This window comes from Cryptomeria japonica, chromosome 2 (assembly GCF_030272615.1).
Source record: "Cryptomeria japonica chromosome 2, Sugi_1.0, whole genome shotgun sequence".
NCBI lineage: Eukaryota > Viridiplantae > Streptophyta > Pinopsida > Cupressales > Cupressaceae > Cryptomeria > Cryptomeria japonica.
Genome location: NC_081406.1, coordinates 310,801 through 382,889, shown reverse-complemented (window position 1 = coordinate 382,889; position 72,089 = coordinate 310,801). Strand labels below are relative to the sequence as shown.

General features: G+C 37.1%; 1 protein-coding gene across 2 annotated transcripts; it reads right to left on the bottom strand.

The window, feature by feature from the left end:
* Positions 1-17,038: 17,038 nt before the first annotated feature.
* Positions 17,039-65,449, bottom strand: LOC131073813 (ATPase family AAA domain-containing protein At1g05910). Of its 2 annotated transcripts, none has more exons than XM_058010327.2 (11): positions 65,027-65,449; positions 23,128-23,178; positions 22,899-23,003; positions 20,955-22,751; positions 20,634-20,822; positions 20,345-20,487; positions 18,691-18,936; positions 18,402-18,588; positions 18,235-18,300; positions 17,878-18,121; positions 17,039-17,794 (listed from the first exon to the last, which is right to left on the bottom strand). In XM_058010327.2, the coding sequence occupies exons 1-11, from the start codon at positions 65,354-65,356 to the stop codon at positions 17,319-17,321; spliced, it is 3,834 nt and encodes a 1,277-aa protein (XP_057866310.2). In that variant the 5' UTR covers positions 65,357-65,449; the 3' UTR covers positions 17,039-17,318. The 2 variants fall into 2 exon arrangements, with proteins under 2 accessions (XP_057866310.2, XP_057866312.2); XM_058010329.2 differs by having other exon boundaries at positions 17,039-17,779; positions 65,027-65,448.
* Positions 65,450-72,089: the final 6,640 nt, after the last annotated feature.

Below are 72,089 nucleotides of genomic sequence, written 5' to 3'. Positions count from 1 at the left end.
ACTGAAAATAAGATCTGTGAAAAAAGGAAAGAAACTACCGGTACCAACCGGTAAGAACATAGAAAACTGCACAAAGAACTAAACAAGAACAATATTGAAAGGAAATATTTTTGGATGATGTAAGATTGCTCATCGACCGGGGATGCTCCTGCATCAGCTATAGTGACCTAGCTTCCAATGTTCACTTGAAACTGTGTGCAAAAGGCATCTATGAATTGATCAAATGATTTGATAGAGTAATCAGTTAATGAGTTATACCATTCTAGCACGGTTCCCTTAAGGGACCGAGAGAATAAATTCAACAGTACAAAGTCCAAATTATGATAATCACTGCAAATAGCCATGAAATAATTAATATAAACAATAGGATCTCCTTCTCCATTATATCGATCAAATTCAAATGATTCCACCCCTTGAGGGGTGATTGTGTTTAAGATACTCAGATCAAGTGGACTACAATGATAGTGAGCAGGGAGCAAATATTAACTTCATAGGAGAAATTGTAAAAAAGTCTAGTTAAGGTCATAGTTCAATTTCGGTTGCTACAAACTACTTTACAAAATGGATTGAAGCAATTTCAATTGTTTAAGATTTTGTCTTGGAACATATTATTATCAAATTTGGAGTGTCATACAAATTGATCATAGATAATGCAATATGCTTCAAATCATAAGATTTTGTTGCTTTGAAATGATTATGATACAAACTTGTTTTATGCATCACTATATCACCCTCAAGGCAATAGAAAAGTTGAATCTATAAACAAGAGTCTAATGAATATCATAAATAGGGGAAAGAACAAGAATTCATGGAATTCCATGTTAGCATTTGATGTTCCGGTGATGCTCCAATGAAGATTGGTGGTTCCCAATGCTTGTAGATTCTTAGGAGTTGTCATTGATGGCAACTCAGCCTACTGATCTGATTCGGTATGCATTTTTGGCTAACCAGATGTCTCGAATAAAGCATTTCTAGATTAAGGATTGTCAGTGCAGTTCAGTATACAATTTTGTGATCATTCTCATTTTCGGTGAAGCGGGTTTTGGTTTTAGTGATTAGTTGGTTGGGTATATGAAGCAGATTATCATGACAATTCACCTTTTCGTGTTAATTCCTATGCATGTTTGACTTTTCAGTATCTGGTTGAGCAGTAAAGCAGAGTATTCTTCATGTTTGGTGGTGTATCGTGTGTCTAGATTATTTCAGTTGATTTCAGTGATTGTAAATGTGTTTGGGGCGATATGTGAGACCTATAGGAAGCGTGTGATCTTGTATTTTTGGGTCCAGAATATGGTTCAGTAATAGATCTAAGTCGACTTGCAGCTACACGTTTCACATTTTGATAATTGGTGAATCCGACTTGTGAAAGATTAATTTTTGTATTGCGGTATATTAGACCTATTTGGATGATGCATTTGGTGTGACGGATGATGTGCTAAACTTTTTTGAAGCGATTGATCACAGTTTCACGTGCGCATCTTGATCTTTGTTGATCCGGTAAGAAGTTGCAGAGCAGAATAGAGCAGATAAGCAGATCAGTTATAGCGGATCATTTTGCACTTAACCAGAACTGATTTTTGGCATAATCAAATGCTATTTTTCAATTCACTACTTATTGTAATCAGTTTGTAATCTCTTGTAAGGCAGTGAGCCTTCCTCTGAGGTTGTTGCCCTATTTTTGTAATTTGAGCAGTGAGCTCTAGGCAGTGTGCTTGAATGCAAGTGCATTGCCCTTATGTAATATTTTTTTGCTACTAGCCATAGTGGAATAATATTGTGGGTTCAAATCCCACCATGGTTTTTCCCATTTGAGTTTCCATGTAAAAATATTGGTGTTATGGTTGCATGGTTACTTGTTTTATGTTTCTGAACTTTTCTTTCTTTGCAGTTCATCTGATGGTTGAAGAATAAGCATAACAAGTTTGAAATTTGCAGAATACGGATTCCCCCCCCCCCCCCCCCCCTCTCCTCTCAGTGTTCATTGATTCCAACATTCCAAACTCAAACTTGCATTATGGGTTGATAGAGTTATATTCAAGAAAGCTACAAGTTAGTACTCTTATGAACTTGTGTACAAGATGGATGTAAGGATGTTTATGAATAATCTCTTGCAAGTTTACAAATTTGTGCAATAATATCATAATGATATTGATAGAGCTATGCAAGATATAATCAATCAACTAGTTTCACTTGATGAAGCCAGAAGAGAAGCACAAAAGAGAAGTCTTAAGAAGTAATAGAAGGTGAAATATTTGTTTGACAAGAAGGCTTCAGATAGGAAGTTTGAAATTGATGATTAAGTGTTGATGTGTAATGCAAGGCATCAAGATAAGGGTAAACACGGTAAATTTGAGCCTCTTTGGATTGGACCATATCTTATCAATAACACCCATGGAGAGAATTTAGAATTTTTGCAAATCCTATATGGTGAATTTCAAGAATTGTCAATGCATGGACATTTCTTGAAACCCCACTTCTCTTGAAATGGGTTATGTTCCATGTACACTATAAATACTTTTATATCTTGTATAGTCTTTCCTTTCTGTCTAGTTTTGTCTAGTCTAGTCTTCTTCCCAGAGTTATGTGATCCTTGTCATGCTTGTTTTAGTCATATGTGCCCAACTAGAGCCATTAGTGGAATTGTTGTAAATTTCTTAAGCTCTTTGGTTTCCCATGCCCTTGAAATCCACTAAGTTCTTGTAAGCCTTTTTTAAGCCCTAAATCCTACATTATATTTTATTGTTGACTTGCTATGTCTGATCACCCACCTTTAAGTTATAACCCTAAACCCTAAACCCAATAATTAGTAATATTATTTAAAGAAAGGATTAAAGCATCTTGCAAAAAACTACTTGCTACATTTGCTTCTTTGTTATTTTCTTGTTGACCATCTCCGTGTTTTACTTTTTGAGACCAACAATCTTTCTTCAAATGTTGTTTATTCTTGCAATTCTAACACTCTAGCCTTACTCTAGATTTGCATCTACCCCTCTTAGATTTCTTGCGATTTGTGGGCTTCTTGCTCTCTACCTTTGTCTTCCCTTGTTCTCCACAGTCAAAGCATTACATGATGTCTCACCTATGTTTTTCCATCACATTTTATCGCTAAATATAACACCGCCAACATCATCAAACTTTAATTTTTTTGAGCTAGAGATGGAATTACATACAACGATGACCAGGTTATTACAACTTTCTAGAAATCAACACAAAATGCCCTCACCTCATCATCAAAGGTTGCTTTTATAAAACTTAACTAACTACTAGCTATGTTAAACTCGTCTAAATTATTAGTAATAGACCCACCTTCTAACATCTTCATATTAAATAAATGATTCTTAAGAAATACCTTATTGGAAGTTGAGGTTTTTTCGTTAGTTTGTTTAATGTCAATATTAAGTCTACCATTGTTTCTTTTGATATATTGAAAGCCATTGATGATGTCAGGCATAGTTGTATTGTTCCTAGTGCCTTTCTATCAAGAACCTCCCGTTTTGGATCTGCCACATTCATTTGTTTTTCTTTTCCACCCAATGTCTTTCATTTGCATCTTCAATAGCTGATAATTTTGATTGTTGAACTTTTCAACTTTAAATTTGCCTTCTTTCACAAATGCTCTTACTAAATTTGAAAACTCCTATCAATAACCAAAATACACAAATTTTGACACCAATTATTAGGGTTTAAGCATGGTATAACCCTATAAATTTCTTAGGCTCTCTAATTTCGCATGCCCTTTGAAATTTTCCCAAGCGTTGAAATCCTCAAGATCCTAGCAATCTTTCTTTAAGCCTTAAACCATGCATTATATTTCATCATTGAATTTCTATGTTTGATCATCCACCTTTAAGTTATAACCTTGATTGTCGAGAGTCATGTATTTACCAAACCCTTGCCTATTAACTCATTGGTCTTGTCAAGTTTTAATTTTTCCTGTCCCCTAGTTTTTGCAGTGGCCTACCAAATGATGACACGCGGTGGCAAGGCACACACTTGCGGGGTCTAGAGATCTATACTCTATAAGAGCCATGTTGCTACACAATTGCAACACCTATCCAACTAGCCCTAACAAATCACAAGGAGGAGTCTTATCTTCATCCATCCCGAGGAGTTTCGATTAGTTGTGTGGCCCTATGATGTTAGAGATGCCAGTACTTACTCGACTATGTGCTACCGCAAAATGATGACTTTTGTCCAAACCCACTTCATTGGTTGTGCGAAGGAAAGGCTTACCACCATCTTGTGGTGTCAGAATGGTGGGTCCCAAATCCTACTACGAGATCACAAAAATAACATGTAGCACTCACTATCTGATAGTGTTGAAAGTGCTTTCACCATGGCGTGATCTAATTGGTCCCAAGTATTTGCAGGGCATGTGAAGGTTTTTTAAATCTGTCTTGACCAATCTTGAACATTGAGCTTGCCATGATCTAATGAAATCAGCAGCTCACATTCAAAATTGAGAACAACTAGTTCCACACTTAATATTCTAGCACACAAGCAGTAATGGAGCAATGACTGGTTATGGTCAGAATTTTGGTTGTTAAAGAGAAATAAATACACTCCTAGGACCACTTTGACAAATACTTTCTATTGCAAGAAAAAAAAATTAAAAATGGAAGCTCCTTGTGAAGTTTGTGTTCAAATTAGGGTTTTCTACAATTTGATTTGTAAGTGGAAATTTTGAGCTCAAATTTGCTTAATTTGTTAAATAAGATGTTCGTGAGCTTTTAATTGTTAGTATAATCTAAATTTATTGAAGAATTGTGTAGAATTGTGTCGTAGACGTGTTTGTCATTTGAGATGCCTTGAAATCTAAAGCAATAGCAATAAAATATGCATACCTTGTCAATATATCAACCACAACATAAATATAAACTCTACCTTATACCTTGGGTAAACCTGTGATAAAGTCCATGGACAAGCCCTCTCATTTTTGTTCAGGAATTTATAGTAGTTGAAGCAGGCCAATTGCAAAAAAATGTTCTTCTTTATTTTGTTGTCATGCATTCTAAAATATGTTTATGGACATCCTCCTTCAACCCCTTCCATGATAACCTTTCACAAATTTAACTGTCTGTCTTATAATACCCTTGATGTCCTATTGTCAGAGTATCATGAAAGGCTTTTAAAATATTTATTTGATCATAGACATAAGAACCAAAATGATTCTATTTTTGTAGAGGATTAACTCTTCCATCACAACATATTTGTCATATTTCACAACCTTGTCAAGGATTTCAATAACAAATTTATTCTTAGCATACTCAATGATAATGAAAGCTTTCCAATCAATAGAAAGGTCATTTAATAAGTATAAGACAAGCCTTATAGAAAGTGCCTTAAAAATCATAAGCTTGCAGTTTATTTGTCCATTTTTGTTGGTGATTATTCAAATGTTTTCTTCCAACGATAACTTCAAACTATTATGATCAACCTTCATAATAAATTTTTCATAGACCAAATATTGTGGAATATCCAATGTCTAAATTTCTCAATTTCTTTCTATCAAACATAATTTCAGAATGTCCTCTTTAATTTAGGACAACTTCAATGCCTTCTTGGTGCAGGAGCACCTAATAGGTCTTTATGCCTTAGTGAAGCCATGATACATTATTTTAAGGTTTATGAGTTCATGTGATGTAATAAGGTCAATCATGACCATTCTTTATGTAATAAGTGTCTTTGAACTCATTCGAAGGTGTTTTGAGTCATGTTGAAGTCATATAGTCAATATTGTCAAAAATTGTCAAAAGTTATCATTATGTTGAAAATGAGTATCAATGGGTCAAATATGTTGTTTTATGATATTTAAGGGTCTTTTTGGCCTATTTGGACCTATTTGAGTCATTTTTGGGGCATGGGAGTCATATATTAAGTCTAGATGCAGTTTGGAGCAAAATTGTCAAAATTGACAAAAGAGTTGTCAAGCAACTGTTGAGTCTATAAGGGTAATTATGTGTTTGTTGTTAAAATGAGTTGTAAAGGTGGTTATAACTGTGTGGAAACTTGAAAGGCATTATAAAATCCTTGTAGACGTTTGGATATGGTTGGTTGGTGGATGTAATAAGCAAAATATCAATAAAGTTGTGAATTTTTTGCACTTTCTTGCATTTCTCAGACGTGACAGTCTGAAAACAAGTGTTGTTCTTATTTAAAAATCATCTATCTACATTTTAAATCATTTTGAAATGATAGAGGGGTGAATACTGAGTATTCTTGTTTTTGTTTCATTTCTTTTCATCAAGTTTTGAGGGAGTTCTCTTAATTTTTGTAAAAACAGTCAAAACCCCACCCTAGGGTTTGTTGTGACATTATAAAATGTAAATAGCCTCCATTCCACGTGGTCAAGGGCCAAGACTTGGTGGAATGGATGGAAAATATATATTATTTAGTTTCTCTTTGGTTGCAGGGATTCATACATTATTTAGCACATGCAAAACTTGAAGGAAGTTGACTGAAAATGGTGTCTCAATCTCGGGACAGTAGTGTAAAAGTGGAATTTTTGATTGGCTTGAGTGTCTTGGAGAATCTCGAGGGGTCAAGTGATGGGTGTGAAGAGTTTTATAGGGTTCCATTTACAGGTAACAAGGGTTAGTAAGTTGAAGAAACAATCCAAAAGCATAAACTTATTGACTATCCTAAAATGGCTAGTGGTTGTCCTAGTTTGACAATTTAACAAGAACTTGTGTTTGTGAGTTTGTATGCTGGTTGGTTTTGTAGTTGGAGTTGGTGAGAGATTGGGAAGACCCTAGTGAGTCTCTAAAAGTATTTGGAGGCATTTATAAGTGGAAAAGAAGCCTTAATATATGACTGTCCTAAACATGTTGTTGGTTGTCCTAAAAACAGTGAGTCTTCAATGAACATTGTTTTGTCATTTTGGGAGGTTGGGTTGGTAGAGAGATTCCAAAGGGAACATTTTTGGAAGCCTTTTAATATTGACAAGGGAGTTTGAATGTTTGTGAGGAACCTTGTGACAAGATGTGAGTTGGATACTAGTGAAAAGTGGAAGTCCTAGTTGGGGTAGCCTAAGTTGAGTGACCATAAAGAGGTTTGAAAGTGTTTGAGTGTTAAGAAGAATGGATATGGGTTCAAGAAGATTGAAGATGCATGGAAGAATGTGTGTGAGAAGTTCGTTAAGGGTTTGAGAAGATTGGATGCGTTTCGGGCTATTGTAGCCTTGTGAGTGGATTTGTGAAGTTATTGAAGAGTTATACCTATTGGATAGGTGAGTTGAGAGAAATAAATCTCCCTAAGATGGTTTTTGTAAGGATGCTCTACATCACTTCTCCAAAAGCATCACCTTCAACAACAAAGGGTAATGAAAAATTAGGAATGGCAAGTACAAGGCATGAACTCATTGTCTCCTTCAATTTGTCAAAATTCTTTTAAGTATCTTCAAACCATACAAAAGATCCCTTCTTTGTCAAATCAATCAAGAGTGTAGTCATTTAAAACAATTCCTTCACAAATCTCCTATAATAACAACATAATCTAAGAAATTCTTTCATGTGAGTTAGATTAGTAAGTGGAGGCCAATCAAGGATTGTCTAAATTTTATATCAATCTACCTAAACACCCTTGGAACTTATGACATGACCCAAATACAAAATTTCAAATAATCCAAACTCACATTTGGATAACTTGGCATAGAAGGATTACTACTCCAAAATTCCCAAAACTATGTATAAGTGTTCCAAGAGTTCTTTTCAATTCTTTTTGTAGATCAATATATCATCAAAGAAAAGTAGAAAAAACTAAGTTTCTCATGAAATACATAATTTGTGCATAATTGGAATGCAACTAGGGCATTAGTAAGTCAGATATGCATGACAAAAATTTCAAAATCCCCATAAGAGCATTGAAAGGTCCCTCATGTGGATTTCATAGTATCCTAATCCCCTATCAATCTTGGACAATCCATGCACTTATCAAAGAGATCATCCATCCTCATGTTACAATATCTATTCTTGATGGTCTTCTTGTTCAAGGCTATATAGTCAATACAAATCCTCATTGTGTCATCCTTCTTTACAAAAACTATTGACAATGCAAAAGAACTGAAGCTAAGTCTTATGAATCCCATGTCAAGAAGTTCTATGGTAGCCTTCTCTATCCCCTCATTATATACTTTGGGTGGTGGTATGTAGTGATAATAGGTTTAGCCCCTTCTTCTAATTATATAGCATGTTAAACCATTTATCTAGTGGTAGTCTTGGAGACATTCTACCAAAAACTACGCAATGTCAATCTAGAATTTTTTGAGTACCAACATGATGCATACCTTTCTTGACTAATGGGGACCTTGTGGGAAGGATCAAACAATTTAATGCCCATGGTTCTTGGCCTTTACAAAAGATTCTCTCCATCCTCTTGGTTTTCACCGCCATTGGAGTTCTATTTGAGATCCCTCTAAAAACAATCTTGTTCCCATCTTCTATGAACTTAATTCTCATAGTTTGGTAATTCTTTGAATACTCTCTTAGAGAGTGCAACCATTGTATTCCAAAAACCATATCAATATCTCCCAAACCAAACACATCAAAGTCATTGCATACCTTATGGCCTCCCAGAGTGCTATTGAGTTGCACTATTACTAGATTGCATGAAATGGCGGACCCATAAAAAATTGCAACATTAAAACCTCCAAATTCTTTTGCCTTTAATCCTCTCTTCATCACCAAACCTTTGTCAATAAATTTTTGGGTGGTTCCACTATCAATGAGAATAATTATGATTTGTCCTACTAGTACTCTACGAACCTTAAAGGGTAGATAGTTTGGGGCTCTAGTGAGAGTCACAAGCATACTACCCCTTGTGGTTGTGTGTTCTTTAGCAATATGATCAAAAGAGTCTTCAAATGCCTCTAGTTCATCTTCTAACTTTGAATCTTTATGTGACACCATATCTATGTAGTGTATTTGTCATTTACCCAAGCATTTATGTCCAAGAGTCCACGACACTCTACAAGAGAAACATATCTTCTTCGTATCATCCATCTTGCTCGATTTTTGGGGTAATGTCTTAGGTTGATTTATGTTCTTATATAAGGATTTTTATATTGCAGCATCAGTGGTGCACTCTTGGAGAAGGATTTCACTTTGGTCACCAAGTCCTCCAAACTCAGAACTCTTTTGATGGCCTCTTACAAGGAATTTGAATTAAACTCTTACCAAATAATTGAGTGATTCAGAGAGGCCTTCTAAAAAATAACTTTGAGTCTTCTTTCTATCACACTTAGAACCAACACTAATAGCCTCTAAAATTTGTCACATGGTGCTCAATTGTGCTAACTCCCTAATGTAAATCTTTGAATCCTTCCTATCAAATCTCTCCATCAATCTTTAACTATAATTCTTCTATGGTAGTTGTAGACACCTAAAATTGTCCTTTGATTAAATAAATATTTATTTAATTATTTTATTCTAATTGTAAGAATTTGTCAATAATAGCCACAATTTAGAGCTCAAAGAATAGCACAATACAATAGATACAAATATTGATAAGAACAAACTATATTCTTATCAAGGTGCAAAAAAAGATCAACTGGATAAAACATACAATGAAGATGAGCCTATTTATAAAGGCAAGGTCATATGGAAATGAGAGCACACGATCATGACATGTGGCTCAATGAGATACAAGGGTAGGTAGGAGAAATAATAGAATATTTCACTAAAAGTGGATCACTCACCAAAGGTGGAATGTGACAACATAAAAGGTGGAATTTCTCCTACAACCAACTTCCCTAGATACACATTTCTCCAAGTGTCTCGTATGCAAAGTACAATGAATGCCTTATCCTAAGTCAACTTAAGTGTAATTATGAGACATAATTTACACCAACACCAATGTCTTCTATTAATTAAATGAATATTTGTATTTAGTTAATTAATTCATTAGCCTCTTCCACTATTAATTAAATAAATATTTATATTTATTTAATTAATTTACTAAACCTCTTCTTTCTAATTTGAATAAATATTTATTATTTATTTAATTTCATCCCTCTTTCCCAAATTAAATAAATATTTTATTTATTTAATTTATGTGATTTTTCTTCTATTAATTAAAAAATAGATTAATTTAATTAACTAATTCAATTATCTTTCTCTTTGTATCCACATGACAATGTCTCCCTAAATTACGTACTCCTTAATCTTAGCCCTCCATTTCATATTAACCTCATAATCTTATTCATTCTTATATTTTACCTTTTCACCCCTTAATCTCCTCCCTTCATCTTTACCTATCCTTAAGCTTTATTGAGTCTCTTTCATCTGTGATCATGGTCATTCATCATATAACCTCTTAATCCAAGCCATTGATTCTCTTGGAGATTTCTATAAAAAAGGTTTTCTCCTTCCATTTTGTCATCCATAATCAAACAATCATACTTACGTGGCCAAAATTATTCAAGCATACATCATCACGATTCATTCTTCCTTGAACTCTTGTGAAATCTGAGCAACATCGTCAAATACAAGATCATGGAGGATAGGAGAATAATGGAGACAAGCATATTGGACATGTGAGGGTAGATTGGTTTATTTCATTAGTATTTGCATGTTTGATAGATTATTTATTAAAGTTGTGATGAATTAGTTTGTAGATCTAGTTTTTGGTGGTTGTCATTATTGGGGTTTACCATTTGTGGGCCACACCCTCAAGGTATAAAGTGACAAACTGTTGTGACATATCCACACATCGCCCCATTGCAAATGGGGACCCCTACTTTTTTGCTTTCTGGGGTTTGTTTCTAGGTCTTTTAGGGTTTTGTCTTTTAGCCTTTGCATGCTGAGTGTTGCCAGAGGGATCACTAAGAGAGCAGGCTCTATTTTAGCTAAAGGTGATTCAGTGGATGCTCTAGGTTAGGGTCATCTTTCAAAGTCTTCCTTAGGACAAGGTTTTGCTCTTGTTGCTAATTGTGTCTTGTTTAGTTTGAGGAGGTCAATGAAGCTTGGTGAGTGAATATCATCTTTGAAGGTCTGAGTTAGGTCAAATTGGTGAGTGAAGAAGTCTGGAATGTCATCCTGATCTTCAAATGTCCTGAAATTTGGCTAAGTCTGGAATGTCATCCTAATCTTGAAATTTGACTAAGTCTGGAAAATTGAAGAATCCTCCAAAAACTAGATTTTGCATTATAACTCCTAGAAGTCCGAAACCACTCTCAAACATCCTGACAGTATATATGGAATATTATAAGGAAATGTCACTTATACTTAAATGTTATATTCCATATATGAATCCTGACGGAGAGACCAAAATGTCAAATTTCGCTCCTGACCCTTCCAAAGGGTCCAAAGCGAATTTCAATTTCGCTCCTGACCCTTCCAAAGGGTCCAGAGCAAAATTCTCCATAAGACATTCTACTTTGACCCAAACATAGAACTAACTCATTCTCAGGCATTATTGAGAGCAAAACACTTGTTTGGATGAAGAAATGTGAGAAATGAAGTCGAGATTTGAGCCTAAATGTGAATTTCGCTCCTGACCCTTCCAAAGGTTCCAAAGCGAAATTCTCCCTAGACATTATTTTCTCCCTTGTTTGGGCTAACATCCTTGTTCCTTGGACATGGTGAGGGTATATTGATGTGTTCTTGCCTCAGGAAGTGATTGAAAGCATTGAGGAATGAAGATTTTGACCTAAGACATGGATTTCGCTCTTGACCCTTCCAAAGGGTCCAGAGAGATTCATATTTCCTCTTTTTTGCTCTTTAACTTGACCAAGTTTGGAAGTTCTAAGGTATGGTTTGGAAGACTTGGATGCAAATTTGCCTTGGAGAGGAGGTTTGAGGCGATGAAATGATGGAAATCAACCTAGAAGGAGAATTTCGCTCCTGACCCTTCCAAAGGGTCTAGAGCGAAATCCTCCATTTGACCTTCTTTTTTGCCTTAGGCCCTAGGTTAGCCTTGTCTGGAGCTAGTTTGATGGTGGATTGCCTTGATTACGACAAAAGGACCTTGAAATTGATCAAGTTTGAGAGAGAATTGGATAAATGAAGTGGAAAATCAACCAAGAATGAGGATTTCACTCCTAACCCTTCCAAAGGGTCCAGAGCGAACATCCCCATAACTCTCATTTCCTTCCTAGTTTTGGCCAATTGTTGGTTTCTAAGGCATGTTGGAAGGTGGATTGATGTGTTCTTGCCTTGAGAGGTGGTTGAAAGCATTGGAAGATGAATATTTTGCCTAAAGGATGAAATTCGCTCCTGACCCTTCCAAAGAGTCCAGAGCGAAATTCATTATAAACTTCATTTGCTCCCTTGCTTAGGATACAAACCTTGTTCCTTGGGTGGAGGGTGATGTATTTTTTTCCTTCCAGAGAAGATTGGAGTTGAAGAGATGAAGAGTCAAGCATAGAGTAGGAATTTCACTCCTGACCCTTCCAAAGGGTCCAAAGCGAAATTCCACAAAACCACTCTTTTCTCCCAGTTTTGTGCCAAGTCAAGTGTGGGTCAGGGTGAGATAGGATTGGATATGTCCTTAGGAATGACTTTGAGTTGCTAGTGATCAATAAATTTGAAGTAATTGAGCAAAAACTAGGATTTCTCTCTTGACCCTTCCAAAGGGTCCAGAGCGAAATTCCTAAGATCACCTATTTCCCTTGCAAATCAAGTCAAACTTTTGGCTTTTATGGCTTAGGGAAGAATGGAGCAACGTTTCCTTGGCCTTCGAGGTGAGTTGAAGTGATAGACATGATAGAATTTGTCCTAAAATGCAAATTTTGCTCTTGACCCTTCCAAAGGGTCCAGAGCGAAATTCCCAAAATCCCTCTTGTCCTTCCATTTTGTGTCAAGCTAAGTGTGAATCAAGGTAGATTGAGCTTGGAAGGACCCCTAGGCATGCCTTTGAATTGATTGTGGCCACCAATGATCAAGATTTTGAGCTTAAACTAGGATTTCGCTCCTAACAATTCCAAAGGGTCCAGGGCGAAATCCAAAATAGGTCATGTCCCTGGCTAGGAGTCTTAGCGAAATTCTCCTTTCTAGCCATTTTGAGGGTCAAGCAAGTTTTGTCATGTTGAGAGAGGGATCCAAAAATGAAAGTCCAGGTATGAAAAGTGAAAAGAGTAGACTTGGGTGAAGGAAAACAAGCAAGTCGAGAATTTCGCTCCTGACCCTTCCAAAGGGTCCAGAGCGAAATTCTCAATTTCACCTAATTTGCTCATGATGAAGGTCAAGAGATGGATTCCCAGGCCTTGGTGGAGAGAAGACTAGTGTATGCTTGCCTTGGAAGACATTTTGGAGTGGAGAAGTGATAGAACTTGAGCCTAAACAAGAATTTTGCTCCTGACCCTTTCAGAGGGTACAGAGTGAAATTCCTAAGTGGTCTAATATTTTGCCTAGGTCCATGAGCAAAACCTATTCCTTGGCAATTTTGGAGGTGAATGACTTGATCTTGGTGAAGTGATGTTGAAAATGAGGTCTGATTGAGCAACTTTGTCAAAATTCGCTCCTAGCCCTTCCAAAGGGTCTAGAGCGAAATTTTTATAGGGCCTGTCCCTGGAGAGGATATTGAACAAAATTCCATTTTGATGTCTTCTCATTAATGATTTAAGGTGAATATGTCATATGTGCTTAATCATCCTTTGGTTTATTTTGTAGATGGGAGGAGACCAAGCCAAGACAAGGACGACCTATTCCAGTCCATCCTCATCAAGGACATTCCAAAGGCACAAAGATGGACTCAAGGTGTTTTGAAACGCTGGAAAACTATAGGTGTTCAAGAAGTTGCCAAAACCTTCACTTCGCCACACTAAGGGACCACATGATGACAACACTTCAGGGTGAGATATGCTACTGGAGAAGGAAGACTTGACAATAAGGAAGCCTCATCAAGCAAAGGAAGTACATCATTCATCACGTCAAAGACAAAAAAGAATCAACCAAGACACAGATGTCAGACAAGGTGGCATCCCAGTCACTGCTCCTCCAGTCGAATTGGTCTACCTCAGCATGTCCAGATTCAATGTGTTTGACTCATCAGAGGCGGCACAAACTTCAGTGTACCTACCCCTGCTTCCTATTGGTCCTCGCTCCGGGAATGTAATTTTCTAATTGGCTAAGAAAGTTTGTTGTAGCAAACCCTAATTAGGGTTTCTATCTTGTAATCCATTGGTTCTAAATCAATCAGAGCCGTCAATTTGTAAGGAGCTCTCTATGTAAAGCTCTGGCTCTTCATTTGTAAAGGTTAATAGTTAGTTAATAGTGAATAGTTAGAGAGTAGGAAATAGTTAGAGTAGAGTAGAAAGAGAAGGCAAAGATTGTTGCCAAGATATTGTTGCAAAAGAGTTGTAAACTTCATTGAAGAAATGGTGAATTTTATGGGTCGATTCAACAATTTGCATGGTCTCTATACTTCTCAAATTTGATTTCATGTTATTAGGTGAATGGAAGAAATTTGTATGATCAACGGTGAAATTCGTATATCCATACTACTAGCGGTTTGTTGATTGCAAACTTGCCTTGCGTAGTCAACTGGAATCATTCAGCTTAAGATTAACTTCAATTATCGCTTCTTCATTGATATGCATCAACCTGACGGTGTCGATGCTTGTAGCGGTGATCTAAACATCATGAAGCTTTCCTCAGAAGATCGCACTAATCTTGTGAAGATGATCCTAGGATGTCAAAGCAAGACTTAGAATTTTATCAAAGGTCATTCATTGCTCTTACGTTCTTAGTGTTAGAAATAGATCTCGTCCCAACACTTATCCTTTTTCCTTTTTTCAAAATCAAGGGTCAGTGAAAGTCTCACATTCCAGTGATATCCAAAGCAAATCAGACGTTCAAGTCGTCGAAAGTAAGTCCCCTTGTGATTCCACCAAAATCACATCGTATCGCAAAGAGCTTATCCACACGTAGAGAACCTACATATCGAAACCTTGGAGTTACTCCAACTGATCCTTCGGCGAGATCTTCAGCAATCGAGAAACTTTGTTCAAGAGAGGATAAGGTACCTTTAGGTATTTTATTCTGTGTTTGGTCGTGTACAAAAGACACTCAACACAAACTTGATGGCTTCTTTTTCAAACATGGGGTTCAATGAGAGATATGCATCCAACTTATACAAACTTGCCCTATTTGAACAATCACCTTGTTGTGTAAATTATGTCTCATAACTACACTTTACTTAAGTTGACTTAGGATAATGCATCTCATTGTGGTTTGCATATGAGATACTTAGGGAAGTTGCTTGTACGAGAAATTCCACCTTTTGTGGTGTTATCTTGTCATCTCATTCCACCTTCGATGGGTGATCCACCTTTAATGAAATATTCTATTATATCTCCTACCTACCCTTACCTACCCTTGTATCTCATTGAACTATATGTCATGATTGTGAGCTCTCATGTCTTGCCTTTGTAAGCAGGCTGATTTACATTGTAATCGAATTGACAATCAATCAACTTAGTTATTTGGGTATTTTGCATCTTGATAGGAATACAATTTATTTTTGTCACATATTTTGTTTTCTTGTTTGTGCTATCAATTGGACTTTAGATCTTGGCAAATTCTCACACACCCAATCCATCATATGTGGATATAATAATACTTTCCCAAGCAATGTTGAATGTCCTTTGGGGTTGCTCTACATACCTTCTTCTATGTCTACTTATTGTCATCATCTCAAAATACTCACCAAAAAAGAAAACATATATTGATTAATGGCAGGGTCGAAGACATTTTTTGCATTATGCTTCCCCATTTCTTTCAATGGGTGTATATGCTCTTTTAGGAGTCCCATCTCATTTCTCTCTTGCAATTTGGCTCTAAATGTCTTTGGCATTGGATTAGTTAAACACATTGAATTACTTCCTTTAGTCCCATTTGGAGTAGATTTTCCAATAATTCATTATTAGAGTTTCATGCACTTAGTATGTTGGCATCACACGCTTTGCAACTCACAAACTTTTCAAATATAAAATTTGGTCTTTTTGCAACTTCAATAACATGCACCAATTGAATCATTTGCCAATGTCTTTCATCTCACATTTTTTTTCTCTTTTGTGTTTGCTAGATATATCATTCACCATATCAACATCAACACCATCGTTTTCAATCTTTTTCAACACGTTGGCAAGAGGTAAACTATTGTATGTCAATAGATTGTTGTTTTTTATCTTTTTGCCCTACATGACACCTCCCTAAAGTCACTGCAATCCTTCGTATCTTCGTGTGCATTCGATGGTTTAGACCGAAGCATAGTTTTATCTTTTTGTTTGTTGTGTTTATTTGGTTCTCCTATCAGGGACACCAAAGTTGTCAAATGATTTGTGATATATTGAGGCATCTTTTTTGTTTGTTGTGCCTGCTAATCAATCATTTGCAGATTTGACACATCGTCACCCCAATCTTTATACCTTGGTACATACCGTCAAGTGTTACATCAAACATCAAGTTGCTCACCCAATTGACATGACTATCCTCCCCCTCCATTATTAAATGTTCTCGTCATTGATTTCCGTTCGAGAGGACACCCAAGTTCTTCACCTACGTATCCTCTTGAGAGCATCATCCAACAGTCCTACTCTTCTAATCATTCCACAAACCCTATCCTATCCTTTCCCATCCTAAAATTTTATATTCTGTTCTTTTTTGAAATGGCATTGCTTGATTAGTGTTATTCGATTCCGCTTTTAGATAAAATAGTTTATTCTGTAGGTAGTCAACAAAGGCTGAATTCTATCCACAAATGGAGATGTTAGAAGGTTCTATTTGCCATTATCAATGCATGTTTTGAAAGGATTCAGTAAAAGAAACATATATCATTTAAAAGCATGAAACATTCTAGGGAAATATATCTCATTTAAAGATATGAAACATTCTAAGGAAAGGAAATATATATCATTTGAAGAAACAAAACAGCGGCAACTGTTTAGAGCCTGAAATTCGTTATGCTTAAGATAATAAGCTTGAAACATTCATTGAAACACAAACAACTGCTTCGATCCAAATAGTTGTGCTTAAGATAATAACTTTTTTTCCAAACAGAATTGAGAATTAATTGTGGAATTACGAAGGAACATAGTTCCAGAGAAGAAATGTAATTAGTTGGATCACATGACTAAGCCCCCAAACCCTGTAGAAACCAAAAAAAATCGTGTTTCCAGGTTTGGGGGAATATTACAAAATTACTTACAACCTATAACGGTTTTTCTAAATTGATATTTTCTGTGCATCAAAACACCGGACAGTATTGTATTTATCAAAACACCGGACAGTATCGTATTTACAGTTTGCTACTCAAATTAGTTTCAAATGTCATGCATCTTAAGTACTCCATAGTACTTCATAGGACATCCAGTAACAAAACTATCTTTGAAAATTGCTTTCATCAGATGAGAAGTCTTTCAAGAATTTAACAATCATAGGTTTGTCAGCATCTTTCAGTGATATCACCCCTCGGCAAATTCGAGCATAAAGTCTTTCAAGTTCTGAGATTCCATAACCTTCAGTACATTTCACAAAATTCTGTTCTATTGATTCAATCTGTTCTGCCAAATGCTTGCTTATTGGCACTTTGGGAGAGGATTTGCTTTCACCATCCTCGACTTCTGCAATGGTGGTTTCTGCAACATCTGTTGGGGCAAGCGGTTGATTCATTATTTCATCTTGATTATTTGCCTCACATTGTTGCACACCTTTAAATGCCTCATTTGTTACACTACCATGAGGGCATTTTGTTGGAAGGGCATTTTGCCCAGGAGCATCAATCTCCATGGGTTGTGATCTGTCCTCAGAAAATGGATCAGAGTTCCCAGCCACAACTTCACCTGTAGAAAAAAAATCTGAGAATTTCAATATCAATTGTGCTTCTAATATCAAAAATAAAAAAGAATTACAAGTGGCATGGTGCAAAGCATAATGCCACCTTGATCAGGATCACTGTTCCGCTTTGAGCGTTTCAAGACCTCATAACTTTGAGATACATTCATTTCAGGCTGAACATTGCGTAGACGTGCACTTGCTCTTGTAACATGAACTGGTTGAGCAACAGGATTCGAAAGAAAATTTGTAGCTGAATCCTCTGGCAGACGAGTTGGCCCACCCTGAGCAGCAATTTTATCACAGAAGGCAACTAGTGCAGGATCCATTTGAGAAAGCATGCCAAGAACCTGATTATGTGTAAGACCAAGGATTAGCAAAGTGAACAATAAATGCTTACTACTTGACATAAAATATTTGAACTTCAATTACTGTATGTCTCTATTAGCATATTTAACCATACCGCATCCCTTAGTGCATATGCTCTGCTGACAATTCGAGCTCCATTGTAGTCATCACCATTATATGCCTGTTAAGCATAACTAATGATAGTTAGGACTGAATAGAAAACAAAGCTTCGGTCAACCCAACAAAGCTGCTAGGATCATACACATGTCAAATCATGCTTACTTTTGCATTGGCTGGAATTAGTTCCACATCTTGCAAGAAGGCTGAGCATGTCAAGTAACGCCCATTATCCACACGCTGCAGTAAAGTAGTGATATCCATCGGATTTTGAACTATTGAATAATAGTCAGGAGCGTCTTCATCCATTACAGGGTAATGGAAGACACTGAACCGTTTCTCATATAGAAGTCTGCACATTGTAGGGAGCATACATATAAGCACTCAAAAATAATTTTCACTTGGTACACACAATCAACAAATGAATCAAATGATTGATGCATCGCTACAAAACCTGCTGCAGATATCCCGAAGACACATTCGGAGTCGTCGAATAGCATGCTCCTCTGCTTCTGCCTTGGCACGTAGCTCAGTTTCACTTGGTCCCCTTGCTGCTTTTGGTACCTTTGGAAGTTCAGGAATAGAAACATTCTTTTTAGGAGTAATTACTACTTGCTGATCAGGGATAGTAAGAACAGCATCAACCAATTGTGAGATGAATCTACACCTGTCCTCGGAACTTGGTTTTTCTACTTGGTAACTGCACAAAAAGCAAAAGAATGTAATCCATTTAGTTATGCATTGCTTATCAACCACACCAAATTATTGCCCAGAAAATCAAACCAGTTGATATATACGCATTTTCTCCAAATGGAACAAATCGAAGCCGAAATTTAGGATCCTAAAACTTTTGGCCGAATTCAGTCTCCCATTAAAAAAATAATAATTGTAATAACCCAGAGCTACAACCACACCAAAGAAACTATTATGCAGACTCATTATCTCATCTTAACACCCAAGGGATCAGAATTTATCGTGCCCAAAATATTCCAAAACAATTGGATACAAAATTACTGTATATTCATCTGAAATTTAAATTCCTAAAACTCGAGGCCAAATTCAGCCTTCCATTTAGAAAATAATATGAAAACATTATAAGAAACCCAGAGCTACAACTCCAAGTTTTTGTAACCCCAAAGAACCTGCTCAGTATTTATGCAGTCTCATTATCTCATGTTAATACTCAAGGGACCAGAGTTCATTTTGCCCAAAGTATTACAAACCAATTGGAACTAAAATTCTTGTATATTAGTGGCTTAGCAAGGTTAATTTGCTTATTTCATACAGTAACCTTAACTTCTTGTCATGTCATTCTCTTTCCCAGCCAAGAATGAGCATCAATCACAAACTTAACAACTGCAGCAGAAGCTCATAAAATTAGGGGTGTAAGACAATGCATGCTGCACAATGATTCTAAAAGTAACAGCAATGTTGTGCCATGGAATTCGATTCGGGTGGGTGGGAAACTCTAGTTCCGGCAATAGATGGCCCGGGGTTGACGGGGCTTACGATTCTTTTGACATCTTAAATATCACTCAGAACAGAATTTACACATCATTCAAGGCAAACATATATTTTGAATGATGGCAATAATTTAAAAAGTATGTTAGAAAAGAGAAACATATATCATTTTAAAAAGTTTGAAAATGATTTGTAATTTTCATATTAAAACCCAGTCACTATGAAATTCATATCATAAAACACTCCTTAATATTGTACAGTGTGAAAGGACCAGATGATGAACATATTTTGTAGAGGCACACACTAGAATTCAGAGTGAGGCAGAATTTTACACCTTGAACAATTCATAAAATAATTGGAAAAGTTATTCCCTGGTGGATCTCATTCTCCAAATTGGTGTCTCAGGTTTTTACCTTCTATTATACTGAACCAAAATAAAATTTGAAACGCATTCAAGGTGTACCAGATACCATGGAATTCATATACACTCAATTCAATGACAAGTTCAATTAATACAGAATGAGAAGTTAACAAGGTACCCGGTACACAACACTATACAGAATGGATTCACATGCCTAAGCATTATATTGAACAAACCAAGCAGGAAAAATATAAAAAACTAAAACAATGATGTCCTTGATACATACATATAGCGACGTCCAAACAAGGATGCAGCTTCTCCATCCAATTCGTCCGAGGGCACAGAGGAGGTTGCAAGAAGTAATACAGGAAGGTCCGATGGCAGTTCTTCCAATATAGTCAACAGAACAGCTCTTAGTTGATCATGGGCCTATGAAGCTCAGTGAAATGGAAAAAATCAGAAAAATAATCATTTTCGGAAGCTCTAGCAATAAAAAGAAAACTGACTTCAAATATATCACAGAAAATCTCAAAGACATAGAAGTATCAAGTGTACTAATTTAATGACATACAGACCGTCTCCCACCAAAGTTGAAGTTGAGGCAGATACAAAATAGAAGGAGAAGTCCTCCTTGCTTCTCCCACAATATGCACTAGCGCTTCCTCAGGGGTCTTTGCACTTGGGTCGGACAAGAGTGATGGAAGTCCAAGAGAATGCACAGGGAACCTCTCTAATTCGTGTAGAACAGCAGGGCCGATATGGTCCTGGCAAGTAAGTACAAATATAGCATCCTTCAGAAATTCAGCTAGCTTACAAGACAGCCAATTCAAAAGTTTTCAAAAACAGACTCATGTTATAGAGGTGTAAACTTCTAAGAAAGTATTTTCTAACCGTACCAAGCCAGCACCCTCCTTCCCACAAAGTAAAAGTCTTGGTCTGTAAACAAAGGGAATGGAAGAACCATAGGAAAATCCAAGTAACTTGGCAAGATTGCGAGAACTGTCCTCCTTATCACCCTTGGCCACTATGTGGAAGATCTCAGAAATATAGTTTCTGATTATTTTTAGATGTCCTTCTAAGCATGGAGCTATAACTGGGGACAATGGCCTTGACTGTACTGTTGCACCTCTATGGGCAGCCGGAGTAATAGCAGACATAGCTTCCAAGAAATCAAGCTTCTCTACTTTCACAGAATCCACATCTATGACAAACTGATCATCACTAGTGTATACTTGAGGATATTTCTCGCGGAAGGCCCTAATTGCAGCTTCTGTGCACAAAGCTTTTAAATCAGCACCACAATACCCCACACAAGCTGCTGCTAATTCCATTCTTAATTCATCTGATAAAGGATTCTTCCACTTTCTTGTATGGATCTTTAATATCTCAGCTCTTGCTTTACAATCAGGTAAGGTAAATACAAATTCACGATCAAACCGACCAGGCCGACGAAGAGCTCCATCAATAGCATCAATCCTGTTTGTAGCTCCAATAAGCACTACTTGACCTCTAGAGTCTAGACCATCCATTAGAGCAAGAAGTGTAGATACAATAGAATTGTGAATTTGTTCTTGTTTACTAGACCTCACTGGAGCAAGACCATCTATTTCATCAAAAAATATTATGGATGGTTGGTTCCTTTGAGCTTCTTCAAAAAGTAATTTCAGTTGCCGCTCAGCTTCCCCAACCCACTTGCTGAGCACATCAGCTCCCTTTCGCATGTAAAAGTTTACTTTCTGTCCTGCCTTGGAAGCTGCACATGCTAAAGCCCTTGCAATCAATGTTTTACCAGTTCCAGGAGGACCACACAATAAGACTCCCCTTGGAGGAGAGATGTGATAATTTGCAAAGAAATCAGGATAGAGAAGAGGGAAAAAAACCATTTCTTTCAGTGCATCAATGTGATCAGAAAGCCCTCCAATATCATCAAAACTCACTGTGTCATCAACCTGCAAAGGTTGAATGTCAGCTCCACCTTTTGAACTAGGCCCAGCAGTTTGTACACCTACACCTCCATAACCAAAAGTATCACCTTGGTGTCCCCATCCAGATGCCGCAACATTCAATCCCCATGCAGTTGTGCTATGCATGTCAAGTCCGCCACAAACCCATTGCTGACCAAAGTTTCTGTTTCCCCCACGCATCCATGAACCAACAGGACCCTGATCCATCTCATCCACAAGAAGAGAATCATCTGAATCATCAATTCTTGGTGCACGATGACGTTTATATGTCCTTGCACCACCTCGTCTCGCATCACGTGCATTTTTGGTTCCCATTCCTTGATGCAATACTTTACGTGGTGGAGATCGTGGGCGTTGCTTTTCTTCTTTTTCAGGAGAAAACCTCCTCACCTCAGTGCGATTCCGGAGAGCATACCGTCTCCTTCCTTCTTGTTCTTCACCCTCCTCACCCTCTTCCTCAACTTCATCTTCTTCGTCTTCCTCTCCTTCATCCCCAGCCTCCCCCTCATCTCTATCATCTTCCTCCTCTGACGATTCCTGGTCTTCAGAATCTTGAGAAGAATGTTGGATGGTTGACCTTGTTGACCTTGTTGACCTGCGAGGCCGAAGTCCTTCTCGCCGTGGCAAAGATGCTGTATCTCTTGTCTTCTTCTCTCGCATTGGACTGGACTGCTCATCCTGACTAGGGTTATTCTCAACTTTAGTAGTAGATGGCCGATATGTTCGTCTCTGCATCCATTGATACTCAAACTTATAATATAGGCAATTAATTATTGGGCAAGAGAAGTTATATCTTCACAAATAAGCAGAAAATGGAACAAATAAGCAGAAAACGGAACAAATAACAGAAACAATGGAGATTGGAGAAAATCCTACCATCAGATCTGCATCCTCTGTGTCTGTGTTATCTGTTTCGTAATCCTCTAAATTGACAGAAATTTTCCTTTTTCTTGTAGACCGGCGTAGAGTGGATGTATGCGACTGCCAGTATAAGCAACTTCAGCATACAAATTTAATCATGAACGATGATTATATATTTGACAACAGAATGAGCACAAATTTCTTGAAAAGAGCAGTTGAGTCTTCTCAGAACTCTATCAGTTACCTGCACGTTCATGTTCTCTATCTGATTTGAAGGACCAGCAGTTTTATGCACCTGAGAAAAGAATTCAAAATAATATAGAGGCTTTTACAAGATAAATGAGAAATCCACAATGATCTACATAACAGAGGACAGAATGATGGATGTATTGCAATAAATGGTCTCAATTATCCATGACTGAAAAACAAAGATCAATGAGAAGGGAAGAAATTTTTCCCAGTTAAAATGGTTTACTTTTTAGATAAGCATATATATATTACAACAAAAAAAAGGAAAGCACAATACACTGTCATTTGTACCAAGTGAAATGCTGAAGAATACTAGCACACTGAAACGAAGAAGAAAACAGACTCAATCTAGAACTTAAATAAGCAAATTATTGAGCGTTAGCACTAAACTTGACTAAGCTGCTGAGCATAGAATCTAAGATTGGAAACAGAAAAATATAAAGCACATATCAGACAACTGCTGTAATTCATTAGCTTCAATGAACTGCTGAAAAGCATCCTCAGTTAGTGGAGTAGAATGGCAAAAAGGGAAGCAGAAGCTGTGAACTACGACCTGAAAAATACTAATTCCATTAGGGCACATTCCCCCCCTCCAAAAAAAAAATTCAGCTGTTTCCAGGATGAGGGACTCCAGTTAAGCGCCCCCACCACCTCCCCACCCTGTCCCCCCACCATTCTACCACCACCACTGTCTATCAGGGGATATTTCTGAGATGTCTCCCTTAAAGAAAGGGCGTTCCCAGAAGACCCCCTAGTTTTAGGGACTGCAAGGAGACAATGGAATATCCCCAGGACCCTTAAGGGGCTTGTTGGTTCCTCAAATGCACCAGAAACTCCCAGCCATCCCCTGTATCTAACAGCTGTAAAAAATACTTTTTATAAAGAAAATCAAGCATTTTCTTAATATTCAAGCCACTAACCTTAACCCTAATGGTTTATTGACCCCAACACCCTAAGCACTCACAAAAAGGAATAAATTAAGATCCCAACCTCATTCCAAACCAATATCACATTTCAACAGCATTGAGCAAGGCTGCAAGTTGCAACAGCAAGCTGCAAAAGTGAGAATTAGAAAGGCTTCAAGAATGAGCATTAGGGTAAGAAAAGTGAGAACATTAGCTGTCTTCATTAGTTGAGTGCAAAAAAGGTCTGTGCCATGAATGTTTATGTGGTTTCAAAGGCCTTAATTTGGGCTTGGTGAGAAGGCGCCACCCCACAACACCCGCCCTATACCACAAGGACCCTGCAAGGGGCAGCGCCCCATGTCCCCATATGAGAGGCACTAACACTCAACCCCACAAGGGACACTGCCCCTTGATCCCATTGCAGGTACCACCCCAGGACCCTGCAAGGGGCACTACCCCTTGACCCCATTGAAGGCACTGCCCCTAGACCCTCACCAACTACCATCTCCCCAGCATCCCCAAATGTTGGCCCTTAGTCCCCCTGTCCGCATCCCTGTCGCAAGACTCCATGGAATCTAGGAAAACACCAAGCTACTGGTTCAGGATCAAGTTCCAAGATAGCATCAAAAAACGGGTTGGCGATACAATGGCTTGTTTTCCCAAGTTCAGATTCAGCCATACATATATATGCATAAAATATTAAAAATATATACATATAACATATTTTATATAATATATTAATATAAAATTTTATAATCTTATATTTATATTATAGAAAATATAATATAATATATAATTGACAAAAAAAATGCTTATTTTTCTTTTTGTCAATGGGCCCTTGGTCTGCTGGTGAAGTTGAATGGCTCCAAATGAGCCCACCAGGTATCAAGTCTTGCTGAGTGCAAGGCTCTGACATCATAAGGGATGAGGCCGGTATCATGCCCCAGGCAAATTTGGCGGAATGGATACCCCTCAGTCCTTAGCTCTTAGTGGAAGAGGTTTCAGCATATAGTTTCTTTCTCCCACATCAGGTAGCTAAAACGACTTTATGAAGGGCCTCGCTAGGCTGGTTTTCTTGCGGGCTTCGTGCCTCTGCTGGGCTGCAATGCTAGCGGTCTGAACATCCATCAACTAGCTGTGGAGAACGTATGACCAAGATGATGGCAAGTCTTGCAATGCACCCCAATCCTAGCGAATGAGAATTATAACCAATGTTCTCACTCAATATATAATATCAGCAAGTCTGTTAGTCAGACATCAGTCGAAGAATTTTGATGGTTGAGATATCCTTAAGAGGAAGATAAAATTTCATCGCTCAATGCATAACCTCCATTCAATGAAGACCTATCTATAGTGGGAAGAAGACCTATCTATAATGGCCTTCTTCCCACTATCTCAAGCCAGCTTGGAGGAGGGAGAGCATTTCAACTCACTATCAAAAGCACAGGATGAACACCTATTCACTTGTTCTAATAGCCTTTGCAATGTACATTCAAGATTAAAAAAAAATTGTTTGTGAGCTTTCTGCCTCCAACAGCAAAGTTTCAACATTTTTTTGAGAAGATTTTCAGCATTATTGGGGGATTTTTCATGGGTACAGCCTGGGCGTGCTCAAGGCAGATCCACAAGGGACCTTGAGCAAATCCAAGGCTTTCCTGAACCCAAACAATATCAGAACTGAATTTGTGCAATACAAGGGCCTAAATAGGAAAAACTAGTAACATAGGAAAAACAAAGCCCCTGGGTTTTGACCATCCTGATGGAAAATTGTCATTGATGTCAAAGAAGGTTTTATGCCTTCTATGTTCTCAGCATACCTCACATTATATATCTAATCATTCACATACACTTGCAGCAGCTTGCTTGTACAAATGAACATATACATTGTTATATATATATATATATATATATATAAACAGATATATTTTGATCAAATATGATCAAACTGCGTCAGTATACCTTGATGGATTTGTGGCAAACATACAGATTGAAGAAGAAAAGTTTTACAGTGACATACACAGTGATTCAAGTCCCAGAACAGAACAAGATAGTAAGGGAAAATGAAATAAGGAACAATAGCAAACTAACGCCTATGATACCAAGACATTATTCCATTTTTTTTTGGTAATTACGAAATGCTACAGAAAAACAAGTAAATAAATATATAAATGCTGCGGTTCAAATCAGAAACAAACTCAGATATATAATTATCTACAGTTTGTGTGCACACACACAGATATACAGCTCATGATTATATATACATATACAGATATAATATATATCTGAAATCAGATACAGTGCAACCATAATGTGTTTAACAGTGATTGACTGTTACATCAGATTCGACAATATTCACCAGAAATGGAAATGCCCAGTTCATTGTGAGAACAGTATGGCAAATCTCAGCATAAGGGTTTTGGGAAGTTGTCTAAAAGATGATAGACGATCAGCACAAATATCTCTAATCATTCGCCAAATTGGAGTGATATTTAAAGAAAAGAGCAATTCATAAAGAATGATATATATAAATCACCCATAATAATCAAGGTTGCACAGGTACGGGGGTACTTGGAGACTTTGGAGACTGGTGCTGGTACTAGTACGGTTATTTTTTCAAAATAGGAGACGTGGGTACTTGGAGACGCCAATTTCTTTTAAATATAATTTAATAATTTATAGAAATTCTGAAAATATAATGACATTGAACATTAAATATAATATAATAATTTAGTAATGGTTGTTGCAATGTTTTAAGAAATCCTTGTGACCTGCATTTGTTTTGAGCATTGTTTTTCTTCCGTTTGTACTACATTTTGATTATTTTGTTGCCTGTGTTTGTTTGTTTTTTAACATTTTAAGGTTTCCTTTTTTTTGTTTGGCTTGGAGACGGTGGGAGACGGGCGGATACGTTAGTGGGAAGTCTCCTCTCTATGGAGACGTTTCCAACCAAGTTTCCGGTGCGGGATACGCGTCCGAGTCTCGGTACGAGTACCCAGGGGATGGGTACGAGTACCCATGCAACCTTGATAAAAACGGTGTGCATATGTCTTACACAACCAACTCATCAAAATGGAACGCTGACATGGCAAAGAAGTATGTTGACTTATTTCAACACAAGACGCAATATCATTAAGGATGCAGTCAACAAATGAATCGTGATCTATAATGATCGGATTGCTGTATCATTTCAAGACAGAGAGTCGTGATCAAATAAAACACGACAAAGGTTTAAGTCAAATCGCCTTGAATAAAAAGATGTGGGTAGGAGTTTTGTTTAAGAAATAAACAAAACAAACAAAGAATATCTTGTTAATAGCCAAAAGGTGTGAATTAGAAAGAAGACCAATTATATGAGTTGATTCATATTAATTACAAGATATTAAAAAGTTATATAAGGTATGGTTAGAGAAGCAAGCAGATCAATTCGCAACAAAAAGATATGATTACGGTTTATAAAAGTCACAACTAATTGGGTTAAAAGTATACAACATTTCATAGAAAGGTTACGTGAGAGATATGTATATAAGGATTGAATTTGTAGTTGCATTAAGTGATGTTGAGTGGAAAGGTTGAAAAAGGTGTATGATGCTGTGAGAATAAGAATAAAGAGTATACGGCTGCACATATGAATGTTGTTAAGGCATTTATGTATATCAGTATATAAGAGGTGCATAATATTGAAATTATAAAAGTTCTGTATGAAGTCAAAGTTCAGAATAATCAGAAGAGTAAAAAATACAAGGGCAGATATTGATGAATACATAGTTCATCATCTACAGCAGATTTGTGAATTAATTTCATGGTCAGAATTTGTGCCAAGGTTGGTGCTTCTTAAGTATGAAATTGGTGCTTCAATTGGGTGAAGTTGGTGCTTTATCCTTGTGGGTGGGTGCTCACTAAATCAGTTTGGGGAGTTGGTGCTCACAAATCAGTTTGGGGAGTTGGTGCTTCCTGTGGGTTGGTGCTCACAAATCAAATAAGGGGTTGGTGCCTCTAATTATTGTAAAAGAATTCCATTAAACATTTATCAACCGTGGTTTTCTCCCTCATTGAGTTTCCACGAGAAAAATATGTGTTCTTTGTGTTCCTTGCAAATGTGTATGGTTATTTAAGTAGCATCATTGTTTCAGTTTATTTTAAGAAGTGAAAATTAAATAATATACTGATTCACCTCCCTCCCCCCTCTCAGTATATTTGAGTGCTCTTCACATCCCTGCCGAAAAATATGGAAGTGACTACAGTGAGCAGAATTCTTAAAGCTAGAATGAGGCTCAATTTGTTGCAGAACAATGGAAATACTATGGACCACATGTAAAGGAGAAGCTAGCCAAAATCTCATCAAAATCTTTAAAGGCAACCAACAAAGCATTAGACATATGATGTAGGAGGGAAGTAGTCTTATAGGCTGCTACCTAATCTATCATAATACATGGAAGAATATGGAGAGGCAGCAAGTTATCAGTGACATCTCCTTAGAGGTTATCTGCCAGGCACCTCTACAAAGTTTCGGCAGACTACTTCCATTTGATCTTCGCCTAACCCTGGATATCTGTTTTTACTCTTTTGATTTTTTCATTTTTTTGTAGGAAGGGGGTAAAGATACTCTAGGAGGCAGAGTCGCTATTACGCAGGAGCAGGCCATGACTCATACCTGTGCAATCATTGATAAAACCCCAGGTGATTTAAACTTGACAACATCCCACAAGACTCCCTTAGATTATTTTATTGTTATAAGATATTTTACTTCATTGAATATTTTGATACTAAATTCATCGCTGCAATGAATGTTGCTGATAATCACAGGACAAGGGCATCCACAAGGACACAAACATCCCTTAAGTCAGTGATTATTAGAAAATACAACACTTCGCAATTTCCAACCTCTAGCCTCTATCCCAATCACTTGTAAGTTGAAAACCTCAGTTGTATCACAATTATTATCAATGTGGGTTTCTCACAACCCAATACTTGCTAATGGTAAACAGATTGTGCTTTCTTATTTCAGTGTCTTAATATTTTATCTTGTGTGTTGTTATGGGCAACCAGCACTGTGAAATTTTGAACATTTAGTGGGAAAAGGAGGGAGTATCACCTCTACAATCACCATTGATAAATGTTAGTGTGAAAATAGGTATTATCAAACTAATTAACTTTTAGCCTACATAGTAGACTTCTATTCACACTGCACTGAAGCTCACCTAGAGGTTATTTAGACTTTTGTCTCACGTCATATAAACTCGCTAAGTGTCCCAACACTTGTCCATACACTCCTACACTTGTTTCATACTTGGAGGGGTTTAACTTTTAGCCTACTTAGTAGACTTCTATTCACACTGCACTGAAGCTCACCTAGAGGTTATTTAGACTTTTGTCTCACGTCATATAAACTCGCTAAGTGTCCCAACACTTGTCCATACACTCCTACACTTGTTTCATACTTGGAGGGGTAGTCAAGGTTTAACTCATATTTCTCATTTTGCACATTGCTTGTCTGTGAAGTGTTTTGAGTTTGCAAACAGATCTTGGCTGCTCCAACAATAAATTATCTACCTTGCTAAAAGGGGGGCAGACAGAAATGTTGGTTCCTTCCACAAAACAAGTGGATTCAAAATTTTGAAATTCTATTGGCTTTAAAACCAATAATCATACATGGCATGCAATGTCCCCTTCTAAATTTTTCTTTTTTTTCAATTAAGTCCTACTCACAATAATAGTTTCACAATTAATTATAAGTATGAAATTAATCTATAATTGTAGCTAAAAAGTTTATTAAATAATTCAGATTTAAGGCTTATAATATATTTCAAAAAATATACAAATATTTATCTTATCTCTGCTTTAAACCTTCCTCCGATCTGCAAGAGTTTCTTTTTATTTAAATGTTTTTAAAATGTCTTAGAATCTGACTAAATCAGAAGTTTTTGTCCACTGAATCTGATAGAAATTAAGGGATTTTGTCCTTTAATTTCAAATCTTGAGGGATTTCATCCTCAAGTTGCTGAACCACGACCATGGTTCACTCTCCACAAGGAGCAATAATATAAAAATGTCTTCAACAACTGATGTCTCCTTGCTGTTGTGACATTTTCACACATCGCCCCATTGCAAATGGGGACCCTCACTTTTTTCTGCTTTCTAGGATAGTTGTCGTTGCTATTAGCCTTTGCTTTTAAGAAGTGTAGTTTGTCAGGCACTGATTAAGTCTAGTTTCTCTCATTAGGATGAAATGAGGTACAACACTTCCTTTGCCCAACCAAGCTTCCGAACTGAATCTCCCAACATTGCCAGTGGTTGCCCAAGCTCGATCACTCCCAATGCCATCACCCTCTTATCCTTTTCATCTTCTCTTTTATCCACCCTCACCTTCCACTTCATTCCCTCCCATTCTCCCTCACCTTTTTTTCCTTCTATCCTTCCTCCCATTTCCACTCCCCACACCTTTTTACCTTACATCCTTACTTCCTACCTTTACCCTTCACCTTTCACCACATTCTCCTATCCTCCACCCTCTATCTTCCATCCCCTTATCCCTCCATCTTCTTTCACTTCCTTCCTCTACCACCTCTCATACCTTCCATTTCCTACATTTTCTAACCTTCATCTCATACCCGTTATCCCCCTTTATCTCCCTTAACATACCCTCTCATTACCTCTCCATCTTTCATTTTCTCACTCTCTAACTTCCCTTCCCACCTTTCTTCCTACCTCTTATACTTACCACTTCCTATATCCTCTAGCCTACATGTCATATTCTTTACCCCATTTGTTCCCCTAGCCTACCTATCCACTATCCACACTACCTTTGATCCCCTTAGCCTACCCACCTCCTAACCCTATCCTATCCTAACCTACCTTCTTTGCTACCCTTTCCTACTCCTATCCTACTCACCGTCACCCCCTTTACACCCTTCATAACCCTCCTTGCTACCCTTTCATAACCCTTATCCTAGCCTAGCCTACACCTTACATCCCTCCCCTTAGCCTATCCCTTATACCTCCCAATCACCCGACCCCTTCTCCATCACTTCTCTTTCCCAATTGTCCTCATCCTTCCCTTTGCCACGGCATCTTTTCACTTCACCGCCTTCAACTCCCTTTTACTATCATGACATTTGCTTGGGCCCACAAACTTTAAAATGAAAATTTAAAAATTAAAAAAAAAATTTAAGGTGGAAGAGCAAAAATGTTTCTAAGGCATTAACAATGCCACTTCATAAACCACCGACATCAACACCTTTTGACCGCTTCTAAGGTATGATTTTAAGCCTTGTGATTGCCTTTGATTCCCTTTCACCACGTAGCATGCTTGGCCTCACAAAACCCTACGGTAGAAAGTAATAGAGTTTTTTAAAAGGCATTTACAGTACCAAAACACCAGCCAGATCACCGACAACATTTCGTTAATTGCTCCAAACAGCGAATTAAGTAGAAGAGACTTCCAGCTGGAGCTAAGAATCAATCCCTTCGCTTGGCAAAATGTGTGACTTAGAAATCGATGACTTCCTTTGACCCATTCAAAGCATGGGCTAAGCATGCAAATTATTTCCTTTGCCTACGGAAAGGAGCGAATTAAGGAGAGTGCACCTTAAGAGTGAGTGACTTCCTTTAGGGTAAATCAGCGTGCAATGAGCTTATGTTTGCAATAATTGAACTTGAACAATTCACCTTCGATATGAAAATTTTGGCTAAGGCATGGAATCCAAGGGGCATCCCGTCCTTTGACCAAGGACATTTCAAGGACATTTCGTCCTTTGACCAAAACTACCCGTCCTAGGCTAAAACCATTTCATCCTTTGACCAAAGCTACTACTGGTCCTAGGCTAGAACCATTTTGTCCTTTGACCAAAGCTGCCCGTTGTAGGCTAGAACCATTTTGTCCTTTGACCAAAGCGGCCCGTTGTAGGCTAGAACCATTTCGTCCTTTGACCAAAGCTACCGACCCTTCCTAAGCTAGAACCATTATGTCCTTTGATCAAGGACATCGCATCCTTTAGCTAAGCACATCAGCAACTTGAGGTTTGAGACCTCACTTGGTAGAGGCAAAACACGTTCTAAGTTAGTCATGCCCTGTGACATGCCATTTAATGAATTTGACTTGGGAAATGAAGCCAGCTTTGGGCAAGTGCAAGGTACGATGTAAAGATTTGAGACCACCTGAAGCCAAAATAAAGTGTGCCCAAGGCACTTGCTTTCCACGATGCAAACTAAATATGTTCTAATCAATGTGGGAGACACGTGTGAGGTGCACCTCTTTAATTGAACCCTTTCTACGATGCAGCTGGTTGTCTTCATTTAAAATATGAGTTTCAAAATCCAAAGTTGACCTTAGGAATTAATTGCAAGGAATTTAATATAGGTTGCTGGGCTTCATGAATTAATTGTTAAACATTTAATCTGGGTGACAAGGCACCTTTGTGAGAAGATGCGATCCTTCTCTTAGCATCCATATAGATTGTTTGATCATTTCATTTGATCAAACAAATGAATCAATATTTGCAAATGAGCTTTGAGGGCAACGATTCACTAAACAATCAGCCTAAATCGTTATTGATAGAAGGCAATTTCATCTTCGGAGGCTGCTATTTTCAGTCAAGATAATAAAGGCAAGCTCACTGACAGCAATCTCCAAGTTACAAGGCAGAAATGAGGTCATTCGAACTGATTACACAGCGACTTTGTCTCAGAATGGAAACAATTTAGATTTGGAGAAATGGCGAATTCCTTTCCCAATCAAAAGGCAACTTGAGTGGAATGAAGCGAAGTTGTTCAAGGGGACAAAATTGATAACTAAACATAGTGAATTGATCAACATCTACAGCGAATTTGCTTCCAGGCATAGTGATACCAATTCTGATCAGACATCGGCATGATCATTATTGCAAACCACAACAAATCCACCTATTGATTGAATGCAATTTTGACTAGACTGAGGTGAAGGAGTGTGAGGCATCGAACCCAATCATTATACACATCAAGCGAACCTCTTAAGTCATTAAATCCTGGAAGAGAGTCCTCAATTTCAAATCAGCAAGATTTGATAAAATTCAAGGGCGTAATCATTTGAGAGAACGCGATCTTGTCAAAAGCATCAAGCGAACCTCTCGAGTCATTAAATCCTGGAGGAGAGTTCTCAATTTCACATCAGCGAGATTTGATAAAATTCAAGGGCATAATCATTTGAGAGAAGGCAATATTGTCAAAAGAGCAATCAGATTAATATAATCAGTCTGTTCTAAAAAATCATTCACAGGTCTGAAAGAAGCCTCATTTGATCATTTTTATACAAAATCAGACCTGATTTCATGGCTGATCCAGCTTCTTATTCACTATCTGGCTTTTGTTTGGGGTGTTTTAATTCAACATATTTTGATCCTGGGAATATTTGCAAAGTGCAATTCATTACCTTAAGACAGGCATTTTCGAAATGTAATCAGAATTTGCGAACATCCACTTTTTTGGAAATAACAACAAATTGATGTGTTTGTAATCAAATTCGCAATCATGATTAAGATGTTTTCATTGTCTTTTCAGGTCTGATGCAAGCAGTCAGCATGAGGAATAATGGAAAAGCAACATCAAGGCAAATGGTAGCTATCAGCATCAAGCATTCAAAGATGGAAATTTTCACAATCTTGAATTTCCTTCGGAAATCCAAGAATCATTGTCAGTATAACCAAATGAAAGCTCAAGAATGCAAGTGATCAAGACAAGAGATAGTTTCAGAAGAGATAATCAAAGTTAGAGGATCGACATGAGCAAAGTCATTGTCACATCAAGAGCTTGGATAATGTTGAGTATCAAGAGATATGCCTCATTCATTTACAATTACAACTTATGATGAGTTACAAAGATTGAATAAGCTGAGGTGGCACCTAGTCATCACTTATCCAATCACATCATTTCAAGATAAGGCATCCAGATTCAATGTAGACGACTCATCCATCAAAGGAGATAACTACCACATGTAGGCACAAAGTTTGATGTACCTACTGTCATCATCAATCGGTTGAATTTTCATTGGGCATGTGTCCCATCAATTGTACATTTATCATTGGTCAAGCATTATATTTTTTGCAATGGGTATAACAAACCCTAATTAGGGTTTTCTATCTTTCAATCTTGGCCATTGATTGTGAATCAATCTGAGCCACTCAATTGTAATGAGAGCACTACATAAAGCTCCACTTCTTCATTTGTAAAAGTTAATAGAGAACAGTTAATAGACAGTAGTTCGATAGCAAGCAACCAGAGTAGAGTGGGAAGAGAAGGCAAAGATTGTTGCCAAGACATTGTTGCAAAAGACATGTAAACTACATGAATTCTATGTGTTGATTCAACAATTTGCATGGTCTCTACTTCTCATTTGATTTTAATGTTGTTTAGATGAATGGAAGAACTTTGTGTATGATCAATGGTGAAATTCTTACATCCATAAAACTAACACCTTGTTGATGGTAAAGCGTTTTGCATAGTCAACTGGAACCATCTTAGCCAAGCTTAACTTCAATTATCATTCCTTCATTGATATGCATCAACTTGATGGTGTCTATGTTTGTGGTGGTGATTTGAAAATCATAAAGCTATCCTTAGGAGATTGTACTAGCTTCGTGGAGATGTTGCTTGCATGTCAAAGCCTAGCTTAGTTGAATTCCACCAAAGATTGTCCATTGCTCTTACATTCCTAGAGTTAAATTACCCTTCTCAACCACTATTCATTTTTCCTTTTTTAAAATCAAGTGAAATCCCACATTCCAGCGACATTTAAGCATTCAACATAAGTCCACCTTGTGATTCCAGCAATATCACATCATATACAACTGAGTCTATCCAAGAGCATGTCAAGACCTGACATTCGAAAACCTTGGAGTTGTCCCACTTAATCGCGTAGCTTATTAGCATTTGGGAGTCTTTTTTCAAGAGAGGATAGAATACTTAGTATTTTATTCTATGTTGCATAGTGCATAAAAACACCATCAACACTTCCTTATACTCTTTTTTCTTAAATAGAGATAACACTTCATTCACATGCCTTATGTCTTTTTATTAAAATTAAGCTTTATTAAAAAAAAATTATAGTATTAATCATTCTCCCTTGAACATTCCCTTTATTATCCATCTTAAGGGAATCAAAGGAGAAAGAAGGAAAAGAATTGTCGCACCCCTTCTCAAGAAGGCTTGTCCTGAAGCAATCACAAATTAGGATGCTTAAGAACTTCATCACTCTCCCATGTTGCATCTCCTTCAAGAAAATCTTTCAATCAAATCAAATATTTTGTCATTGTTTTATTTCTCAACTTTTTCTCTCTGAAATTTATAATAACCTCAAAAATCAGAATCACTTTTTCTTCATCATCAAGCTTGGGTAGTTTTAACAAAGGAATAATTTGACTTCCTAAAACTCTCTTTCTTGCAATGGTTGAGATGTTATTAAGCATTGTGCTACCCATGCTATTTGTCTATTCCTAAAACATCTTTCCATTATTTTTGTTGTTATAACTCTACAAGCTCCCTCAATAATGCCTTTTAACACTACATTTTTACCCTCCAATTTGAACCTTAATTCCATTGCTTGACAATTTTGTGCATAAACTCTCCTAAAGAGTGTAGCCAGTGCACTCCTAAGGCCATATCTGTTTCTTCTATGCCCACTACATAGAAGTCATCCTGCAATTTGTGTCTACCAAGGGTAACCTCCAATACTTAATTTTTCTTAGTGCATGGGATGGTAAAACTATCTGCTACAATAACATTGAACCCACTAAAATCTTTTGTTTGTTAACATCTTCTAGCAACTAATCCTTCATCAATGAAATTGTGTAGCTCCACCATCAATTAAAACTATAACTTTGTGCCCTTGTAGGACCCCTCCTACTCAAAAAGGATGATATTTTGGAGCACCTAACAAGGTTGCAAGTGTGCTATTTGGATATTCACTTTCTTCTTTTGTTTTAGTTTTGCCTTTAACTACTTTGGGTCTATGTAATGTCCCCAACTCAAATCAAAATGCTTAACAACAGTTTGGCTGTCCTTTCCTTGGACTACCCACGAGGAAGAGGACATAAAGCGTCACTGGGTAAAATATGGAGTCCTTGGCTTGTTCTAATTTCTAATTTTAAGTTGAGTGCACGTCTTTTGATGCAGCTTAAGTGAACTTAAGTTATTTTTGAGTGAATTTAAGTTATTTTAATTTGGGCACGTCTTTTTAGGCAATTTTAAGTGATGCCTAGCCAAGGGACTTAAGTTGTCCCCTCTTTTATGTACTTAAGTGACTTAATTAAAACATGTGACAAAAGTCAAGGTGGGTCCCAGGTTCAAGAGTTCTTATTGGTGCACATTTTAGGTTTTTATTTTGGAGCCTTGAATTAAGAGGTGGACTATCAAGGGTGGAGATTGATTCATCTTTTTAGAAGTTGTTATAAATCACCCTAAGGGCTCATTTTTGAGGGCATTATGTGATGAGTTATTCTGAGTATTGCTACAGCAACTTGGCTTGAGGAGTTAAAACCTTGAGTATCCCTATTTTCGGTGTGACACATGGGCCCGCCCTAGGCAGAAGAGTGTGTTTCGGTGGAATAACCTCAGGTTTGTGAAGCCCTAGCTCACTATCATTCAGAGCTGCAAGTACAGATCAGGTTGGAGACCAAATTGGAGGGCAAACTCAGTGATTAAGACTCAGATCTGGAATCAACTACAGCTGCAAACCATCAATTTCTGAGTACTTTGTGGACAGCTACTGAGGAGCACATAAAACAGACCCAGCATTGACCATTTTGGGTAGCCTAGAGCCACTTTGAGGGTCGGCTAGGGTTTGGAAATCATTCTGAACCACTCTGAGGCATTTTTGTTATTGAAATCTGCATATTTATCTCTACTTTTTCCTCAGAAGTTGAAGGAAAATTCAATGTATTTCATTTTTTTAAATTCTGGGCAGTAATGAGGGTTTTTATTGTATTTTCCTAAGCTCAGAAATAATCTAATATCTATATTTTTAACTGCACAAATCAGATCTGAAATCTGATCAGGATTCTGGGTTTGAAATAGGCATATTTGCATGCAAATAAATTTCCAGATTTATGCCCTAGTTTGTAGAGGTGTTTTCTTTTGTCAGTTTTGCCCTAGTTTGTAGAGGTGTTTTCTTTTGTCAGTTTTGCCCTAGTTTGCAGAAATTTTTGTATTTTTTTTAGCACCCCTTTTTGGGGATATTACAGTCTAGTTCTTCCTCCTCATCGAACATTACTTCTATGCAATGCACTTGGCCTTTTCCCAAACAATGGTGTCCAAGATCCTATGGTTTATTGTAAAAAAGCATAATTTGTTTTGGTACAGCTCATTTTTGGCTCCTTCATTAAAATCTTTAATGGTAATACCTTTTGTCGAGGAAAACCCTTTTGAAAAGTTCTAGATTCGGCCTTATAGGAGGGTTTTCTTGAAAGAACTTATTCTTGGCTACAAATGTTTCTAAATCCAAAGTTCTTTTGTTAGCTTCTTGAAGGGTTAATGGACCAAATGACTTAATTAAACCCCTAAGAGGTTTAGTTATCCCTTCAATAAAAAAGACAATTAATCTTCAGTTTTTGAAACATCAAGCACAATTACCAATAATCTTGAGAATTCTTATACATATCTTTCAACTATCCCTTCTTGTTTTAATTGTGTCAATTCTCTAAAATGGACTTCTGGATCCTTTCTATGAATCTCTCGATTAACCTTTTGCAAAATTCATCAAAAGTGTCTATTTTTCTATGACCATGGGTAACCAAACCATGGTACCACCATTCATGAGCTGATCCTTCCAAGTGTAAGGTTGCAAATTTAAAGGCATCATCCTCAGTTATTGGTTTTAATGATATGTATGTATCTAATTTTTGCACCCTTGCACAATTAATACACTTATTAGATCCATCAAATATAGATAATGTTAACTTACCCAAAGCTTGTTGATGTTCATTTTATCTTAGTGGGGGTATAAGCTCCATTTTCAATCCGTTTCTTCCTCTGTTCATATTTATGTAATTTGTGAGAGACATTGCTTCTCAAATTTCTTCAAGGAGATTTCTATATTCTACAAAAGAAGCGATGATATCATCTTGCATTGAATTTTGTGATTCTTCAATGGAAACTTCTTCTCCCCTTTGAATGAAAGTGGAACAAAGGGGTCTATCTATAGACCCAACCTTGGTTCATGTGTATGTAGTTTATATTCATTATTGTAACTCTTAGAAGTTTCCCCACTATCTTGATTATTGGTTTTCTACATTATTTACCTTATGTAACATTTGCCTCATCATATCGATCATAAGGTCAAATTTTCTATTTATTTCATTTGCATAATCACAATTGTCATTCTCTCTAACCATTTTGACTTCTGTTGTTTTGAAATCCAAAGAAGCCTCAGTCACTTAGTGCTTCGAATATTGAGTTTATCTTAGTTCTCTTTGATAATATCTGCTGGCTCTGTCACTTAATTGCATATGAAAATAAAATCACAGGCTGGTTTTCTATTTTTCTTTAAATAATAAAATCTAACTCACAATAATAGTTGCAACAATTAATTATAAGAAATTAACCTAGAAATTGTAGCCAAACAGTTTATTAAATAATTCAGATTTAAGGATTAGAATGTATCTAAAAATATATCGAACTTATTCTCTTATCTCTGCTGTAAACCTTCCTCCAATTTGCAGTGATTTCTCTTATTTAAATGCCTTTGAGATGTCTTGGAGTCTTCCTAAATCAGGGGTTTTAATCCACTAACTCCGTGATAGAAATTAAAGGGTTTTGGTGCACTAACTCAGTGATAGAAATTAAGGGGTTTTGCTGCACTAACTCGGTGATAGAAATTAAGGGGTTTACGTCCTTTAATTTCAAACCTTGAGAGGTTTCATCCTCGGATTGCTGAACTACAGTTCACTCTCCACAAGGAGTAATAATATAAAATGTCTGCAATAATTTATGTATCCTTGATTGATCTTCCTTATATACCCCTTCTTTTAAGTAGACATAACTATTCATTCACATGCCTCTTGACTTTTCATTAAAATTTTAATTCATTAAATTTAATTTTTTTAGTCTTAATCATTCTCACTTCAGTGCTCCCTTTATTATTCTTCCTTGAGGGAATCGCAGAAGAAATAAAAGCACAACTGCAGCAAATAAAATTGTATTTAGGGAGGGGGCATTACATGGTCATTGCTGAAGGAGGGGAAAAAACTGCTTGCTTACCCAAAATATGATGGCCAGCAGAGAGCTAAAGCCTTCAGTGTTATTTTCAAACCAGAAACTGTATGTCATCAGCACTGTAGAACTTTGATAGACATTTAATGAGATAAGGAGGGAGAAACACCTCTATAATCACCACTAATAAATTATCTGCTCAGCTGAATAAGGATAAGGAAATATAGTTCCTTCCCTAAAAAAGAATGGCATTCAAAAATCTGCAACTCTGATGATTATTCTATAACCAGAAATCATATCTCATCATTGCTGAAGAAGGTGAAGCAAAAGTTGGCTGCTTCCCAAAAAATTAAGGTAATGAGAGAGGTTAACAGAAATTGGATGTGATAATATGCAGTGGCCTAGCATAAAAGCTCTGGCATCCTGATTTCTGGGGATGATGATGGACTATTAAGAAATGGATGGAGCAGCATTATATGAAATGAAGTGCTTCAATAATGCTACAAAAGTTCAATTTCTGTACCAGCATTATTAAGACCAGTAAAGATAATACAGATTTTTGAAAGTGGATATTGGATAGTAGGTAGATGTACGTTGCTAAGAAGGCTATTGATTGTAGGTTTCAATCCACAAGTACTTCCCTTGCATAGCCTAAATGTAGGTTAGAATTCATATATGACAACTTGATTTCGGAAGCCACCTGTTTTGAAAAGACAGTAAAAATTATTGGAACATACAGATGGGAAAGAACATTGGAAATAAGATTAAATAATCAACCATGCAATCTTATTTTCAACCAAAAATAAGACTAACCTCAGTGTGCCAGGCTTGATTAGACTTGGAAGCAGTCACATTTCAATTGTTAGTTTATAAATGGAAGCAATATATCTACTGTGAACCTGCGTTACGTGGAGTTGCAGGGATGGGTGCTGCAGGGGACTGCACAGAGCAGTGAAACGTGTTTTGTGGATGGCATATATACAAGCTTGTCCTATATATGGAATCAAACTTCAAGTTTAAACATTCATAAAAAAAAATAGAAATTTCTGATTTCCTTAAAACTGTATTTTTTCATTTGACAAACATGATTTCACTTTACAATTGCATGCAATCAAGCTTTTGCTCATTCCCCACCTGTACACTCTCATTTTATAATTGTCTGCACACCCACAGCTGTATACAGTCATAGAATTGCCTGTCGATGAAAGAAGTAGCAACTGTATGTTGCCAATCAACAGCGGTACATTTTTGTTCCACAGTTGATGTGGTTATTCAACAATTGTATTTCTCTTTCCATTGTTAAATCCAGTCCCACAATTCCCATTGATGAAACAAGTGAGAAATGTATGCTGTCATTTCACTTTGATACTACAGTTGTATGCAGGCATTCAACAGTTGTAAACCTTCATTCTATAGCTGTATGCAGTCATTTGAAAGTTTTACGCTTTCTCTCAATTGTTGCATGCATTCATACAATTGCTCGTTGTACAATAATTTTTTTTTTTTTTTAATGACAAAATTTCAGGCTGCTGGGAATACGACTGACCAAACCCAAGACAGTTGAGGGATAACTCAGATGTCTCTAGCCACCCGGGGAAATTAGGCCCCCATGGACACCACGTCTCTGGTTTCTCCAGAGACAGGATGACTTGGGGACATCCTCTGCTGTCCTACTGTTTTGGGGACAATGGTCAGGGGGGCAGGAACACATCCTCATGTAACATGGCAATGAACACATCCCATTCACAAGCAATATATGTTTTGAAGAAGGCCTTTTGGGCTGTTCTTGCCTGAAGAATCAAAAGATGAGAGTAAATCTTAAGTTATAATGTACGGCAAATAAAGATAAAGAAAGACATTATTAAAAGCTGGTCCAAGTCCTGAAGGAAAGAAAGAACGAAAAACAACTGGAAGAAAGGCAATCTCAAAGGATGCCAGATATTCAGAGAAAACACTGAAGACGGTAAAAAACACATTTAAATCTTTTAACATGTTCAGCCTCGGAGAATTAATTGTGATCTATAGCTTCCCAATATTTATTCTTACATTCTGGCAATTATGGATAGCCAAAAAGATAGTTCCAAAGGATTTAGTCTGGACATACCCAAAAGACTAAAAGAGGGGCAAAAAAAGGCTTAGGTGTTCCCAGCCTTAACTAGGTTCATCAAGGGAGCACTAACACTTAACAATTATTACATTGATAAGAAGTTAAGAAAGAAACATCCACATCACAGTAGAGAACAACTATGAATCAAACTGATTCCACTCAGAATCCTCTTAGAAAGAAAGGTAGGAAGGTCCGGCAGCTGGCCCCATGGCTTTATGACAGCCAGGTATGCATCATGTTGATTCTGAAAACCAATCCTGAATAGCAAAAATCAGGCATTTAGTAACATGCATTGCTTTAGCTTTGTTTGGTGAATTTGATTTGCAATCTTTGCCCATCTTTCTCATAAGTGCTTAATGGCCAAGTTTTAGCCTTGAATCTCAACAAACCTTTTATATTCCTCTTGATATATGAATTTCATTTTTCTGATAAGCATGTTCCAACAAGTAAGAATAATCTTTCAAACATCATAACAAACAAAGGGTTCTCACTATGATCAAACAAACCCATAGTTAGAAACCATAAAAATGGCATACAAGACACTTCCTTTGTACCAAGAAATAGGAAGCCTAAAGATTAGTAGGTCTCTTGCTAGAATGCCCAGCAACTGTAATGTCCCCTTCCTAACCAGTTGAGTTGGTGGACCTTTAACCTATCCAGTTAGTTACCGTAGGCTAATGAGTTGGGATTAGGGAACCTTGGAGACAGTTTATCCTATGGTCTAATAGTATTTGATGGATTAGTTAATCTCCCACCGTTATTATGAGCATAATGCCCTTTTCTGGGGTGACTTTGGGTTAGTCTTCCAATACTTAGTCAGTTTCAAGCATTCACTTGGCCAGCTAGCAGGGTCACTATTTTTAGCATTGTCAGTGGGTTCAGTTTTGAACTTTTGATGACTATCTCAAAATTTTATTTGATGGTCTAATAGTATTTGATGGATTAGTTAATCTCCCACCGTTATTATGAGCATAATGCCCTTTTCTGGGGTGACTTTGGGTTAGTCTTCCAATACTTAGTCAGTTTCAAGCATTCACTTGGCCAGCTAGCAGGGTCACTATTTTTAGCATTGTCAGTGGGTTCAGTTTTGAACTTTTGATGACCATCTCAACATTTTATATAGTCCAATTGTTCTAAATAAAATAATGATAATTTATTAATTGATGACTTTATCATTATTTTAATTTATTTAATTAAGGACTATAAGGGGGCCAATTATAAAGTGAAAAGTGACTTATTTTAAATATATGGGCTCTTTATATTTGATGAGACATTGGAGATTCAAAAGAGATGAATTTTATTAAATAAAGTGTGCCTGGAGAAAAAGTTCAAACCTCTTGGGGAATCTATAAAAGGCATTTTGGGACTTCATTTTCATTCATATTGAGTTTGATATTTTATGTTGTCATTTCTTGTGGGAGAGATTGCTCTTTTTTGGTTTGTGAGGATGGAAACCCTTGCAGGCAACATTCTCAATGTTATTGAGAGACATAATCTAGAGAATAACTTGGTGATTTCATTCACAGGTCATAGTTGTGCATACTGGAGGAGATCTTCATTTCAATTTTCCAGAGTTCATTGAATATCTAATTTGTAAAGGACGAATTGGAAGGTAATTCTAAGGGGTTTTCATTGTCTGTTGCTGGCCGTACCTCCTTAATGCTGGTCATACCTCCTTAATGCTGGTTGAACCACCTTATGCCAATTGAACCATTCCTAGAGTTGGGACATGAGGATTCTAAGGCAGGGGATTGGGCTTGGAGGATTTAAATCTGCATTATTGGTGATCAATATTTGCTGATTATCAGTTTAACACCCAACCATACCATTTTGGAGTCATTTGGTGAAGTAGGGTTTTTTGGACACTGTATTTGCTAGTTATTGCTGTTGCAGACCTTTATTTCACCAATCAGCAAATGGGCATGTTGGATTTATATATTTAATATCTTTTTATGATCCGAGTTACTCTTACATTTGACAAATTTTGTAAAATCATATCAGAAATTAATTCTGGGTTTTCAGCCACTTATGTTTTTGAGTTTCATTAGTTTTCTGAGTTGTTCATTTGCCTCAAAGTACTTTATCATCTGCATTTTACTTGGCATCTCAAAACCGTTGCAACAACACTCAAAAACAAACCAAAAAAAGCAAAGGCAAAACAGTGCTGCATATTACAACAGCTTCAGGAAGTTGACAAACACCAAAATTGGTCGAAGGATGTTGGATGCTACTAACCATACTTGAAAAAATCGTCAATTACTCACTCAACTCGCGGATCACATAGGGCCTGCAAATAACTCTATTGACAAGTTTTTGGCAAAAAATTGCCAACAGCTCAAAAGTTTTACAGGAAAACTTGGCTGGTGTTACAATAAGGCTGTCCAACAAAAAACAAATTCAACTCATATTTCATCAGTTTTTGAGTTTTTTTTTAGCACTAATATTGAAGCATTGCATATTTGTTTGCAGGAATTTGGAAGTGAGGACTGAATAAGATTAGCAAACTTATCAGCTCTGATTCTGCGCCATTCAACAGATATATAACATGTTTCTAGTTTTTCTTTTGTACCTTCATTCTAGTGCTAGGGTTTAGTTAATTACTATTTTTATTTCTGATTTTGAGTTAAGTTTGTTGTGGCTTTTAGGGTTTTGTTTCTCTGTTTTGCTACGGGTTAATTGCATTTTTCCAAAAACAAAATGGCATTTGCAAGGAGAGGTGTTAGCAAGCCCACCGTACTTGGAAACATAATATAGCAAGTATAGAGCAAGAAATTGTAATTTGCAACTATTGTGGGATGTATATGAGAAGAGACATAGATTGGCTCAACTATCACCTTGCATGGATCAGTTGTCAAGATGTTGTGCAATGTATTTTAGCATCTCAAGAAGTTGAGCAAGAGGCAAAAGCACACTCATGAACAATTCCACACGATTTTGTCCAAAAAAAACATGCTCTAGACATTTCCATAGGCTAATCAAACCTGATTCCAATTCCAAAACAAATTGTTTTGGCTGATTTATTAACATGACTTTTAAGCTTACTAAAATCCATACAAAATTATAAATGTTCTCCTTGAAAATTTATGGTGGGTAGATTTCAGTGCCAAAATGCCTAATCTCTTAAATCTTGCCATCCTCATTTTGTCTTAGCTCTATACTACTTGTAGCTGTGAGTGCAATTTGAGTGTTTTTAGGCCATTCATATAAAAAAATTGTTTGGGGGCATTACTTTAAGGTCAAAAGGAAATTGTCATGCGTCACTAGAATCACCCGAGAACAGTCATGAACAATTCCAAATGAATTTGTCCCCAAAAAAGGTGATATAGATAATTCAACATGCTATTCAATCCTAATTCCAATTCCAAAAGAATTGTACCTAAGTGCATTTGTTTTTTTGATTAACTTAGTTACATGACTTTTAATTTTACTAAAATCCATATAAAATTATAAATGTTGTCCTTGTACATTTGTAATGGGAAGCTTTTAGTGCAACACCACGTAGTCTTCAAAATCTTATAGTGCTTCTAGTTGTCTTCAAAATCTTATGTTGTTCTTGTACATTTGTAATGGGAAGCTCTATAGTGCTTCTAGTTGTAAATGCAATTGGAGTGTTTTTTAGGCCATTCATATAAAGACGTATTAGAATAATATTAGATTACCTTATAATGGTCATTTTATGTCTTTTAGGCATCTTTAGTTTATTAGCTAGTTTCTATTTTCTACATCAGTTAGGTAATTTAGAATGTTTCTGTTTTGTCTTTCATTGTCTTCTCTATATAAGGAGACTACATCTCCATTTGTTCATTCAATCAATAATGAAATATTGTTTCATCGTATCAAAGACAAGAAAGATCCTCTGACGAATTTCTTTTAAAATTTGTCGCTTTTTACCTGAATTTTTTCCAGAATTTTTTTTAATCGTTTTTTTAATGAAAAAACGTGGTTATTTGTGGATTTTTTTTTTTTGAGTTCGTAGTTTTTTCTAAGCACCGAATTTTCTATCAAAATCATGACTTTTGAGTTTGCATTTTTTTTCATCGAAGGCTTTTCCGTGACACGTTCTTTGCATTTTCCCGACACAATTTTTCACATTTTCGCATGGTTGTACCCTGTGTCACAGAATATGGCGATTTTCAAAGGTGAGGTTCGAATTTAATCAAACTTCAAACCAAGACTAAAAAATCGTTCAAATTCGGCGATTTTCATGGACATCATTTTTTTTTATTAAAGTGAAAATTTAAAAAGCGTTTTCTTAGGGTTTCTAAAAAGCGTTTAGGTTTTTCTATAAATCGCTCCTATCCGCCTCTAAACAAACAACTCGGCTCACAGGTATTCTCGAATCTTTGTCGCGGGTATCTTCTACTGGGTCGCGGGTGATTGCAACTGCAACTGGGTTGCCATCGAAATTTCGTGGGTATCGTGGGTGTCGTGGGTGTCGCCATCAGATTTTCACGGGTTGCCGTCGGATTTTGTGTGTGTCTGCAACAAGCGTCGCCGTCGGATTTTCGCGGGTTGCCATCGGATTTCTTGCCTTCGCATTTTCTCCTGCCTTGCCTTCGCATTTTCTCCCGTGTTCAGGTTGAGGTAGGCACCCTAAAGTCATAGTTATACTGTATTTTATTTCCTAGTTAATATTTTATTATCATTGTTGTCATATATTTTAATAATATCATTGTTGTCAATAAATATTATTCATATATTATATTATAATGCTACATTGATTTTATTTTATTACGGTGATTTTATAATAGTAATTTTATAATTTATATTATATTATAATGCTACATTGATTTTATTTTATTACTGTTTTTATAATAATAATTTTATAATTTATTACCATTCATAGCTTATTTTATTACCGTGATTTTATAATAGTAATTCTATTACCATTCATAGCTGATTTTTCTACAATGATTTTATTATAAATATTAAACATATTATAATAAATATTTCAAGACACCATTATATTTTAAAACATATAAGTTATTTTATTACAATGATTTATTATATATCTTGCTTTTTAGAGCTAAATATAACAAATATTATATTTAAATAAAGTTTTAAACTTATTGAATTATTTTGATTTTTAGAGATAAAATTCACATCTTACGTATATTTTGTTTTAATGTTTTTAAATAAAATTTAATCTTTGTTTTAAATATTAAAAATCGTTTTTCTTCTAAATTGTACAGATTGTAATGGCTCCCAACAAATCAACTTCAAAGGGATGGAAACATGTGACCCGCAATGGTACTTATCTTCATTGTAACTTGTGCCCGAAAGTTTATACCGGAACTTTAACAAGGATAAAGGACCACTTGCTTGGTATTTCAGGGGGTAAAGGTGGAGGTGTTACTGCATGTCCAAATGTGTCCAAAGAAATTAGAGCTATTTTAGAGAAAGAGCAAGCCTCTTCGATTGCAGGAAAGATGCAGGTGGCACAAAAGAAATAGAGAATTGAAGAGGATCTGTCTAGATCCACATCTATTATGTCTTCCTCTTCGAGTCTACCCAAGGCCACAGGGACATCCAAAGACAGTGGAACTTTGAAGAGTCTTTGGAAACCAGTAGAGAAACAACAGGTGGATGATGCACTAGCAGATTTGTTTTACACAAGTGCTATTCCGTTCAATGTAGCTAGAAATCCGCATTTTCACAATGCAATTCAAAAAGTTGCAGAGTTTGGCAAAGGGTACACACCTCCCACTTCTGAGGCTTTCAGGACAAGTCTTTTGGAGAGGTCAAAAGAAAGAGTGACTGAGAAACTAGCTGAGGTCAAAGCCTCTTGGAAGGTAACAGGTTGCACCATATTGAGTGATGGATGGTCAGATATATGTCAAAGGCCATTGATCAATGTTTTGGTGGCTTGTCCTGAAGGTGTTGCATTCTTGAAAGTGATTGACACCATGAACCACAAGAAAACTTCTGAATACATATTTCAAATGTTAGAGGAAGCCATTCTTGAAGTAGGGGTGGGAAATGTGGTTCAAGTGGTCACTGACAGTGCAGCAAATTGTGTGGGAGCTGGAAAACCGATTGTTGAGAAATACCCTCAAATATATTGGAGCCCATGTGCAGCACATTGTTTGGATTTGCTGCTTCATGATTTGGCTAAGTTTCCATGGTTACATGAAGCAATTCATAGAGGGAGAGCAATTGCAAACTTCATAAGAAATCATCGTCTCACATTGAGTCTTTACAGGCAGCATGCATCTAGGGAGTTGTTGCAGCCTTGTGACACAAGATTTGCTTCATTTTATATCACTTTGAAAAGAATTGTTGAAGAGAAAGCAGCTTTGAGATCTGTTGTTTGTTCCAATGAGTGGGAAAATTCAATGCTTTCGAAAAGTGCCAAGAGCATGAACATAGAGCAAATTGTTTTAAATAGCAGCTTTTGGGAAAGTGGAACAAAGGTTTTGAGTATATGTGAGCCAATTGTTGATGTGCTTCGCATGGTTGATGGTGACAAACCTTGCCTTGGCATGCTTTATGAAAGCATGGATTGTTGTAAGGAAGCTATTCAGAGAGCACTAAATAATGTAGATGCAGAGTACATGGAGATATGGGCAGCAGTTGATTCTAGATGGAAAATGATGCACACACCTTTACATGCAGCAGCTTGTTATTTGGAGCCTAAGCTATTTCATATTGATCGACAAGCTGATTTTGAAATTATGGCAGGGTTTTATGAAGCCATTAGCAAATTTGAACTAGATCCAGCAATTGCAAGTCTAATCAGAGACCAAAGTTGGCTATACAAGAGAGCAGAAGGGTTGTTTGGAGTAGCAGGAGCCAAATATGACATGAAACGAGATGCGGTACCTAGTTATAGATGGTGGACGAGCTATGGAGCACAAACTCCTGAACTTCAGCGCTTTGCCATTAGAATACTAAGTCAGGGAGCAAGTTCATCAGCTTGTGAGAGGAATTGGAGTTGCTTTGACCACATCCATTCCAAGAAGAGGAACAAATTGTTGTCTGGAAAGTTGGGAGATCTTGTCTACGTTCGCAGCAATTTGAAATTGCTCATGAACAAATCAGCAAGTGACTCCACTTCTTCTTCACAACAACACATTCCACAAGACATAGAAGTGCCAGTTGCAGATGAGCCTGACTTTCTTGATGAGGAATTGGATAGTGATACAGATGATGATGCTACACCATCTGAGCCAAGTGCTCTTGATGACTTAGAGCTTTTTTGAAGTCTTAACTTTTTATTGTAACTTTTTGAAAAGAAAACATCTTCACAATCGTGATTTCACATGTTTCTTATGGTTTATATTTTATAAATGTGCCATCTTTTTATAATGACTTCAAATCTATTTAGCAATGTTAAGCTATTTTGATAATTTATTAGAAGTATACATATATTTAAAAAATAAACAAAATTATATAAGGCAAATTTTATCCGATTTTTTTTTCGAATTTTTCCCTTGTCGAATTTCATCCGAATTTCATGGCCGTCGATTTCGAATTCGAATTCGAACCTTGTGACTTAGGTTGTACCTACGCGTCAAGGGTTTCTGCACCTGTCGGATTTCGTCTTCTGTGCGCGACGAGAGTTTGTGCCTATTTTTTGCAACAGAAGTGTTTTTGGCGCCTGTTTTAGACGCGATGGCTCTGCGGATCTGCATTATTTCGCATGAAGTTTTTTGTTGATCGCAGTTTTGGCAGGTGTTTTTGGTAGTGCCAGCAGTTTTTTCGGCTTGGTTTTCTTTTGGCTCACAATTTCTGCAAACGCAAAATCTGCAACCCGCGTTTATGTGGGTTTGTCTCAGTAGCGTGACAGCTCTTATCTTACCCTCGACCTAGGGTTTGTGACGTCAACTCAAGTTTTCTGGGAGGTCTTTTGCACGTTGTTTATGATGCATGCATTTCTGGGTTTATAATTTTGTCCCCTAAAAAATTATTGTGGGTTTTTAATTGGTGGGTTTATATTTTTTAATCCTTAAAAAATATCAATGGGTTTTATAATTTGTCCATAAAAATTATTGTGGGTTTAGTGCGATTTTTTGCCTTAAAAATTGTTTTGTAAAAGGGTTTTACCCTTTTTTTCCTCAAAAACAGAGTTTTGTATCTTGAGTCAATTTGTCTTGGGATTTGTGCCAGATTGGTTTGACTGATTTGACTTGAAAATCAGATTTTTTTCAAAGTTTGTACTAGCCACTTGCTGAAGGTTTTTCACTAATTTTTTATAAAAAAATCAGTTTTTTTAAGTTTGTGTTTTACCTCATTTTTCGTGCATAAGAAAACACGAGGGATGGCATCGTTGACCAACATCATGTTGGAGGCTAATCAGCGGTTCAAAGATAGGAATTACGATAAATGGAAGCAAAGGATGCTCTCAATTTTTGAGTACCGGTGTCTTGATCAGATTGTTTTGGGTAAATCTACTCATCCCACAGTGGCAAGCAAAGACCAGGACAAGTTTGATGAACGTAACAGAGAAGCGGTTATGTTGATGAAACAATCAATCACTAATAAAACACTTCCAGAAGTGCCATCTGGCAAGACAGCTGCGAAGATATGGACATCTGAAAGATCTCCATGAGACATCAGACAAGAGCCGAGTGTTCTTTCTAAAGAACATGGTGTTTTCAATGATGATGGATGAGAAGATGTCTCTACAAGAGCATCTTATGAAGATAAAGGATATACGCAATCAACTGGTGTCCATTGGTCACAAGATGGAAGAGGAGGACATGGTAGTGATTACGCTGAAGAGTCTACCACACTCCTACGAACACTTTATTGAGATGCTCAACATTACCTCAACTAATATTGACCTAAAGTTTGAAGAGTTGTGCACGAAGCTATTGCAGCAAGCTCGGTGGAGACAGCAGTTTGGCAGCAACAGTGACATGGTCAGTACGGAACAAGCGTTTACTGCCAAGGATAAAGGCAAAGGTGAGTCCACTCAACAAAAAGGACAGCATACATCTAAGACTGGTTCCAAGAAGAATTTCACCTGTCACTATCGTGGGAAGCTTGGTCATATCCAGAGGTTCTGCAGAAAGCAGTTGGCTGATCAGAAGACCAACCAGGGAGAGTCTGAGCAGCAAGTTCATGTCGCAGAGCATTCTGAGGAGTCAACCTTCTTTGCGTTTTAAAGTTTGTCTTGTGTAGGGTGGTTAGTCAATAAATTGACCGTTATTGGGAGGGCATTAGAATAATATTAGATTACCTTATAATGGTAATTTTATGTCTTTTAGGCATCTTTAGTTTATTAGCTAGTTTCTATTTTCTACGACAATTAGGTAATTTACAATGTTTCTGTTTTGTCTTTCATTGTCTTCTCTATATAAGGAAACTCGGTCTCCATTTGTATTCGTTCAATCGATAATGAAATATTGTTTCAAGAAGTGCATCAAGTTCACTCAATAATGCTTGCATGAACTTTCCCTTGTGCAATATAACCATTGGTTGTGTGCAAAGAAAGTAGAGGGACAGGAAACAAATAAGATAATTCACCTCAATGACATCAATCCGTATTCAAATTGGGTTGCTAATACATATGGATCCGTTGTTTATTGTTGACGATATAGCTGACTTGGAGAGGGAAGTAGTAGAATGAGAAGTGGAAGTGGCAGCATTCAAGGAGACAGAAGACAAGCCATCAATGGGGGATTCATCACATTCACATCATGATCCTATGCGTGATACTCTCATTAAGGATGATATTGTCCCTCAACAACAAGCTGCAGCACTACCATCTAATTCAAGTACACCCACAATTTTTTTCAAGTTTAGTCAAAACAAATTTATAGATTTTGCACATTGAAATTATAAAGCATCATTTAAGAGACAAAAGGCAAGCCATCAATGGGGCATTCATTGCATTCACATCATGATCATGTGCCTAAGACGCTTGTGGACAATGATATTGTTTCTCAATGTTAAGCTACAACACTACCATCCATTTTGAGTACACCCACACAACTTTTCTAAAGCTTTAGCCAAAATAAAGTTTATACATTCTAAACAATCAAATTATAATTTGTAGTTTTTTATTTATATTGAAACTTAAACTTCTTTTTTTTTGGGTAAAAAGCTACCAAATTTGGTTGCTCCCTTTGCATTAATATCAGAAAAAATTACATCAGTTTAGCTGCAGAGAGAAAATCAGGATCCCAATGGCCTCACTAACCTCCTGAAGTCACTCAATATGCCTAGGAGTTTACAATTTTTTATGAAATCTAACAAGATAAGCATGTGTCCATGGCATTACTGGACAGCCCTTCCTGCATTAGAACAACAATCTCCTTTAATTTCTTGTTGTCCTGCAATGTTTCCACACAAATTGCATCCCCAATCAGTCCTTTCAACGGTCTAATCTTCATGTTTTTGAGGGCCTTAATCACTGGTTTCCACAGCTCAGGATTAACCAGTCTATTGATGGCAAATTTAGCTCAATCAATGTAGCTTAATGTCCTAACAATGTAGTAGATGAACCACTCCAATAATTAGGCACTATGGATATGAGCCCCAATCAGATGCTTCTCACCTATAATCCGTCTGATCAGATCCTCTTCCACGTCCCCATAGATAACAAAAACTTCTTTAAGTTGGTCATTCACGATTCTCTAATTGCAATCACATTTGCATTCAGGCATGCATATATAATTTTCCTCCTAAACAATTGTATTCACTGAGGAGCTCGCAATTCTGAGCGAGTGCACATACACCCTTGATTTATAGAATCTAGGCATCAAGAGCGCATGTTGTTGATACAAAAAAGCACTCAGACTTGATGCCTTGAATGAATGCCATTCGATCTTTTCATCGCTTTAAACCTGCCACAGGTGGACCATGTCTGCCGATGTGAACACTTCATGAAAGATAACAACGACGTTTATGGTACTCAAGTCACACGAACTAACAAAGAACTATTTTGTCAATAACAATTCTATATACTTGAAGATTACACAAATCATTTGATATGGCTCTTCCATCAACTATTGTTCGTCTACAATTTCTTGGATGACATGCCAAGAAGAGGAGATATTTGATATGATTGATTTATTTGACTGATCAATTCCGTAGTTGGAAAGACAATATGCATCCATGTTAGCTTCCTAAAAGATGTGCTTAAAAGTGTAATATTGAATTTTGTCTAGAATAGCATGGATGCCATCAATCCACATTTTCGACTTCCAACTAGGAGCTTAATTGGAAGTAACAACTTTAATTACATATAAAGAATCCCCTTCAACATCCACAACCTCAATGTTTTTGTCTCTACACAAAGATAGACGCAACATATTCAACATCAATATTCTTGTCATCTGAAAATAGGATGGAACTGCAACAAACGAATTGACCAACATCATTTTGAATGATGAAACTAGCACCGAAGGACCCAAGATTGCCCCTAGAGGCCCCATCAAAATTAAGTTTCAATCTACTCTTAGGAGGAAGCAACCAACAAGCAGAGCCACAATTGCTTTTTGTCTTAATAAAGCCCCCTTTTGAGGGAATTAGATGGTTCCATACTTTGAGCATCTAAACGTTCATGAAGAATAGAATTTGCATTTCCTATCGGCCACCTTCGTTTTAAAATATTTACATATTTCATTCTCAATTTTATTCAAAATGTGCTTAATGAAACTCCTTATCCTTGAAGATCCTCCCATTCCTCTCTTTCCAAATGTGCCATATCATCATGGCATGTATGGCTGACCATAGACCAACCCATAGTAAGCCCTTATTTAGTGTTGGCCAACTAGTGAAAATTTCCCGTGGTGTGTTTGGAAGAGGATCATGCCAAATTAGTTTACAATAAAAATGTGTCCAACAAGCTCCCATTTCACATTGCACTAGAAGGTGATCCATATTTTCTTTATGTGCATTGCAAAGAGGGCATCTGAACGGACCAGCAAACCCCCCCAAGTCAAAATCCCATAGTGTAAGGCAGTCCATGCAAATGCTCCCACCTTGGGGAGAATGTTGGAGTTCTAACATAGATCCAAACATCATGGACAAATATCCAATTCCCTCGAAGTCATCTCATAACCCAACTTAGTAGTGTAGTTCCCTGATTTTTTCACATACCATATAATTTCATCTTCATTGTTCGTTAGGATAACATGCCTCTTTCTCATTTAATCCAATAGTAGTTGTTTGCATCCAAAACTCAACATGTCAAATTTCTTCCATTTCGAGATAACCAACCTATTATCCCATTTTGTGTTCATATAATTGTATAGTCTATCGCCATAAGAGGGCAATGTCAATTCGCAGGCTTTGACCATGCTTAAAATCTCAACCAATGGATAGTACCCATTCCATGAATCAGTCCAAAAGGCAGCCTTGCGACCATCTATGATCCACAATAAGAGGTGCTCTATGATAAGATCTTTGCATTTCATCATTAAGTTCCCAATTGAGGATTCATTGGGAGGATTTACAATAGTTGATATTCTTTCAGTTGAATCTTCATCAAGGTATTTTTTCTAAATAACTTGACTCCAAATAGCATTGGGATATGTTGTCATTTTATGACACCCTTGATCCATTAGTGAGAACCGATTAGAGATATGTTCCATGGACCAAAGCTGCCCCAGACGATCAAAGAGAAAACAATGGAATCATGAAGTGTGAAGTGTTGTCTTGTCAGAAGCAAGTTCCTTAGTCTTCAACCTTGGAACTCCGGAACCCCCAGGTTCCCAAGTTCCCAAGTTCCTTAGTCTTCAACCCCGGAACCCCCAGGTTCCCAAGTTCCTAAGTCTCCTACCCCGGAACTCTGGAACCCCCAGGTTCCCAAGTTCCTAAGTCTTCAACCCCGGAACTCTGGAACCCCAAGGTTCCCAAGTTCCTTAGTCTTCAACCCCAGAACTCCAGAACCCCCAGGTTCCCAAGTTCCTATGTCTTCAACCCCAAAACTCTAGAACCCCTAGGTTCCCAAGTTCCTTAGTCTTCAACCTCGGAACCCCCAGGTTCCCAAGTTCCTTAGTCTTCAACCCCGAAACTCCGAAACCCCCAAGTTCCTAAGTCTTCCCAACTTCGGTGACCCAAGTCTCCGAAGTTTCCCCAACTTCGGTGACCCAAGTCTCCGAAGTCTTCCAAACTCCTTCTGGCTTACAACACTTCCGGATGGCGTGATCGACACTCAAAGATTTAAATGCTCTGACGAATTTTGCACCTTCTTTTGTGGAGCCACAGGTGCATTTAATGTTTTTGGCAAGATTTCCATCAAGGAAGGTACGGGGCCATGCTTGTTGTAGTGACTTATGTCATGTCTGCATACTCTAACTTTGAAAGGTCAGTCAATCCACCCTTCTCAGAGTTGCCTTTTGCAAGTATGGCTAGGTTGCTTGCATATACAGAAGTCAAGTGCATGCACTTCCCTGCACTTCCAAACTGACATACAGGGGTCATGATCACTCTTGTAACCATTTTTCTATATAAAGGTTGTTAAGCCTCATTGTAAAGGGTTATCTCCCTGCTGCCTTGAGCTTTCCTATGCTCTTTCTCTTCTCTTGAAGACTTGTAATTGTTTTTGCATTTCTGCAACTGTAAGTTTGGCCCTTGGCCTTTGAATGAATTGAAATTACATTCTTGCCTTCCTTCAACTTATGCATGTTGTGTATGTTTCCTTATCTTCATCATTGGTGTATGTTTTGTGGCTCTTCTCTCCATATATGTTGTGTTAACTTGTTTTTTCTGCGTGTGACTTGTGGGAATCCTTCTCCCCTCTTGACACTTAGCAAATTCTAACCTCCATACATGCGTTTGGGTCACTCATGCAACTGAAGTTTGTGCATCTCTTGGGTATTTCAATTGATTCCTTGTGCCATTTCGGGTGGGGAGAGGAACAATCACTTATCTTGGTGCATCACCTCCTTTGATTTCAAACAATTCTCTCTTCCCTTTACCTCTGCAATTTGTTAGGATAGGCCTAGGAGTTAGTTTTGAAATGTTGAGTTGGTTCAACACTGCACCTGGATTGAGAAGGAAGCCGGCCTTCTCCGGAGATTCAACCCCCTTGCGCAAGGTCCCACACTTCGGGGTTGTTTCCATGTTTCACAAGGTTGTTGAGTTGATAGCTCAGCAAGGGTGCGAGCTTTTGTGATAACAGAATCCTTAAACATTCGCCAAACAAACTTTGTCCCTAACACAGTTCTAAATTTGGATATCTCTAATTCCTGCATCACCAACCATCTTGGATTTTTTGACCACATCCCATGATATAAAAGGAATCTTGTGTTTCTCATTAGCGTCATCCAACAAAAATCTTCTTTGCTGATTTGTAATTTTTTGTGCCATTCCATTATTGATCTCGATGCAAGAAAGCATGTAAAATAGGAATTGATGCCAAAACAGATTTTATCATTGTTAATCTGTCAACCATTGACAACCATCTTCCTTTCTAGTTATCCATTTTCTTTGCACATTTTTCGATTATCTCGATCCATAACTTTGTTTCTTAGTACTCCACTAAACAATGGGATGCCCAAGTATGTGGCAGGAAGTTTGTCACATGTGAAGCCAAGGAAATTAGCTATACACCTTTGTAGTGAGTTTGTCGTGTTAAAAAAATAGATCCTTAATTTCTCCTTATTGATTAAGTGGTTTCTTCTAGTGAGCATTAACCATATAATAACATATCATCTGCAAAAAGTTGGTGGGAGAAAGCTAGGAGTTGATGAATTGCTTTAATACCCAACAAACCACCATTTTGTACAAGGGCCAAAATTATCCTGCTAAGAGCATCCACCGTGACAACAAACAAAAAGGGGGGCAGTGGATCCCATTGACAAAGGCCACAGCCACCATTAAAAAATCCACATGAGACACCATTAATCAAAACGGAGTATCTAGAGGAAGAAATACATCCGAAAACCCATTCAATCCATTTCCCACAAAAGCCATACCTCTCAATAATCTTCATCAAATAATCCCATTGGAGAAGGTTGTATGCTTTACTCACATCAAGTTTCACTATCATGCATCTTAGATTAGATTGCCGCTTAGATTAGATCGCCTTATCAAGTGTAGGACCTCATTTGTCATGATTATACCATTTGAGACGTTCCTCTTGGGGTGAAACAACTTTCTTCCTTGGAAATTAACTTTAGTGAGATTTGCTTGAGCCTATTTACCATTACTTTAATAATTATTTTGTATATGGTGTTACACAGAGATATTGGTCAAAAATCAGCATAGGTATTACAATCTTGTTTCTTTTGGATCAAAGCAATATTCATATTATTCAATTCTTTCAAGACTACACCTTTCTTTCTTGATTCCTCTACTACATTCACAATATCATGCCCCATGAAATGCCAACAAGTTTGAAATACCGAGGCTATGAAACCGTTTGGGCTTGGGGCCTTGTTTGGGTGTAAATGGAAAGTCACCGCCTTCACCTTGTCCATTGAGACAAGAGAGATCAAAAATTTGTTATCATCTAAGACTAAGGGCGGGATGAAATTTCCGAAGTCGGAATAGATTAATTCTGCCCTATCATCATCGCCCAACAAAGATTGAAAGCTTATCTTGTACCTCCACAAGATCAGAGATTTGGTGGTCATGCGACCTCTAGATATGAGTGATTTTGTTCCAACTATGTGTCATCTTTGCAGAATTGTGAAAAAATCATATTTAAATCTCCTTCTTTGAGCCATACTTCACGCAATTTCGTCCGCCAATAGCATTCTTCTCTAGCTAACAATTCTCTGTAAATGGCCATTAACTCTTTTTCCTTTGTAAATTCCATCTAGGACATACCAATCTGAATTACATACTCAATTGTTCCAATTCATCTTCAACTTTTTGTTTCTCTTCAAAGATGTTCCGAAAGGAGACCTTATTTCATTGTTTCAACTTATCTTTGAGTGCCTACAATCTCTTGAAAAGACAAACATCCTTGTACCTTTTATGTTTTTAGATTTAACCCACCAACCCAACATCGTGTCCTTTAGAACAAACTACTGAAACCACATTTTTTCGAATCTAAACTAACATTTAAGAGAAGGGGATTCCTTGGTTGACAAGAGCTCCACTGGAAAATGATCAAATATTGGAATGGCTTTAATTGTAGCACTTGGTTGGATAGGGCAACCAAGCCAAGCATTGGAGAAAAGAAATCAGTCAAGATGCTCAGTGATGTTTGTAAAACCTCCATGCCTATTTGTCCAAGTATACTCCCCATTTGTAGGAATTATATATAGTAATCCGTTGTTAATAACAAAGTTGGAAAAATCAATTTTTGATTGGGCCACCAATGCCCTAGATCTCATAATTGCATTAAAATCTCCTACCATAATAATATTATCCGTGACTCCCTCCATATCATTGTTGAGAGTATTCCATATATCCTTTGTCTAGAGTTTTGATAGGACCATAATTATTGTAAATAATGAAACTCAGGTTTGAGGGTTTTTAAATGAGGATTTTAACCAGTGTTGATTGGTAAAGATGATATTGACCGCAACTTTGTTTGGTTTCCACGTGATGTTGATGCCTCGAAAGGCCCCAATCGCATCATTGAAGGAACCAAACCAGCCAAAAAAATGTTTAACAAAATTATCAGCCTCAAAAGATTATAATTTTGATTCCCATGTGAGTGCAATTTCGACCTATTGGCTTTCGATCTAGCACTTGATCATGCGCCATTTGTTAGGGACATTTGAGCCCCTAACTTTCCAAGTGAGGATCCACATTGCCCTCCAAGGGAGTGCTCTACTCCTCTAGATCACAACACATGCGATTTAATTGAGGTTTGCTCATGAAGCAAGCCATCCTCCACACGCTTCCTTTTGTTTGTTTTACAACCAATCCTAGTTTTGACCGGTCCAATATTAAGGAGTTTAGTTGTGGTTTGGCTAATAGTGTGAGGCTCCACCAAATCTAAGATATCATCATCGCTATCCTACTTTGGAGATGGCATCGACTCAAGAAGTGTATTTTCCTCATTTCCCTCATTTGTATTTATCTATGTAGACACTAGGGCATTAATTTCTACGATCCAAACTTCCCCCACAAAATTTCGAATGTAAATTGCACTTTCTTCATCCTTATTCTCTTCTTGAGCAAGCAAATTCATTTGTGATGTGGTAAATGTTTGATCCATCTCCTCAAGCACAAGCACGATTTTAGGGGCCTCTAATTTTGTTACATGTGCCTTAGGGGTCCACATTCATGCCAAAGGTCTTTGAATCCAATTTTGTTATTGAGCCCATTACTACATTGCATACATTAAAAAAAAAAACCTCCTATTCAACATTATGGGCCCATACACTTGCTGAAGTGACAAGTTTTAAAGTGGTCAAGAGTTTTGCTATGGATATTAGTTGCAATCAAGCATAGAGAATCAAGTCTTCATCTCCCATATTTTAGGGTTTGGCCAATATGATTCCCGATTGTTTTTCAACTTTCTTTGCACCAATATTCGAAAGGAAGGTTGTATCACCTAACCCAAAAAGGACCATCAAAGGAGCACATTGCAATCGAATCAAAGTTTGGAACCTATTGTTGTGTAAAAACATGCGAACACCCTATTTTCCATGGACATTTATCCAAAATTGCATTTTTGTCTTCTTCATGATCAAAATCTACTAAAAAGAAGTGTTTCTGCATAAAACAAACCCCTTTTGCATTCTCCTATTCCATTTTCACCCAACCTCGGATTCCGTCTCTATTTCTATGATTTCCCAAGACCCGCCCAATGTTGGTAGTGTGACAAAAGGTGAAGATGTCTTCGTCAACAATATCAAATAAGTCAATCTCCATAGGTTCACTTCGCACATTGCACCTAGGGTTTTGGTCAGAAACGAACAAATTTTGCATTTGAAATCTCTTTCTGTTTTTCGCATTCCTCTGCTTGTGTGCCATCTTTTTCATATTGAAACTTAAACTTGATCTACAATGGACTCACTTTTTTATCTATGATGTGTAATGAACATTGAGTTTGATCCATTTATGAAGGAGCTTTGTAATTTTTTCCTTAAAATTCAGTAGTATGCATGTTTTTGAATAATATTTTTGCTAATTTATGTGTTTTTTTTGTTCAGAAAATCTGGAAGTCCAAGTTTTTGAAATTTTGACTTCTTTGGGTCTGCTAAGTATTTGACATTTTTTGGGTTTAGGGTCAAGCTTTTCCCAGTCCAAGTTTTTTAACTATTCTACTAATTAAACCACCAGCTTGCTGAAATATAAGCAATGGGCCATGATGCACTACATTTCTAGCCATACTAGAATGCACACCCAATTCAGAGCTAATAGCCAAGATCTTTTTCTCCATTCTTCTGTATTACTCCGGACTTTGACTTTGGATGTTAAGGAGAACATTCCCTTAATTCCATAAGGATTGCCCCACCAATATCTTTCATCTTGAGCTACAATCCAGGGACATTAGGGGCAAATTCACTTGTAGATAAATAAAGAAAAAAATTATAAAAATTGTCAACACTAACAAAGAATTTGGTCTACATTTACATAATTTCTTTCTTCATTTGTCTACAAACACTGCATTGGTAGCAAAGATCAGAAAATCGCCCAGGACTCGCCAAACTTGGCGAGTCCAAGTACAATTCATGCCCCTGAGTCTGGCGAGCTCGGACTCGGACTCGGACTCGTCCGAGTCCAGGGGGCGAACTCACCAGACTCGCCGAGTTCGCGAGTTTGGCATAAACTTGCCAAACTCGACAAGTCCCGTGCTTGGGACTCGGTCAGCGGCAAGGCTTTAAAAAAGCAGAAAAAAATGCATTTTTTAAAGTTTTTTAATTTCTTTTTTTTATGTTATTTATCCTCTAACCCTAAAAGTGAATTTCATTTCATTCATTTGGAAAAATAGGAGGAGAAAAGTGAGTTGTGAAGAAAAACAAGGGTGCATTGAAAAAAAACCAGCAAGGAGGAAGTTCAAGATTTGTTCCATTTATCACATTGGGGCTGCATTGTGTTTGGATTTGGTGCATCAAGAGTTGGATAGGAAGAATTTGCAGCTCATTTCAAGCTTGTTGTAAGAGGTAAGATTGTTTTTTTGAAGATTTTTTTGTTTCTTGTATGCAAAAATTCCATTTTCTATTCATTTATTTTGAAAGTTTTACATTTTCTTCCAAAATCTTTTGTATCTTTGTAAATTTATTATGTTTTATTGCAGCAAACTTCACACTATTATTTGCCTCAACTTCAAGTTTCACAAAACTATCCTACAATGTCTACTTCAGCTTCTAGACCCCCCATTAGAAAGGACCTTGCTTGGAAATATCATGAGGATTTTCCAGAGCAAGGAAAGGGGCAAACAAAATGTACATTTTGCAAAACAATATTCCATGGAGGTATATATAGACTAAAATACCATATTTCTAGTGTGCGTGGACATAATGCCGAACCATGCCTAAAAGCAATCCCTGAGGCTGTGCGTGATTGTTATGTAATGGTTGAGGAAATTGAAAGGAAAAAGAAACAAAAGGAGGATCGAGCGGCCATTGGGAGAGAGGCAACTTTGGGAAGAGGGACACAGTTAGGTTGTGTTGGAGGCCCTTCTTCCTTACCTCCATATCGTCCACTCAGTTTGCTACTGCCGGTGCTGGTGCTGGTGCTTCTGCTTCTACTTCTGTAAGTGGCAATGCCACTTCTCATGTTCCTAGCACTAGTAGTTGTAGTGGGAGTGTTAGCATTGGACCTAGGATTCGTAAATCTAGGTTGGATACCTTCTTTGTGCCTCGCACTACTCTTGGGTCCCAACAGTCGCTTGAGGGCATGGGTTGGAACAAGGAGGTCCATGATGCCACTAAAATGGCAATTGGCAGGTTTTGGGTCTACAGCAGCGTTCCATTCTATACAGCTAGGTGAATGTTTTATAACTTTTATGTTTGATTGTTTTAATTTTTATACTTTGATTCTCTTCGTTTTATTTTTTCTCGTACATGCTACATAATATATAGAACATACTTAACTTATCTCATTGAATTTATTTGTGACAGGTCTCCTTATTGGCAAGAAATGGTTCATGCCCTTACCATATGCGGGGCGAGGTTCAAAGCCCCTACTAAGTGTGATTTGAGGGGACCCATTTTGTCTCAATTGGTGAATGATGTGAAGAAGGAATTAGGTGAACAACGCTAGATATGGAGCACTAAAGGTTGCACCATCATGACGGATGGTTGGACGGAGAGGAGAAATAGAACTCTCCTTATTTTTCTTGTTTCTTCCGCAAGTGATTGATTAATTTTAGTTTCATTTAGTCTTTAATTTTTTATTTAATGGTTTATTGATTATTTCCGGGGGCACCGTTTTCATCAAGTCCATTGATGCCTCCGCCCATTGCAAGAATGCCACCTACCTATGTGAGCAGATAGAGGAGGTGATTGATGAGGTGGGTGAGGAAAACGTGGTACAGGTGGTGACCGACAATCAGCAAATTATGTTGTTGTGGGTAAACTTTTGATTACAAACTAATTTTGTTTGCAAATTAATTACTATTTTGTAACTCCATTAATAAAAATGCAACGACTTATGTTGTTGCAGGTAGACTATTGATGGAGAGGCACCCATCTATAGTTTGGACTCCATGTGCTGCCCATTGCATTGACCTCGTGTTGGAGGATATTGGAAAACTCCCATGGGTCAAGAGATGTGTAGAAAGGGCGAGAAATGTGTGCAAATTTGTATATAATCATTCATGGGTGTTGGCTCTTATGAGACAATACACAGAGCAGAAGGATTTGGCTCGTCCAGGAATCACAAGATTTGCCACAAACTTCATCACATTGCAGTCCATGCTTCGCTCTAAGTCGGCCTTGAGACGTATGATTGTTGGTGAGGAGTGGTCTTCCTCATCCTATGCTACCACCCCTACAGGGAAAGATATGGCAGACTGCATTTTTTATGAGCGAGACTTTTGGGTCTCTTGTGATGAGATAGTGAAGGTAAATTTTTTATAAATTCTACAATTTAACTTTTTGTTTTATAACTTATTATATATATTCTCTTATTTGCTCATTTTTCTAAATTACACAATATTTTCAATTTTGCAGTTTGTAAAGCCCTTGGTGGTTTTGTTGCGAGTTGCGGATGGAGAAAAGTCCGCAATGGGCTACATATATGAGGGCATGGATAGAGCGAAGGAGGGCATCAAATCCGTCTATGGAGGAGATGAGAGCAAGTATGGTCCCATTTGGGAGATCATTGATAGGAGATGGCTTCATCAGCTTCATAGGCCCATCCATGCAACAGGCTATTATCTGAATCTAGCATTCCATTTTATCCCTTCTTTCAAGGCTGATGTGGAGGTCCTTAATGGGCTATACTCGATCATGGAGAAGATGGGACCTGCTCGTACTACTCAAATAGAGCTTATTTGAGAGCTACAATTGTTCTCAAATGCACAAGGGGAGACCTCTCGTCCTGTCACCAAAGACGGTAGGACAACTATGATGCCAAGTAAAAATAAATTGTAAGGCTTAATTTTAGTTTTATTGTATATTGTTAAATGAGTTCATGAGTGAGACTGATTTTATTTATTTTTCTCATTTCAAACTCAAATAATTGGTGGAGCTTTTTTGGCCCAATGACACCAAATATTCAAAAGTTGGCAATTCGCATCTTGAGCCAACCATGCAGCACATCTAGTTGTGAGCGCAATTGGAGTATGTTTGAGCACATACACTCCAAGAGGCGCAATAGATTATCTGTGGAGAAGATGAATGATCTCGTCTTTGTTCACTACAACCTCCGCCTAAGAATGAGAAAGAATGCATTAGTTGACGTCTCTCCTATCATTCTAGATGAGGTTGATCCTGAAGCAGGGTGGGCCACTGAGACAGATCCTGCGGCTATCTTTAGTGATGATGACACTGATTGGATCGACCAGGTAGATATAGAGGTTGAGGTTGTAGCCATGGCAGAGGAGCAGAGAGCACGAGCAGAGACAAGAGATTTAGAGGCAGATACTAATAGTGACACAGATGTTCTTGATGTTGGTGAGCATGGCATGGTTCACAGGGAGCGACTATGGCTGCCGAATCATCCAGGACCTACCTTAAACACCTTTGCAAGGGGTTGGGGCGAGAGGGTGAATGCTCGTCTGAGCCATAGGCTTGTAGTTGTATTTACCTTTGGTATTTGTGTGGAACATTTGATGATGATCATATGATGACATGGATTTTTTATTCCATGCGTTTTGTAATATTGCATTCATTTGACAATATTTATATATCTATGTTTGTTATTTCCTTCAGCTACAATTTGCGTTTATGCTTATGTGATTGATGTATACTTGTGTATGTAATCAAATGAGCCAAGTTTGATGATGTTATTGAGTCTTTAAGGTGTATTCAATAAAGGGTGCATGAAACAAGTTTTAAATCTTTAAAAATCTCTAAATTTCTTGAGTTTTTCACTTTCCCGAGTCCAGCCGAGTCTGACTCCGAGTCCCGAGTCCGAGTCCCGTTTCTTTGATTGGTAGCAACAGTATTAACATGTCTATACAATAAGTGTACATTAACTATGATATAAACTGAAGCTGTTAGGACTTCAGAATATAACAGCAAAAGCCCCCAGAACAGGGGATTATTCTGCCCCATGTGAAGGCTGAAAAAATGTTATATACCTTGCAAACTTCGAGTTCATGGACAATCAGATAACTTCATAGACATCTAAACAGAAAATTGTGAGGACAACTCCTATACAATAGATTGCCACCAAACAAGACACCAATTTGATGTATGAGACTCCACTTATGCAAGCATTCCACTTGATGATTGTTTTTCCCATTTACCTTATGTTGTTTTGAGCTATACAACCCTGCCCCCTCCAAATTCATAAATAAAACCTCTGTTATATTCCATAACCTCATTGTCACAAAAGAACAGAAAGTAAAAACAAGAACGGAACTGTTGTGTAGAAGTTGAAGCAATCACCGAAAGGAAAGCGTTCAATTCTTGCGGACTTAGGGTCCCCCCGGTGATAAACCCAAGCGAACTGAAAAATGGATACAGCAGAGTTAAACATCCTCTTATAGAAAAAAAAAAAAGAAGGGATTTCTGCATAAACTAAAATAACAAGTAAAACTAAGTTCCAAATACAAGGGTGACTATCGTGATAAACCCAAACAAACTGAAAAAATCTTACCACACAATGAAACATCCTCTGGGAAAAGAAGCTTTTTCATTTTAAAAGTGCATTTTGACATGCATTAAAAAAGGTACCTACAATTACAATAAAAATACAAGGAGAAATACGGTGGCAAACCCAGGCAAACTGAAAAATTACACAAGGGAGTTAAACATCGTCTCACAGAAAAAACCAATAAAGTGTTTTATATACGTTTAAAAAAACATCAGAAATTAAAATCCAAATACAGGGCGGATAATAAAATAGAAAGGTCCAAAAAGGGTTAACCGGGAAAAGGTGAAAAAACAAGCTAGTGAAATCGGGTTCATAGAAGACCGTCTTAATCAAACCCTAGTGGAGTAACTATGTTAACATCTAGTACCAACAAACAGATTAAAAGTTATACTCTTCAGACTTACACCTAGACTTCCAAAATGGAACTTATCGGACTTTATAAGGAAGCCTCGAAGGCCATTTGTGATATTTACTTCACTCCCGTGTCCAGTGGGGTTGATCCGAACCTAAAATCCAGGCAATGTAGCACGCCAGACACCCAATATAGTTATTTCTCTGCATGTCACTTGTTGGATTCGCGACCCATTTGTTTATGTGCGAAAAAAACAGAGAAGCATCGTAATACATTGACTTACAGTTGAATTAGCTGAACTGCGTAGATTGGGTCTGGTATGCAGCATTTTCGCGATGCGGGATGCCGATGCACGGCGCCTTTTCTTACCCTTGTTGAGCTTGGGATTGTGATTGCGATACATCTGTATACGGGACGTCAGGTTGAGGTTGAGATTGAGCCTCCTCCGATGCCTGGCTCTCAATCTATCGCTTGTGCGCAAGGGCCTCTTCTTCGAATTATGATCGCCGCAATCATCAGAATTTTTCTTCGTCGGAGGACGATGCTGTTCGATGGACCCTCGACTGCGTTTAGCGGAAGCGGGCGAAGGGGAGGATGATGCTTTTCCATCCATAATACCTTAGCCTAAGACAAAACAAAGCCAATGAAGAAAGCGGAATGGCTTAGCGACCCTTTTTCTTTTTTCGTTAACGAGTCTTGGAGACAAAACTCTTACGCACGTATATTTGAGAAAGAAAAGGGAGGGAAAAGGACAACTCAACAAGTGGTTTTCGCGCGGTTAATTTAGGTTCATTACACAAGTATAATTAATTAAGTATAAATTAGTTTAAATTAGTTTAAATTAAAAGGTGATAAAAAGAAATTTAGGATTGATAGATTTGATAATAGTAATAATAATAATTTTAGAAGCTTGCATGGGTAGCAGAGTTGGCTTGGGCCGTGGGTTTGCTCCTATTGGTCTCGGGTTCGACTCTGCTCCCGGTTTAAAAAGGTGAGATGGCTTGCGGGCGGAGGATCTCACCCGTCGGGGGGATTAGTCTCGCCCTAGCTCGCACAGGTACCCAAGATACAGGCTGCTAGTCGTTGGGCTAGGTCACGAGGATACCTCCTACATAAAATAATAATAATAATAATAATAATAATTTTAAAAAAGTAAATATGATGGTATTTTAATTTAAGGAAAGTGGAAGAAAAGGGAGGTGAGTGCTAAAGCTTCGAGGACGCTGAATGGTTTTTCGTTTTGTTTTGTTTTTTTGTTTGCCACCAATGCTTCTTAGAATTTGGCTTTCACTTTTAGAATTTAGATTGTTGTCTTTTGTCGTTCTTAGATCGATTTGTCTTCTTGATTCCTCTTTCATCTAGTATTGAGTTTTGTTTGTTGCATGATTGATTTTCTTTTGTGGCTTTTTCAATTGGTTTTCTTGTGGCTTAATGCAATTTATATTTCATATTTTTACCTGTATTTGCAAGTTGTGATTGTTCCTTGTTACACAAGTCGAGCCTTTAAACGTTCATTTATTACTATCTTTATTCCTTATTTGATTTGTAATCGAGAACCCCCTCCAAGCCAACCTGGCTCATGGGAGATGAGGTTGGCTTGATGACATTAAAAGACGAGGGTAAATTGAGAATGTTGAAAAGACAAAGATTATTCTAGATGTTGGTAGAGTTTCATACAAGAATGTGCTTAATTCAAATTAAATGGTTGAAAGTTGTCCACCTTATGCACTCTTTATCCCATGCCATGGTAGAATTCACCTCATCGACTCAGCAAGAGTAGGAGGAGATTGACTTTTGGGGGGCTCTATAGATGGAAGTGGATATGGAGGTGTCTTCAGGGGAGGAGACTGTAGACGGGGAGAAAATGGTAAGCTTCTCCTGAAAACCCAAGGTCTTGTCCATTACTCTTAATGATGATATGGTAAAAGCCTTAGAGGTTGAGGAAACAAGGTTAAGGACATGCAATATTTTTTTGTCTATTTAGATGCTAATTTTCTTCCTTTGTGCAAGTTTTTTTATGACTAGATAGCTTCATTATGGGGTAAAAAAATAGGAATTCATGTGTCCTTTTATGGAATGATTCATAGGGGTTTGTGTGTTTTTCTTTAGAAAACATGCAATGCAAAGGGTTGTCAAAAAATAGTTTTGGAATATTGGGCAATCAATGTTATGAGCCCTTCCTTGGTCCCTAAAGGAGAATCTTGAGGAAGTGATTGCTAGGTCAGCCCCAAATTGGGTGGAAATAGAGAATGTTCCCCCACAATTTTGGAAATTTCTTCCTAATATGTTGAAACCCATTGGCAATGTTATGCAAATTGAAGAGTCAAGAGTGTCACTTCCTCATTTGAATGCTCAATTATTGATTTATTTAAATATTGAGGCATAAATTCCTGAAATTCTATCAGTTCAAGTTGACAATAAGACATTGTTATGTGAAATTGAGTTGTTTGGTTTGTTAAATTGTTGTTTTCTCTGCAAAATAAATGGGCATTTTAGAAAAGATTGACCTAAAGCCATAGTCAGACCTCCAAGGGCTTTCAAACCCTCTAGTGAGTGTCCAGAAGATAAAGGCCTCTATAATAAGGAGGGTAACATTAACGATAACCAAAACTCAAATGCTACTAAAGCTGAAGAGGCTACCATAGAAAGGAGTCTTAATATTGATGAGCAAATTGTATTAGACATGACAGAAAATAATGTTATTTCCTTAGAACACCCCTTGCTTGAGGGGGAAATTGAGGTTATCAGAGCCTTAGACTCCTCTCTTCCCAAAGATTGTACTAGTAGCACCTCAAAACAAAACCAAAATAAAACATCCCTCTAAATCCCAAAAATGCTCAGTAGCTTGCCCTTGAGTCTATTCATGCCAAGGATGATAAAGTCAAACAAAAAACGAAAGCCTCCAACTAAGGAGTGGTAGATAAAGCGCTAACCAATTGTTCTAATATTATATTGGGAGATGAGGCCTTTGGAAAAGAATTGGTTATGGCCTATTACAGCCCACTATACTTGGGTTTTGATTTTGATACTTCTCTTCCTATTCAAAATCCTAACTTTGTGAAAGATGATATAAAAAAAGAAAAGGAGATTAAATGATAGATCAAAAACTTTTAAACGATACATCAAAAACTTTTAAACGATATATCAAAAACTTTTGACTCCAATTGAGAAAAGAAAGCTTCCAAGAAGGGCAATGAAGATAAGATCCCCAAGTGTTTTGATAAATCATATAAAAATCAGATGAAAAAAAAACCTCCCCCTAACCCACGATGAATTTCAAAATAAGTAGCTAGAATATTAAGGGATTCGAGTCATTAGACAGAAAGTATGTGGTTAGAGCTTATTGCAGAAATAAACCCTATCTTGACATTCTATGTTTGCGGGAGATTAAATTGATAGGGTTTCAAGATGAGAATGTTCTCAAATTTTTTTGGAACAATACAAAATTGTTCATTTCAGACCATGAAAGGGGAAAAGGTGGGACAACCATCCTTGTACACCCAAAATGGGCTAATAATATCTCCCAATGGGGCTCATCCACTTGTAATAGACTTATTTAAATTATTTTATCCAGATGATCACAGTCTCTAGGTATATGTTATTCGTATGCTTCTAATGATTACAAAGAAAGAACTTTATCTGTATGCTTCTAATGATTATAGAGAAAGAACTAAGTTATGGAATTGGATGGCAGGGAACCTACCAAGATTCACATGGAGTTGCATAGGGGATTATAATATGGTGGAAAGTAAAAAAGATAAGAAGAGGAGCAATGATATAATGTGGAAAGAGGGTGAACTTTTTTTTTAAGCAGAATGAAGATGATTTTGGACTTGATTGACCTCCTTGAAGCCGAGAAAAGAGAATCCATTGATTTTATCTAGTATAATTAGTGTAATAATGAATCCTTAAACAAAAGGATATACTTCAGGCAATTCTAAGGATCCATTGGTCCTACTTCTATGTCTAACCGTTCCTTTATTAAAGCCTCCATTTGTTTTGGCAATTTAGCCCATGAGAAAGTGATTCAAGGAACCTCTTCCTTTAAGTTGAATTATTCTTTCCTATAGGATCAATATTGTCTTGGAGCTATTAGATTGGCCATAGTAGTTTCCAAAAAAAAAATGATATAAATCCTATCCAGAAAAGGGACTCTCTTGTCTCTATCTGGAGAAATATGTTTGGTACTATTGGGAAAAAGGAAGACCTAGATAGAAACAAAATAGGTAACCTTCTTCATCAAAAGCTCTTTCTTTTGGAAAACAAACTTCAAGACAACTACTCCACTCTTCAAATTGAAGCCATGTTGATTAAGACTAAGTCCTTGATTAAGAGGTTGTAAAATTACAAATTTCAAGGTCAAAGGATAAGGGCCAAGATCAATTATCTCAATGAAAGTGATAGGGGGTCTAAATACTTCTTAAATCTTATAAGTACAAATAGGCCAAGGAAGTCACAAGACTAATCAAGGATAATGGTACAATCTCTAATGATCTTGACTTCATGAAACAAGCCTTTTATTCCTATTTTTAGAAACTCTTCTCATCTAAAGAGAGTGATGAATCCTTTGAAGCCAAAATATTTCTTGTAAAGATTATATCGAAAAAGATTACTAATGAAGAGGCAGTGTATCTAGAAAAGCGATCTCTATTGTTGAAATTGAAAACACCACCATATCCCTAGCAAATGTTAAATCTCCTAGGTTGGATGGTCTAGTTGTTGAATTCTACAAAGCCAACATTGATTGGCTAGGAGCATAATACTATAAGTATTCAACATTGCTTATCTCAACAATTTCATGGGTCAATACATGAACAGTGGAATCATTAACTAATTCCCATGGATGGTGACAAAACTCTTGTTAGAAATTGGAGGCCTATTACTCTTTTGAATGTTTCTTATAAAATCCTACCTAAGACTCTTGCCTAGAGATTAGCTGAGGCCCTCGGAAGAATTATGTTTGTCAACCAAACTGGTTTTATTCAAGGAAGGTGTATTCTTGAAAATCCAACTACCACTTGGGAGGGGATGAACTAGGCTAAACATGATAAGGGAAATGCAACGATTCTTTTAGATTTTGAAAAGGCCTATGATAGAATTTGTTTAGGTGTGAAAAGGGGATGGATAGAACTAGCTTTAAATAGGACCAAACCCTCTTTTACCTAAACGCTGGAATACAAAGCCACTAAAGGGGGAATATGGTTGACTAACCCTAAGGGCTTCTATTCCTTTGTTGCTATGAAAGTTGATTTGAACAATTTGAATTGAAAAGTGGCTGGGATCTAAACATGCATGAATGAATAATTGAACTACTTAAACTGCTTGATACAAAAAGTGAATTTGCAAAGCAAGTACAAAAATGAAAAAAAAACTCAAAAATGCACATGTGTTTGAACACTAAGTTGAAATTTGGTGGACAATGTCAATTAGGTGTCCCTATCCAACTGGCGAATTTATGAGCATTGATTTGGATTTGAATATATGAACCACTGGACTGACCCTTCATCAAATTGTCGCTAAAATAGAGAGGATAAAGGTGCTCAAATGCCCTTGTACAAGACATTGGTGCCCAAATGCATCTAGGTGATTTTTTATGAGCTTTGGAGGGTATTTTGTCTTGTGACCCTAAGCACTTTCAGATCTTTCATCTCTATCTGGAACTTGACTCTAAACCTACAAAATAGAGAAAAGCACTTTCAGATCTTTCATCTCTATTTGGAACCCGAGTCTAAACCTACAAAAAAGAGGAAAGGTGTGGTTGTGGCTATATATGGGTGTAGTCAATATTGAAACTAGAATAATATGTGTGCTCTTGAATCTTAAGTGTGTTTAAGATTGCTATGAGCTAAAATGCATAAATGTAAACTAGAGTCCCACTCAAATGTGTTATAACGAACCTTAAATGATATGATTAAATGTAATGTACATTGTAAACTAATTCAAGAATGCATGAATCACATGACTTGTAATGATAAAACTCAGATGATAATGGAAGGTTTATTTTAGCAGTGGCGCTCCCCTTGGGATGTTAGACCAACCACCTGGATGAAGCAGTTGTGACCTTTTGTGGCCTAAGAATGTCTAAAATCATTGATGCTAAGATGGTGTGGTTAGAGGGTGACTCTAGCAACATAATCCAATGTTTAAAAGGCCACCGAAAACCTTCTTAGACTATTCAAATTGGATTAATAAATCGCAAGATATCCTAAGGACCTTTCAAAAAGTTTATATTACCCATGTCTACTGTGAAGCAAATGCGCTTGTGGATTATTTTGCCAATGAAGGAGTTTGGGCTAATAATAAAAAGATGTAGCACATAGGTGATTGTGTACCTGCATATGTTAATGCCCTATTGAGATATGATTTATCTCAAGCGCGGAGATCTATCCCATCTAATGAATAATGATGTCTTTTCCTAAAATGGTTGTCACTTCCATTATTGTGAGGAAAGATATGAGCTTGGGGAGATTTTCAATGCTTATTTGCCATAGAGTTCTGCATGTTTTCTCAATGATCACTAACATTTTTTGGTGCATATCTACTCTGCACATTAGTTTCTCCACCATTCCTACAACTATGGGTGGAGAAAGGAAAAGGATTGAACCTTTGGATTGTGAGGAATTTAGAAAAGTGTTGGGAAATATATTGTTAGTGTTCACATAATGTGAGTTGTTAATACAACTCACATATCTATTATAGGTGTGAATATTTGTTAAAGTTTGTTCATAGTTTATTATATTAGTGGCAAGAATGTTTGTTTGTAATTGAGTTGTTAAAACAACTCTATATAATTAGGGATGTTGTTTATGTTGTTTCCTAAATAATAGGATTTATGAATCCTATGAATATGTAAAGTGTATTGAACGAAAAGAAAAGAAGCACATATTGTTTGATTTTAATTATTCTTGCTTCATTCTTTGGCCATGTTTCAATAAAAAGATGCCACAATTTGGAGAATTCTGAGTCGAGGGGGCCTCACCCCTTTCATTGAGAAGCTTCACGGGTTTGATGGCAATGTCACCAGGAAATTTGCTAAGGAAGTGAAGGAGGGGCACATTTAGCTGTTTGGTAGGGACCTTGAGATCAATGAAAAGCTTGTGGTCGAGATAACTGGTTTGTTTATGGAAGGGGCCAATTTTTACAAGGACAAGCGAATGTCGAATGCGGCAGTTAAGAAGTTTCACAAAGATGACAAAGAAAGGAAGAAAATGGCCAAAGTATCCAAAAGCAGTTATGATATAGGTAATATCAAATTTGTATGGTGCTATGTGCTTACGGTTATTTTAAAATATATTACCCTAGATGGTAGGTATACTAGGGCTTTTGGACATCATTTTATTTTCTTG

What these genes read in the sequence shown, in the direction of transcription:
- LOC131073813 (XM_058010327.2), bottom strand. Translation starts at nt 65,356, where the DNA reads ATGGATGGAAAAGCATCATCCTCCCCTTCGCCCGCTTCCGCTAAACGC. An exon ending in TAGAGAACATGAACGTGCAG is followed by an intron (nt 23,004 to 23,127) that starts GTAACTGATAGA and finishes TTATACTGGCAG; the next exon opens with TCGCATACATCCACTCTACG. An exon ending in CAGAGGATGCAGATCTGATG is followed by an intron (nt 22,752 to 22,898) that starts GTAGGATTTTCT and finishes CAATGGATGCAG; the next exon opens with AGACGAACATATCGGCCATC.